This window comes from Bufo gargarizans, chromosome 6 (genome assembly GCF_014858855.1).
Source record: "Bufo gargarizans isolate SCDJY-AF-19 chromosome 6, ASM1485885v1, whole genome shotgun sequence".
Classification (NCBI taxonomy): Eukaryota; Metazoa; Chordata; class Amphibia; order Anura; family Bufonidae; genus Bufo; species Bufo gargarizans.
Window position 1 is genome coordinate 137,203,923 of NC_058085.1, and position 68,410 is coordinate 137,272,332.

At 44.9% G+C, this 68,410-nt stretch overlaps 1 protein-coding gene across 2 annotated transcripts; it reads right to left on the reverse strand.

Annotated features, from left to right (window-relative positions):
- Positions 1 to 35,756: 35,756 nt before the first annotated feature.
- On the reverse strand, positions 35,757 to 54,183 carry DCAKD (dephospho-CoA kinase domain containing). 2 transcript variants are annotated; one of them, XM_044299980.1, is made up of 5 exons: positions 54,066 to 54,183; positions 48,500 to 48,613; positions 48,068 to 48,271; positions 45,373 to 45,460; positions 35,757 to 36,284 (listed from the first exon to the last, which is right to left on the reverse strand). In XM_044299980.1, exons 2-5 carry the CDS (start codon positions 48,609 to 48,611, stop codon positions 35,999 to 36,001), a joined length of 690 nt encoding a protein of 229 aa, XP_044155915.1. In that variant the 5' UTR covers positions 48,612 to 48,613; positions 54,066 to 54,183; the 3' UTR covers positions 35,757 to 35,998. The 2 variants fall into 2 exon arrangements, with proteins under 2 accessions (XP_044155915.1, XP_044155916.1); XM_044299981.1 differs by lacking the exon at positions 54,066 to 54,183 and adding an exon at positions 51,995 to 52,017.
- Between the last annotated feature and the right edge of the window lie 14,227 nt (positions 54,184 to 68,410).

Genomic DNA, 68,410 nt, shown 5'->3' on the forward strand with positions numbered 1-68,410 from the left:
TCACACTTTTTTGTTATGTATATAATTCCACATGTGTTAATTCATAGTTTTGATGCCTTCAGTGTGAATCTACAATTTTCATAGTCATGAAAATAAAGAAAACTCTTTGAATAAGAAGGTGTGTCCAAACTTTTGGTCTGTACTGTATCAACAGTCTGGTCAGCCAAGAAAATTATGAAACAAATAATAAATTAAAGGGGTTTTCTCAAGATGCAGTTTTATACTTACCTGCTCCCAGCGCGCCATCCACTTCCTGGTTTCGGCAGGGGGCGGGCTCCATCTTCATTGATGTCTTCTCCCGGCCGGGCCGCGCGCTGTACTGAACGCGCATGCCGAGTCTGCGCATTGGTCTGGGGACTTCTTCCTGGCCAGTATAGTATACTTGCCAGCAAGAAGTCACCAGGGCGCATGCGCGGACGCGGCGTGTGCGTTCACTACAGCGCGCGGCCGGCCGAGAGAAGAAAAGAAGTCGTCTGCGCACGCGCGGCCACCGCGATTCCTGAGAAGAGTGGTGGCCGTAACCAGAGGAGACGGAAGACAACAGTCAGGTAAGTATAGGTTTATTTTTTTCTAAGGGGTGGGGATTTGTTAATTAAATATATTTAGAAGAATGATCACTGTTAAATCATTAACAGATTTAACAGTGATCATTAGGAATATAATACTCCTGTAACACGATCTCGGTGGGACCTCCAATTTTATGCTGGGGATATAAAGCAAAAGGATCAAAGAAAACATTTCAAATGATTATTGATCCTCAAGGTGGACATATATAACCCCTCAAAAAGAGTTTGATCGGTTATTTAATTATATTGTGCAATCAGTAAAACAAGTTACAAGCACCTATGCAAAAATATAAATGATCTATTATACAATAATTTAAAATACAATCAAAGATTAATCAATGTGAAACTTAATAATCTGCAATGATACACAGTGATATGCAGTACCCCTAATTCAACCAACAGAGAGTACCTCTCATGCATAAGATGAAATATAACGTGCCGACCACACTTTTGTGATATAAAAACTCAATAACGTTAATAAAAGATACGAATCCTTGCTCTGCACAAATTATGACAAATGTTGGATAATAGGGTAGCAATATAAATTATCAAGCCTGGTATTGACTATGGAATGAAATTATTCCAATCAGAGCGTTACCTCTGAAATAAATATTTAGGTCTTTTATTCAGTAATATGCATGGCTACTGAATAGTGACAATATTGATGTAGTACTTTTAACAACTATACATCTGCCAACAGCGGGGAGTTTGCTGAATATCAGGCTGATTAATTTATATCAATACTACACAAAATAAAGTTATACATTCCCGAGAATGCAGATGTTATGCAGACACTAAGGGAAGTCAGCTCTAAGGTCTGATCTGGTCATTAGGATCTTTCTCCTGCATTTTCTTTGTTTCTCTATGTTTTCTCTTTTTTCTTGTTGTGCTTTTTGTTTCCGTTCTGTCCTCTCTCTCATGTGTGTGTGGTTTATGATCACAAACTTATCAGTTAGACACACCTTCCTAGCTTGGAGTTTTCCAATCATTGTCGGCTAGGTGTGTACTGTGATGTCATTGTATTACCCAAAATGCATTTCTGCTGTTTGTGTAATGTTACTCATTTACCCCTAGGTTACACTATTACCTAAGCTATTAGTATCATTCTATTAAGGGTTAAATATCCAAGTATGGCTGTATCTCAGATTCTATACACACGACCTCTGGAACCTAAATCAAAGCTAGAGGGATTCATTATGACACTTCTACCAATTAAGCACAGACTTTTAGGCACCCCACATTGTTAATTTACGGGACTGATAACAATATGATGAGCCTTGTTTTCTCACAGAGATATCTGTGCCTCCTCTGCTACACCAACGGGTGATTGATGGTTAGTTAAAATACCACATCTTTACAGATACTAATTAACAAAGTCCCTATTTAAACTGTTCTCATCATATAATAGGACTATATGCGTTCCTATTGAGAAATATATTCAGTATGATAACAAATACATAAACGTCCTTAACCACCTCCGGACCGCCTAACGCAGATGTGCGGTCCGGAGGTGGCAGCGCTGCGCAGAGTCACGCATATACGCGTCATCTCGCGAGACGCGAGATGACGCGAATATGCACCCGCGCATGCGCAGTTCGCGCCGGCATTTCGTTCAGGACTATTTCATCAGCAACCTGCCAGCCGTGATCATTGGCTGGCAGGTTGCTGATTTTTAAAAAATCCAATCAGAAGCCAGATAACAGATCATATTTGTAAATATGATCTGTTATATGGCTGCCTGCTCCTCTGCTGGTTCTTTTCGTCGGTTGGATCCAGCAGAGGAGCAGGCTTCACAGTGAGTACACCAAACACTACACTATAGCCCCTGATCACCCCCCTGAACCCCAATTAACCCTTTGATCACCCCTTTGATCGCCCCTGTCAATCACAAGTGAAAAGAAAAAAGTGATCAGTGCAAACTGTCACTTTTTTTTTTCACTGGTATTGACCGTTAGGTTTCAGTATAGTTTAGGCCCCTTGGTTAGGTAGTTTAGGGATCGGTTAGCGCCCAGCCCACCGCACCGCAGTCCGTTATTCGCTGATTAGCGTATCGCTAATCAGCATTTGTACTTTTATAGTATCTGGAAGTGATCAAAACTGATCACGGTCAGATCTATAATTGTACTAGTGTCACTTTAGTTCTCCCTCCACCCAAAACGCAGTGTTTGCCCGATCAGGCCTGATCGCTCGCCCACACGTGCGTTCGCCCACACCCGCCCCACCGCAGTGACAAAAAAAAAATTTTTTTTTGATCGCTGCACATTCAATTTACACGCACTGCGGCGATAAAAAAATCAGTTTTGATATTTTTTATCAACCGCAGCGGCCTCCGGTACTTCGCTAGCCTCCCCTTTGTAAGACAGGCTTGCTTTTTTTTCTTGGGTAGTCTCAGGGAATACCCCTAAATTTAGTTGCCCACATGTCTAACAGGGGGTATTCCTCTGAAGAGGCCTACAGGCTTCTGACCCAGTCGGATGAGGAGTGGGAACCCTCATCTGATGAATCCAGCGGGTCAGAATACGAACCTGTAGAAAGCAGTGGCTCTCTGACCCAAAGTTCGGACGAGGAGGCTGAGGTTCCTGATACCACCAGGCGTACCCGGCCCCGTGTCGCTAGACCGCAGGTTGCGCAGGATCCGCTTCAAGAGCAGCAGAGTGGGGCTGGTGCTGTCGGATTACGTGGTGAGGCATACACCAGCAGCCCAGCCCTTCCTGGACCTAGTACCAGCACTGCCGTACAACCTGGTGAAGTAGCGAGCACCAGAAGGGCAGTTGAAGCTGGTACGGTGGCACGTGCAGTAGTGACCCCGTCGCAGCCACCGCAAAGACGTGCCCGTAGAGCCCCTGGAATCCCAGAGCTGCTGGCAAACCCTGATTGGCAGTCCCCAACTTCAGCCGCACCTGTAGTTTTCCCTTTCACCGCCCAGTCTGGAGTTCGGGTTGAGACAGCTCAGATCGGTTCGGCCCTGGGATTTTTTGAGCTGTTCTTGACTGCGGAGCTTTTAGACTTAGTTGTGGCAGAAACAAATCGGTATGCCACACAATTTATAACCGCTAACCCGGGAAGCTATTATGCCCAGCCTTTCCGGTGGAAACCAGTCCAAGTTTCCGAAATTAAAACTTTTCTGGGCCTCCTCCTCAACATGGGCCTGACAAAAAAGCATGAATTGCGGTCATATTGGTCCACGAACCCGATTCATCACATGCCCATGTTCTCTGCTGCTATGTCCAGGACACGATTTGAGGTAATCCTGCGTTTCCTGCACTTTAGTGACAACACCGCCTCCCGTCCCAGGGGCCACCCTGCTTTTGACCGGCTCCACAAAATTCAGCCCCTCATAGACCATTTCAACCTGAAATTTGCAGATATTTATACCCCAGAGCAAAACATCTGCGTAGACGAGTCCCTAATACATTTTACCGGGCGCCTTGGCTTCAAACAATACATCCCAAGCAAGCGCACCCGGTATGGGGTCAAATTGTATAAGCTCTGTGAAAGGGCCACAGGCTATACCCACAAATTTCGTGTCTATGAGGGAAAAGATCAGACCCTGAAGCCGGTCGGTTGCCCTGACTACCTGGGGAGCAGTGGGAAGACAGTTTGGGACTTGGTGTCACCCTTATTCGGCAAGGGGTACCATCTTTATGTGGACAATTTTTACACAAGTGTGGCCCTCTTTAGGCATTTGTTTCTAGAACGGATTGGCGCCTGTGGTACCGCGCGAACTAGTCGCGCGGGCTTCCCCCAACGGCTCGTTAGCACCCGTCTTGCAAGGGGGCAGAGGGCCGCACTGTGTAACGAAGAACTGCTCGCGGTGAAATGGAGAGACAAGCGTGACGTTTACATGCTCTCCTCCATTCACGCAGACACGACAATACAAATTGAGCGAGCAACCCGTGTCATTGAAAAGCCCCTCTCAGTCCACGACTATAACCTCCACATGGGAGGGGTGGACTTCAATGACCAGATGTTGTCTTCGTATTTAGTTTCCCGCAGAACCAGACGCTGGTATAAGAAGGTGTCTGTATATTTAATTCAATTGGCTCTGTACAATAGTTTTGTTCTCTACAGTAAGGCTGGGAGAACTGGATCCTTCCTCAAATTTCAGGAAGAGATCATCGAGAACCTCCTGTACCCAGGAGGTTCCGTGGCCCCATCCACCAGTGTAGTTAGCCGTCTACACGAGCGACATTTCCCCAATGTCGTTCCTGGTACCTCAACCCAACCGTCACCCCGAAAAAGATGTCGTGTCTGTAGCAGGAGTGGAATAAGGCGTGACACCCGCTATTTCTGTCCTGACTGTCCTGACCACCCTGCCCTATGCTTTGGAGAGTGTTTCCGGAAGTACCACTCACAGGTACACTATTAGCATAGGGATCATCTCACCAGGATAGGCACACAGGGCTATTAGGGCCCATTCACTCACTGCTGCTGCAAACGTCTCCTTTCACATGGGAAAAAGTGCATAACGCACTTCGCCACATCTTTGGGCGATTTGCGCTTTGCACATTGACCCATGGGGAAGGAGAGGTTCTATAAAGGTAAAAAAAAAAAAAAAAAAAAAAAAACACACCAGTAAGCAAACACGTTAATGTTCAGTTCAAAAAGTTAAAGTTACATGTTCTGTTGCAAAGTTAATAAAATTATTGCGTTGCGGCCTGGTTTTTTCTTTTTTTTTTTTTTTTGTCTTTTTACCTTCCAGGTGGACCAACCGATCGACCAGCTGCAGCACCGATGTGCATTCTGACAGAAGCATTGCGCTGCTGTCAGATTACACGCAAGTCGGTGTATGCGGCGCTGCAAGACGGGATTTTCTCCTCTGCAGTAACAGATATGTTTGCCGAGGCATACGAGCTGAGGAGGAGGCGGCGTTCCTATGCTTTGGCAAACACTTTGTATATATATAAAAAAAAAATAAAAAAAAAATCCCGGCAATGATTTATTCATCCACATCGATTGATGTGAATGGAGAAATCTGGTTTGCCAGGGCATACGAGCTAAGTGGGTATGGATGTTGGGCGGAGCTCCTATGTCCTGGCAGACGCCTTTCCCCTCCATTTTTTTTTTTTGGCAGAGATTTTTTCATCCACATTGATCGATGCGAATGAAGAAATCTGTGCCTTTCATTTTTTCCTTTCAGCCCAGAGGCTGAACGGAAAAAAAAATCTCATTACCTGTATGCTCAATATAAGGAGAATAGCAGAAACTCCTAATGCTGGCCATACATGTAATGATTGCGGAGACCCTCAAATGCCAGGGCAGTACAAACACCCCACAACTGACCCCATTTTGGAAAGAAGACACCCCAAGGTATTTGCTGAGGGGCATATTGAGTCCATGAAAGATTGAAATTTTTGTCCTAAGTTAGCGGAAAGTGAGACTTTGTGAGAATAAACAAAAAAAATAATCAATTTCCGCTAACTTTTGCGAAAAAAAATAAATTTCTATGAACTTGCCAGGCCCCTCAGTGGATACCTTGGTGTGTCTTCTTTCCAAAGTGGGGTCACATGTGGGGTATTTATACTGCCCTGGCTTTTTAGGGGCCCTAAAGCGTGAGAAGAAGTCTGGGATCCAAATGTCTAAAAATGCCCTCCTAAAAGGAATTTGGGCACCTTTGCGCATCTAGGCTGCAAAAAAGTGTGACACATCTGGTATCGCCGTACTCAGGAGAAGTTGGGGAATGTGTTTTGGGGTGTCATTTTACATATACCCATGCTGGGTAAGATAAATATCTTGGTCAAATGCCAACTTTGTATAAAAAAAATGGGAAAAGTTGTCTTTTGCCAAGATATTTCTCTCACCCAGCATGGGTATATGTAAAATGACACCCCAAAACACATTCCACAACTTCTCCTGAGTACGGCGATACCAGATGTGTGACACTTTTTTGCTGCCAAGGTGGGCAAAGGGGCACATATTCCAAAGTGCACCTTTCGGATTTTGCAGGCCATTTTTTTACACATTTTGATTGCAAAGTACTTCTCACACATATGGGCCCCTAAATTGCCAGGGCAGTATAACTACCCCACAAATGACCCCATTTTGGAAAGAAGACACCCCAAGGTATTCCGTGAGGGGCATGGCGAGTTCCTAGAATTTTTTATTTTTTGTCGCAAGTTAGTGGAATATGAGACTTTGTAAGGAAAAAAGAGAAAAAAAAGAAAATCATCATTTTCCGCTAACTTGTGACAAAAAAAATAAAATTCTAGGAACTCGCAGTGCCCCTCACGGAATACCTTGGGGTGTCTTCTTTCCAAAATGGGGTCACTTGTGGCGTAGTTATACTGCCCTGGCAATTTAGGGGCCCATATGTGTGAGAAGTACCTTGCAATCAAAATGTGTAAAAAATGGCCTGCGAAACCCGAAAGGTGCACTTTGGAATATGTGCCCCTTTGCCCACCTTGGCAGCAAAAAAGTGTGACAAATCTGGTATCGCCGTACTCAGGAGAAGTTGGGGAATGTGTTTTGGGGTGTCATTTTACATATACCTATGCTGGGTGAGAGAAATATCTTGGTCAAATGCCAACTTTGTATAAAAAAATGGGAAAAGTTGTCTTTTGCCAAGATATTTTTCTCACCCAGCATGGGTATATGTAAAATGACACCCCAAAACACATTCCCCAACTTCTCCTGAGTACAGCGATACCAGATGTGTGACACTTTTTTGATGCCAAGGTGGGCAAAGGGACCCATATTCCAAAGTGCACCTTTCGGATTTCACCGGTCATTTTTTACAGATTTTGATTGCAAAGTACTTCTCACACATATGGGCCCCTAAATTGCCAGGGCAGTATAACTACGCCACAAGTGACCCCATTTTGGAAAGAAGACACCCCAAGGTATTCTGTGAGGGGCATGGCGAGTTCCTAGAATTTTTTATTTTTTGTCGCAAGTTAGTGGAATATGAGACTTTGTAAGGAAAAAAGAGAAGAAAAAAAATCATCATTTTCCGCTAACTTGTGACAAAAAAAAAAAAATTCTAGGAACTCGCAGTGCCCCTCACGAAATACCTTGGGGTGTCTTCTTTCCAAAATGGGGTCACTTGTGGTGTAGTTATACTGCCCTGGCAATTTAGGGGCCCAAATGTGTGAGAAGTACCTTGCAATCAAAATGTGTAAAAAATGGCCTGCAAAATCCGAAAGGTGCACTTTGGAATATGTGCCCCTTTGCCCACCTTGGCTGCAATAAAGTGTCACACATGTGGTATCGGCGTACTCAGGAGAAGTTGGGGAATGTGTTTTGGGGTGTCATTTTACATATACCCATGCTGGGTGAGAAAAATATCTTGGTCAAATGCCAACTTTGTATAAAAAAATAGGAAAAGTTGTCTTTTGCCAAGATATTTCTCTCACCCAGCATAGGTATATGTAAAATGACACCGCAAAACACATTCCCCAACTTCTCCTGAGTACGGCGATACCAGATGTGTGACACTTTTTTGCTGCCAAGGTGGGCAAAGGGGCACATATTCCAAAGTGCACCTTTCGGATTTCACCGGTCATTTTTTACACATTTTGATTGCAAAGTTCTTCTCACACATTTGGACCCCTAAATTGCCAGGGCAGTATAACTACCCCACAAGTGACCCCATTTTGGAAAGAAGACACCCCAAGGTATTCTGTGAGGGGCATGGTGAGTTCCTAGAATTTTTTATTTTTTGTCGCAAGTTAGTGGAATATGAGACTTTGTAAGAAAAAAAAAATAAATCATCATCATTTTCCGCTAACTTGTAACAAAAAATAAAAAGTTCTATGAACTCACTATGCCCATCAGCGAATACCTTAGGGTGTCTACTTTCCGAAATGGGGTCATTTGTGGGTTTTTTCTACTGTTTGGGCATTGTAGAACCTCAGGAAACATTACAGGTGCTCAGAAAATCAGAGCTGTTTCAAAAAGCGGAAATTCACATTTTTGTACCATAGTTTGTAAACGCTATAACTTTTACCCAAACCATTTTTTTTTTTTGCCCAAACATTTATTTTTTTATCAAAGACATGTAGAACAATAAATTTGGCGAAAAATTTATATATGAATGTCGTTTTTTTTGCAAAATTTTACAGCTGAAAGTGAAAAATGTCATTTTTTTGCAAAAAAATCGTTACATTTTGATTAATAACAAAAAAAGTAAAAATGTCAGCAGCAATAAAATACCACCAAATGAAAGCTCCATTAGTGAGAAGAAAAATTCATTTGGGTGGTAAGTTGCATGACCGATAAACGATGAAAGTAGTGTAGTGCCGAAGTGTAAAAAGTGGCCTGGTCATGAAGGGGGTTTCAGCTAGCGGGGCTGAAGTGGTTAAGAATACGTAACAATATAAAACTATACATATGTCTTATTGATTTTCTTATACAAAACTAAGGTTGATTATAAGCGTATATAGATATAGAATAAATACCAAACTGTAGAAGTAATTAGCCCCAGCTGCTACTAGAGAACATCCTTATCTCCTGTCATAAATCTATAAGGAGACAAGAAGGGCTCTTTTCAGACTGGTACATCCATGAGAAGAAATCTTAATAACAGCGTCCTTCCCATGACCCTCTCTCGGCCATCTTTAAAATACATACATATAGCAATATGGCCTCTTGTAGGTCTAATAAAATCCACTATAATTATGATATTTAGATAAATGTTTTATACACTTATGGAAAAACACAACAATATGTACCTTACTTGGTTCTTGTGATCTATTTGTGTGATGAGCTTCATTCTGGTAGTATATTTTTGTAACAAGCTTAGTTTTGATACTGTACACATGTACTGAGCTTGGCTCGGGTACGGTGGTTAATTAATGAGCTTGATTTTGGTGCTGTAATTATGTAATGAGCGTAGTTCTAGTGCTGTATATATGTACTGTGATTGCCTCTTGTGCTGTATTTATGTAATCAACATGAAATATCACTGCTACTACTACTGCACATGCACAGTGTCCCTTACATATACTGCCATGGAGCGTAGGGCTCATTGAGATGGCCGTATGGGTTTTGTGGTGCGCAAGTTGCGGATCCGCAAAACACAGATACCGGCCGCTGCGCATTTCACAATGTGTGGACCACATATGGCCGTCACATTATATTTTTTGCAGGGTCATGGAACAGAACAACGTATGCGGCCCCATTGAAATTATGCGTCTGCACCCGTTATGCAAAAATGCGGAACGGGTGCGGAACAAAACATAGGGCCATCTGAATGAGCCCTTAGCCAGCACTCAGCTATTATCAGAAGTCACATAGCAGTGAACGGAGGGGTGGCTGCACATGTGTCACATGGACCCACCCAGATATAGCACCATACGCCACATAATTCGCTATATATATGTATACACAGAAACATAGATACATATATACACTCACAATAGACTCATTTACTCAAAAATATGTATACTAGTTACATTCCCATCCACTCTCTATATATAACCTATATACCCTTTACAATCATACCACAAGACTGCCAACATTTTGCCACTATTTTCAATCATTTTTTATATATCTCTAAATTAAATTTTTATTTCATCTCTATTTCCAATTTTTACTCCTAACACTAACTGTACCATCTCCTACTGGACCTTATTCCTGGTTCTATATTGTCAGATCCTGACGTTTTAGAATGAAACATTTACCTCAATCAACCAAGGAACAACCCACTTTCCAATCAACCCCAAGTGATGGGCTGCACCCTAAATTGATTGATTAATTCAAAATGGGTCAGCCAATAAATTCCAGACAGACACCGCAAGTCCTCCACTTACTGATGAAGGGACCAAGTGAAGTCCCGAAACGCGTTTAAGGAGTACGGAGGAACATTGCCAACAGAGCAATAGCAGCATATAAAGAAAAACCTCCCCCAATTTTATTGCTACCCTCGAACCGGCCCGGCAGATCCCGATCACGTGACCAACACCAGGTCACGTGCACAGCATATACCTAACAACAAGCGCGCGGGCCTGGATACCACGAGGGACGCCGACAGCCGGAAAACAGAGCTGCAAGCAACAACTGGTTGGAGCACTGACGGAAGACATCACCGCGTGGTGGGTAAGTGATCTCTGAACCTAAGACAGTACGGGACGCCGTACCGAGGCTCAGAGCACCAATTCCCCCACAGGAGTCTTATTTTTTCCACAAGCATAAGGTTTACATTGCACAGGACAGTGCCTTTTTTCCCATCTTCTACATTTTTCCTATTAGCGCTACCTATGGGACCATATGGTGCATGATTTTATTGTATAGGACTGTACATTTTTTTCTTTTTTTCTTTTTAGTGCAGCTTATATCCACTAACTGCTGGGAAAGGATATCCCATCCACTAGAGCCCACCAGAAAAGACTGAACCTCTTTTCCATCACCTTTTTTTCCCCACCACACTATATACCACCTACCTCAATGGACTAAACACTACCTATTTTTCCACTTTTTTTCTCAACGGATCTATTCTATTAAATACCTGGTACCAGCCATCCCTTATCTGGCACCCACACAAAGTGCCCAGATTTTCTCACCTACTCACCTCCAAATATCCCTACTATTTTAATTTAGTATTTTAAAAAAAAACTACCATATTTTATCCCATTTATGAGTCTGCCTGCTATCTCCTTAATTTCTACTCTCTCTTTTTTTGACTGGGTGAGTCAAAACCAGCAGCTCAGCACCTCAGCCATTCTATTGATACATGTGTCACTTGCTCTCCATTTACTTTGGGGCCCCTGTTCTTGAAATATGAGATGGTCCTCTAGAGTTGGGACCCACACCTGTTAGACAGAGTAACATAGTTTATAAGGCTGAAAAAAGACATCTGTCCATCCAGTTCAGCCTGTTATCCTGCAAGTTTATCCATAGAAAGGCAAAGAAAACTACAACTGTGAGGTAGAAGCCAATTTTCCCCAGTTTAGTGGGGGGGAATCCTTCCTGACTCCAATCAGGCAATCAGAATAACAAACCTTCTTTCCTCCAGACACAGAGGATGTCCCCTCGTCACAGTCATAGTCCTGGGGATAAATAGATGATGGGAGAGCTCTCTGTACTGACCCCTGATATATTTATACATAGTTATTAGATCTACCCTCAGTCATCTCTTTTCTAAAGTGAATAACCCTAATTTTGATAATCTTTCATGGTACTATAGTCCACCCCAGTTATTACTTTAGTTACTCTCCTCTGAACACTCTCAAGCTCTGCTATGTCTGCCTTGTTCACAGAAGCCCAGAACTGTACACAGTACTCCATGTGTGGTCTGACTAGTGATTTGTAAAATGGTGGGACTATATGTTCTCATCATGGGTATCTATGCCCCTTTTCATGCAACCCATTATCTTATTGGCCTTGGCAGCAGCTGCCTGACACTGGTTTCTACAGCTTAGTTTGCTGTATACAAAGATTCCTAAGTCCTTTTCCATGTCAGTGTTACCCAGTGTTTTACCATTTAGTATGTACGGGTGACTTGCATTATTCCTTCCCATGTGCATAACTTTACATTTGTAAGTGTTAAACCTTATCTGCCACTTCTCTGCCCAAGCCTTCAATATATCCAAATCCCTCTGTAGCAGCATACTGTCCAATTCAGTGTTAATTAGTTTACACACTTTAGTGTCATCTGCGAAAATTGATATTTTACTGTGCAAGCCTTCTACAAGATCATTAATAAATATATTAAAGAGAATAGGGCCCAATACTGACCCTCTTGGTACTCCACTAGTGACAGTGACCCAATCTGAGTGTGTACCGTTTTCTATCACTGAGCCAGTTACTTACCCACATACAGACATTTTCTCCCAGTCCGAGCATTCTCATTTTATATACTAACCTATCATGTGGTACAGTGTCAAACTCTTTGGAGAAGTCCAGACATACGACATCCATTGATTTACGGTGGTCAAGTCTAGAACTTACCTCCTCATAGAAACTGATTAAATTAGTTTGACATGACCGTATCCTATTGGCATATCCTATTGATATGTCATAAATGTCCCAGATGGGAATACCCCTTTAAGCAATAGTTATGCATTGTTTTTTCTATAAAATTAAGTTACATTTTATGCTACCAATTTAGTGTATTTATTTCCCTATAATAGTGCCAAATAAAGAGAGTGGCACTTTTGCACTTTATTTTGATATATCTTTCAACAGGAGCGCTCTTTTCTTCACTATAATGGTGCCATATAATATAACCTAAGCTCCGGCTATTATTATTATCACCACAGGCAAGATTAAAATGACAGATATCACCTCTATAACACAGGATCCACCATTTATAGCAGGTGCTATTAAAGCTTATCTACCACCACCCCCCCCCCCCCCCCCCCCCATTGACCTCTGCACAGCTCACAGAGCATGCCTAGAAAACTTTACCATAGAAGTTAATGGGGTCAGCCCCGTCCATTCTGTCTATGGTCCATGTAGCTGCTCTGAAAAGACAGAATATCTTGACATATTTTAGGACTAGTGGCTAGTGTGTCTTTGTGCCCCATGCTCTGCACCTCAATGTTATGTGCTCCCGTGTTTTGTATGCCCATATTCTGTGCTCCCACGCTCTTTGCCACCATGTTCTGTGCCCCCATATACAGTGCCCACATGGAATAATACTTACCTTTCCCTAGTCCCACAAACGTATCCAGTGATGCAGTCCTGGCCTCCTCAGGCATCTGGAAAAAATTGCGCTGCCTGCATCACAACAGAGTGCTGAATGGCAGGGCAGGGAACCAATGGCCCCCTAGCCCTGCCAGTGCTGAGGAAGATACTCTATTACATCTGCCTCCTGTGGGCTCAGATACAATTGAATGCAGGGGTGCTGAGAAACGGAGTGAAGCGAGCTGATGACCAGGTGTGTGCCCAGGAGAGTGGACCATCTAGTACCCCTTCAGGTGTAAAGCGTGGCCATACAGGTTGCACACCCTAAGGCTGGCCCTGAGAATAGCTACTGAAAAGTTACCCATACAGGACAGAAAATCATAACCTAGTGGCCAGTGTAGAAAACAAATTAGCGGAAAAAAAATAAAAAAAAGTTTAACATGTAATTTAAACAATAGGTCATTTTCTGGTGACACATTTCCTTTAAAGACTCTGACCAAGGAAGACTGGTTTAGTGCGCCCCTTCTGGCACCTAAGACACATGCTACACCTTCCTCCCACCATGCCAGCTTTGCAATTGCCGCTGTTTATAGGTATCAAGATGCCCCCCTGCCATCTACCATTCAGACATCACATGTGACATTTGCAGATATCAGGACCCTACGACTCACCTCCTCCTAATACACAGGTGTCCAGATAACTAGCAGGTAGGTCATATATTTGTAACTCACCTCCTATTAATACACAGGTATTAGAACCCCTACCTTTCTCCTACTAATATGGAGGTACCAGGACCCTAACTCTCTAAGATACAAGTATCAGAACCCTAGTACCCTACCTCTAAATAATACACAGATATCAGGATCTTACCTTTCATTAATACACAGGTAATAGGATGAGCCTACCTCTCACTAATACACAAGTATCGGACTCTACCTCTCTCTAATACACAGGTATCAAACCCTATCTCTCTCTAATACACAGGTATCAGGACCCTACCTCTCTCTAATGCACAGGTATCAGGACCCTACCTCTCTCTAATGCACAGGTATCAGGACTCTACCTTTCTCTAATACACAGGTATCAGGACTCTTTCTCTAATACACAGGTATCAGGACCCTACCTCTCTCTAATACACAGGTATCAGGACCCTACCTCACTAATACCCAGGTATCTCGGAATACACAGACATCCACGTGTTTATTTCTTGTGACTAATAACAAAACTTGACATCTTCTCTTATTCGTGTTATCTTGAAGGAAAACAGCTCCAAGTTCCCCGATCGATGGCTTGAAAGTTTAAGATTATAAGAACAGGGGCACTTGACTTCCCCCTCCCCTTCACTCCCCTCCTCCCCCCCTTCAGAGGTCCAACAGTAATTACCCAGCCAGGGCGACTGAGCATGAATTCTCAATATTAGAAAGAGAAAAGGCAGCGCTGCTGAAAAAATATCACATAGACACGAACCGAGTGACAAACACACTAATTCCTGTGACAGATATAAAGCTGGCGAACAGACCAACGTGTATCCTGTCTGTCCTGCAGGACACAACCTTCACATATAGAGCACATCTATGGACGGATATACACAGTAAGCCACGACGACACAGCCACAGGCGACAGCCACAGGCGACAACGACACTCACCCTCACATACACACAGCACTTAAAGGTAAAGCTACACAGTAACACTGACATAAAGTGACATCACGCTGGCACTCGTCATTCAGTACATACACAGACAGATCCGATGCCATGCACAGTGTGACAATAATACACAGTCCGGGACAGGAACTATGGTGTTTATTAGGGGGGTTCACATCATGTTTTTGCCATCTGTGTAACGTATATATTGAGGGGATAAAGAATACAAAATTCTAGGACACCCCTCTTTTCTATCCTGCAGAGTCCAGTAAAAAAAAAACGGATATGTTAACGTACATGTTATTTTTTACAATGGAACTCTATGATGACGGATGCCACAGTATGGCATCTGTCTGAGGCATCCATTAACGTATACCTTAATCCATTTTTGTATACATTAATCAGATGGCAAAAACATGATTTGAACCCACTCTTATACCTTTATTATAGTATTATTTATTAGATTTATTTATACCTGGGATCGTAGACGTAGGTATAGGGGGTGCAGAACAACCGGGCCCTGGTACCTGAAGGAACCCACGGACTCCTCTGGCACAAAGAAAGACGCCAGTATTTTAAATGGCACATGACAGGCAGGGGGCGCTATTACAGCTTTTGGTAAAGCTAGGTAACAATTCCATTGGGAGCTGTATCTGAAGTTATATAGGTCGTCACTAATAACAGTGGAAGACATTTATTATTACTGTCAAGGTTTGATCACCTGATCGCTATGAGCCTGTCTTCTATACCTCCCTTCCCCGCTATCAGCTGTTATTGCTGAAGGATGTTGCGTCTTCCCTGCAGTGGTGACTTCAGGTGGAATGTGGCATTCATTACATATAAAATAACTGAAAAATCTGTTACCACTAGGGGGAGCTCAGTACCTAGTGATTTATTTTTTTATTGAGTTGGGAGCTCCTTCTATTGGCAGCTTCAGGTATTACAGGCTATGTTTCTACTGGTCTCATGATTTCAGTTTTTTTCCAGGAGCCATTACAGATCCATTACGATCTGTCATTTCTCCAGTGGCTCCCGACTCATACATTAAATGGACCTATAGGCTCCCATTCACTAGACGGTGTCACGGCTGAGGATGGGGAAAACCCTCAGCCGTGCGGTGCCAGGTGATGGTAAGGTTGCTACTTGGCCAGAACCACAGAATTAGGGAGCAGGTCACCTCCTAGCGCTTCCCTAATCTGACCCTGACTCCTAGCTGCATGAGCCGCCCTTAAAGGTGGGAGGGCCCATGCTCAGGAACCTCGGATCCCTACTGACCCTCCGTCGTTCCCTGAACTAGGAGCTGGGTAGACAGCCTGTTCCTCCTGGACACGGAGAAACAGGAGTCTAAAGTGGCCAAGCTACAAGGGTAACAGATGCAACCAACACAACACTCACCTGCCACAGACAACAAAGCCTGGAACCCATGTGCAAGTGCTGCTGTTCAGAACACAAACGAACACAGCACACACCAGACATCACACAGGAACCCAGGACCATAAGCTGCAATAATAAGGAAACCCCACACACACCTTCATAACACCGTGTAACATAATTTTATGACCAGAAGGGTGGCCCCCACTGGCAGATGGTAATTACTCAGGAGGATGTCTCCAGCACTGCATGGCTGAAGAACCCCCTCTGACTACTGCTCTAAGCAGAGGCTTTATAGCCCAAAGTAGCCACACCCATACTCAGACACACCCAGTGTTCACACAGAAAGAAGGGTGTTAACCCTTCCTACACCAGGCAGGATAGTGAAGCCACACAAAGGGAAAAGCACACCAACACACTCACCTGTTACCGCCGGAAACGGCATGCGTGGCAACCATGTCCTGAAGAACAGCCAGCAGGCCGAGACACTGCCACCAGATGCACACAACACCAGACGTTGCCGCGGACAACCGCAAGTGAAGGGAGGTGTCTAAGTGCATACAAACATAACCTCGTGCACAACAAACAGACAAAGTGCACACATAAAACTACACGTTGCAACTGCATGCACATCTGTTGTCCACGGCAACCGCATTTGAGGCAGACAACTAAGTGCCCCCAGATGCGGTTGACACAACACCCAGACCGCGGGCAACTGTATGTGGCTCCCAAGTGCATACATACACACACACAACAGGTGAAACCGCATGCACTTGACAGTAAGCTGCCTAGCAACAGCTCAGGCTGCTATACTGCCAAGTACCCAATCAAGTTGCCAGCGGCAACCACACATGAGGCAACCTACAAGCAGCCCTCACCATGTGGTTGACAATAGAACCATTTTTCTCTTTTTCGCTGGATGGAGTAGCACAGCAGACAACATTGAATGAAAGCCAATAATAGAAGTTTGAAAACTCCCTTGAAATGGATCAGTCAGGTTTTCATCAGTTTTTTATTATTATTCTGACTGTCAAAAAACAACTGGAACCTGAAGCAGGAATGAACAGCGTGAATGCAGATATGAACAGACCCTAACCCTAAACCAGAGTTTGAAAAATCTGTGATAAAGTACTGGAAGAAAACTTTACAATGCATGAGGCCATATCCACACGTCCGTGTCAGTGATGATGTCGGTGACAAGTCAGTGGTTCATCCGTGAAGGGTATGTGTTTGGTCCATGTGTCGTTTTTTTTGGAGAAAGCACAAGCTTCCCAGATCTGTATGTCCGTTCCGCAAAAGATAGAGCATGAGCTATTCTTGGCCGCAAAATGCAGACCTTGGACGCCTTGAAGTTAATGGGTCCACAAAAAGAAATGGATGCCACACGGACGTCATCAGTATTTTGCACATCCGTATAATACACACGTTTGTGTGCACGAGGCCTTTGGCCAAACTGTGAAGGGGGGAGTTTTGCTATCTCTGTCATGTGCCTTCCCTACCCCCTTAAAGGTGTATTGTAATGCATAATAGTGTTCTTCCAGGAGCACAGGCTATGAAAAATAACAGAATTTACACTCACCAATCCCCGCTGCTGCCATTCTGATGGTGACGGGGTCCCTACTGTGCGCCAGCTCTATCTCCTGTCTCAACAATACAGGAAAAGGTTGGGATTGCCGCTCAACCAATCACTGTCTGCAGTGATGACCCGCCTCAGCCAGTGATTGGCTGAGCAGCAATTCCAGACATTTCCTGCCGTGTCAAGTGAGGAGAAGGAAGCGGAGAGCAGCAGGGACCCCCGCACTATCAGAGCAGCATGGGTGGGGGTAATTGTTAAGGAAGGTATAAGTTGGACTGCCCATGGGAGCACATTTATTTGCGCTGGAATACCCCTTTAAGGATGCTATTCTTGCACTTGTCAAAGCGATAGTCTATATTAACACATATTTTATAAGATGGATTTGGATATAAATATCTTTGCTATGCCTATCACACAGGTAATGCATATATACTGTATATATATACACACACATACAAAATATAAATTGTAGAGGGAGCTTGACAGTCTCATGAGATATAAAGCAGCCTGGCACAGGCTAAATAAAATGATACACAATGCTGGCTACGAGCGTGTGATTGCCAGTTTTCTTGTGTATAAGGCTGGCATAATTCTGTATGTGGGATTGTTGTCCTGCATTCGTGAAGAGCCTGGCACTGTAAAATGACAAGTCTGGCAGTGTGAATGACAGGCCTTATGGCATCGTTTGGAGGCATAATGGAGGCTTTTTCAAGTATGGTTGGCTTGATACAAAACGTGGAGGGAGGTGGTGATATAATGGGCATATACTGCAGCTGTACTGCACGCACCCGTTCCCCAGGCAGCGGCTGCATAAATAATAACATGTAGGTATGTACATTCTCCATACTGGCCAGACATATGTAGGACTGTCTGCAGAACTGGGAAGTCGATGTCTCTGCATACAGACTGACACCAATGTGCTCAGCCTAGATCATGGAGCTCTAGGTCTATGAAACTTTAAAGGGCTGTCAGTATAAAAATTGTTGGCATCTTGCTGGTCATTGTGACCCGTGCTGAAGACACTCTGTGCCGCTCTCATCTCCTGTTGGATTTGCTTTTCTTTTTTTTGGTATGCCTATTATTATAAGTGAGTGATTGTACAACATGGAAACATTAGGGTGGCCCCCCTGCCACTGCTGTACTGAATGTCCTGCCATCAATGTCTGTACCTAGACAACCCCTTTAATGAGGAATAGTCAGCTCTGTTAATATGTCTGTTTTAGTAAATACTTGTATTGACCATAAAATAACAGTTCTGGAACAGATTTTCTTAGAACTCAGAACTGTTCTGTTCCTCTGTTATTACTCCTTGGAATTTATAAATAGTTGGGGCGCTGTCTTTCAACAGTCTAGTATCCAATGAGCGCTGACATGTCAGGCAGGGTAGGGACACACCGCACTAACAATTTTATCATAAAAAAGGAGAAATAAGGGCTCATACAGGGAGTGCAGAATTATTATGCAAGTTGTATTTTTGAGGATTAATTTTATTATTGAACAACAACCATGTTCTCAATGAACCCAAAAAACTCATTAATATCAAAGCTGAATATTTTTGGAAGTAGTTGTTACGCTGAGCGCTCCGGGTCCCCTGCTGGCCACGGAGCGCTCACAGCGCATGCCCCCAGGCAGCACTCCAGTGTCTCGGCGTGTGCGTCCTCGCTCTCTAGGGCGCGCGTGCGCCGGGACTCTTAGATTCAAAGGGCCAGTGCACCAGTGATTGGTGCCTGGTCCAAAAGGGATATTAAGGGTTAAGGTTTGTAATAGGCAGTGCTGACTTAATTAGGCTGCACCTGTGCACTGCCCCAGTGGCGTAACTACCGGGGAAGCAGGGGAAGCAGCTGCTTCGGGGCCCGGCGCCCCGGCTTAAATATCGTGTTCATTTTCATGTTAGTTAAATATCGTGTTCAGGGCCCCTTCACAGCAGCCGCTAGTGTGATCTAATTTTACTGTCTGCTAAAGTCTCCTGGTCTGGGATTCGAACCCACAACCTCCAATCTATTAGTGAATCAGTGGCAAAGCATTTACCCTCACAGCCATAAAGGCTGCATTACAGCTGACTGTAAAAAAAAAAAAAAATACATCTATACACATGACAGCTGCCAAAACACACCTAGCACTGCTATATCTGTATATGACAGCTGTCCCTGCACACTCAGCTCTGCTATATCTCTATATATGACAGCTGCCCCAGCAAACCCAGCTCTACTACATCTATACATGACAGATGCCCAAACACACCCAGCTCTACTACATCTATACACATGACAGCTGCCGAAACACAGCCAGCTCTGCTACATCTATACACATGACAGCTGCCCCCAACACACCAGCACTGCTATATATCTATATGACAGCTGTCCCAGCACGCTCAGCTCTGCTATATCTCTATATATGACAGTTGCCCCAGCAAACCCAGCTCTACTACATCTATACACATGACAGATGCCTAAACACACCCAGCTCTGCTACATCTATACACATGACAGCTATCATATATAGAGATATAGCAGAGCTGAGTGTGCTGGAACAGCTGCCATATAGAGATATATCTGAGATACTGCTATATCTGTATATGACAGCTGTCTCAGCACATTCAGCTCTGCTACATCTCTATATATGAGCAGCTGCCATGTGTATAGATGTACACTTAGCCAGCTATAACAGTAGAAGTCTCATATTTTTTCAGTCAGCATCAAGGCAGCTCCTATGGTCTAGTGGTTAGCTGTTCTGCCTCTGAAGCAGAAGGTCGTGGGTTCGAATCCCAGCAGACTCTTTTCTGAAATACAAGCACTGAGTCCATATAAGGACATACAGGGCGGGACACAGGAAGAGGCTGCATCGCATCGCTGACATGGAGGTAAGTAGAAGTGTTTATTATTTTTTTTTTTATACCCGACTGTTACTGCCATGGGGGGAGCGGAAGGCACCTGATACTGGCACATGGGGGGGGAGTGGGGTTGGCACCTGATACTGGCATGGGTGGGGGGGGGGGGAGAGAGGCACCTGATACTGGCATGGGGGGGGGGGGAGGGAGAGAGGCACTTGATACTGGCACTTTTTTTGTGGTGGTGGTGGGGGGGGGAAGATGGCACTATGATACTGGGACATGGGGGGGGGAGGCACCTGATACTGGCACCTGGAGGGGAGAGGGGGGTTGGCACCTGATACTGGCATGGGGGGGGGGGGGAGGGAGAGAGGCACTTGATACTGGCACTTTTTTTGTGGTGGTGGTGGGGGGGGGGGAAGATGGCACTATGATACTGGGACATGGGGGGGGGGGGAGGCACCTGATACTGGCACCTGGAGGGGAGAGGGGGGTTGGCACCTGATACTGGCACATGGGGAGGGGAGAGGGAGAGAGGCACTTGATATTGGCACTTTTTAGTGGGGGGGGGGGAGATGGCACTATGATACTGGGACATGGGGGGGAGGAGAGAGGCACTTGATACTGGCATGTGGGGGGGGGGGGGTTGGCACTATGATACTGGCACATGGGGGGAGAGGCACTTAATACTGGCACTTTTTTGCGGGGGAGATGGCACTATGATACTGGCACATGGGGGAAGAGAGAGGCACTTGATACTGGCACATAGGGGGAAGAGAGAGGCACTTGATACTGGCACATGGGGGGTGGGAAGGAGAGAGGCACTTGATACTGGCACATGGGGGGAGATGGCACTATGATACTGGGACATGTGGGGGGGGGAGAGGCACTTGATACTGGCACATTATTGGGGGGCATTATGGGGGACACTAGGCTGGCAGCCTATCAGAGGCCGGACACTGAGGGGCATCTACTGGGGCACTATATATGGGGCATTTTATACTGGTACATTTTGGGGGGCACTAGCAGGAAGGGGGGAGAGGAGCACTATGGGGGAATTTACTGGGGGCACTATATAGGGGTATTTTATACTGGCACATTATGGGGGCACTATGGGGACATTAGCTCAACTGGGGGCATTACAAGGGTGTATTTTTTGCACTGTCACATTATAAGGAGAATTATTACTACTGGGGGGGGGGGCATTATGGTGGGTTTTATTACTGCCCCATGGTATGACCCCCTAGTAGCAGCACCGGCCTCTCCCTGCTTTGCTATCCCTCTGCCCCTTCTCCAAATCCTTATTATAAAATCTTTCTCATTAGGATAAAACACAACATCAGCTCCGCCGAGCCCCCGGCCAAAGTGTGGAAGTGGCGTCCGAGATCCCCAAGGGCCGAGCCAAGTAACTGTAAGTGTTCATGTGGAGTATGTTTATGTTATGCACATATAGCCTACACTGTGCCCCACAATATACAGTATACCGCTACACTGTGCCCCACAATGTACAGTATACCTCTATACTGTGCCCCACAATGTACAGTATACCTCTATACTGTGCCCCACAATGTACAGTATACTGCTACACTGTGCCCCACAATATACAGTATACCGCTACACTGTGCCCCACAATGTACAGTATACCTCTATACTGTGCCCCACAATATACAGTATACCTCTACACTGTGCCTCACAATATACAGTATACTGCTACTGTGCCACACAATATACAGTATACCTCTACACTGTGCCACACAATATACAGTATACCGCTACACTGTGCCACACAATATACAGTATACCTCTACACTGTGCCTCACAATATACCGCTACACTGTGCCACACAATATACAGTATACCGCTACACTGTGCCTCACAATATACCTCAACACTGTGCCACACAATATACAGTATACCGCTACACTGTGCCTCACAATATACCTCTACACTGTGCCACACAATATACAGTATACCGCTACACTGTGCCACACAATATACAGTATACCTCTATACTGTGCCACACAATATACAGTATACCGCTACACTGTGCCCCACAATATACAGTATACCTCTACACTGTGCCACACAATATACAGTATACCGCTACACTGTGCCACACAATATACAGTATACCTCTATACTGTGCCACACAATATACAGTATACCGCTACACTGTGCCAAAGGAGTGGGGTTTACACAGGAGGAGGGAGGTGCGAAGCGCGCTGAGGGGGGCCCTTACAAATATTTGCTGTGGGGCCCAGTCACTTCTAGTTACGCCCCTGCACTGCCCATTTATACCTTCTCCTCCCACAGCTTCCTGCCGGATCTTTGTGCCTTGTGCCTCAGAGAAAGCGTTCCACAGTGTTTGTTTGCCTTGCCTGTTGCCGAACCCGTTGCTTCCGTCTACTCGCCTTAGAACCTTTGCCGCCTGCCCTGACCTCTGCTACGTCCGACTACGCTCTTGCCTTCTCCCTGTGTACCACGCCTTATCAGCTGCCAGAGAGGTCGAGTTGTTACTAGGGGACACAACCTGGTAGTTACCGCCGCAGCAAATCCATCCCGCCTTGCGGCGGGCTCTGGTGAAGACCAGTAACTGCTTAGAACCGGTCCTTTAGTACAACCCGCGCCATCGCCTCTCTGGTCCAGAGGATCCACTACCTGTCCTGCCGGTACGTGACAGTAGTTATTAGTTTGTTTTTAGTTTTAGCTATTTTAGGGGGATATCTGTGTGTGCAGGTGACTATTACTGTGCATAATTATTAGGCAACTTAACAAAAAACAAATATATACCCATTTCAATTATTTATTTTTACCAGTGAAACCAATATAACATCTCAACATTCACAAATATACATTTCTGACATTCAAAAACAAAACAAAAACAAATCAGTGACCAATATAGCCACCTTTCTTTGCAAGGACACTCAAAAGCCTGCCATCCATGGATTCTGTCAGTGTTTTGATCTGTTCACCATCAACATTGCGTGCAGCAGCAACCACAGCCTCCCAGACACTGTTCAGAGAGGTGTACTGTTTTCCCTCCTTGTAAATCTCACATTTGATGATGGACCACAGGTTCTCAATGGGGTTCAGATCAGGTGAACAAGGAGGCCATGTCATTAGATTTTCTTCTTTTATACCCTTTCTTGCCAGCCACGCTGTGGAGTACTTGGACGCATGTGATGGAGCATTGTCCTGCATGAAAATCATGTTTTTCTTGAAGGATGCAGACTTCTTCCTGTACCACTGCTTGAAGAAGGTGTCTTCCAGAAACTGGCAGTAGGACTGGGAGTTGAGCTTGACTCCATTCTCAACCCGAAAAGGCCCCACAAGCTCATCTTTGATGATACCAGCCCAAACCAGTACTCCACCTCCACCTTGCTGGCGTCTAAGTCGGACTGGAGCTCTCTGCCCTTTACCAATCCAGCCACGGGCCCATCCATCTGGCCCATCAAGACTCACTCTCATTTCATCAGTCCATAAAACCTTAGAAAAATCAGTCTTGAGATATTTCTTGGCCCAGTCTTGACGTTTCAGCTTGTGTGTCTTGTTCAGTGGTGGTCGTCTTTCAGCCTTTCTTACCTTGGCCATGTCTCTGAGTATTGCACACCTTGTGCTTTTGGGCACTCCAGTGATGTTGCAGCTCTGAAATATGGCCAAACTGGTGGCAAGTGGCATCTTGGCAGCTGCACGCTTGACTTTTCTCAGTTCATGGGCAGTTATTTTGCGCCTTGGTTTTTCCACACGCTTCTTGCGACCCTGTTGACTATTTTGAATGAAATGCTTGATTGTTCGATGATCACGCTTCAGAAGCTTTGCAATTTTAAGAGTGCTGCATCCCTCTGCAAGATATCTCACTATTTTTGACTTTTCTGAGCCTGTCAAGTCCTTCTTTTGACCCATTTTGCCAAAGGAAAGGAAGTTGCCTAATAATTATGCACACCTGATATAGGGTGTTGATGTCATTAGACCACACCCCTTCTCATTACAGAGATGCACATCACCTAATATGCTTAATTGGTAGTAGGCTTTCGAGCCTATACAGCTTGGAGTAAGACAACATGCATAAAGAGGATGATGTGGTCAAAATACTCATTTGCCTAATAATTCTGCACTCCCTGTACACACAAATTTGTGCCAGCCGTGCCCATATTGCAGCCCACAAACAGCGGGTCCACAATATACGGGCATTGGCTATATGCGCACTGTATCACTTAAATGGGTCCGTAATCCGAAAAATACGGAGCGCTTCCGTGGCATTTTGGTACGTGCCTCCGCACTGCAAAAAAAAATAGAACATGCTCTATTTTTTGTGGTGCCAACAGATCGCGGACCCATTCACGTTGAATGGGTCTGCATCTGTCAGCGCAGGCCACACAGTCTGTGCCGGTGCGTTGGGGACTGCAATTTGGGGTCCCCAATGCACTGCACACGCGCCACACAAATGACAGTACACAGAATATTGACAGATGATGCTCCAGAATATTTTATACAAGTATTTACTAAATTGGACATGTAAGCAATGGTGACACGTTTTCTTTAAATGTACAGTAGCTGTATTACAGTTGCAAGAAAAAGTATGTGAACCCTTTGGAATGATATGGATTTCTGTACAAATTGGTCATAAAATGTGATCTGATCTTCATCTAAGTCACAACAATAGACAATCACAGTCTGCTTAAACTAATAACACACAAAGAATGAAATGTTACCATGTTTTTATTGAACACACCATGTAAACATTCACAGTGCAGGTGGAAAAAGTATGTGAACCCCTAGACCCCAAGAGCTAATTGGAGAGAGATGTTAGCCAACTGGAGTCCAATCAATGAGATGAGATTGGAGGTGTTGGTTACAGCTGCCTGGTCTATAAAAAACACACGCCAGTTCTCGGTTTTCTTTTCACAAGAAGCATTGCCTGATGTGAATGATGCCTCGCACAAAAGAGCTCTCAGAAGACCTACGATAAAGAATTGTTGACTTGCATAAAGCTGGAAAGGGTTATAAAAGTATCTCCTTGCTGTTCATCAGTCCACGGTAAGACAAATTGTCTATAAATGGAGAAAGTTCAGCACTGCTGCTACTCTCCCTAGGAGTGGCCGTCCTGTAAAGATGACTGCAAGAGCACAGTGCAGACTTCTCAATGAGGTGAAGAACCTAGAGTGTCAGCTAAAGACTTACAAAAGTCTCTGGCATATGCTAACATCCCTGTTAGCGAATCTACGATATGTAAAACACTAAACAAGAATGGATTTCATGGGAAGATACCACAGAAGAAGCCACTGCTGTCCCAAAAAAACATTGCTGCACGTTTACAGTTTGCACAAGAGCACCTGGATGTTCCACAGCAGTACTGGCAAAATATTCTGTGGACAGATGAAACCAAAGTTGAGTTGTTTGGAAGAAACACACAACACTATGTGCGGTAAAAAGAGGCACAGCACACCAACATCAAAACCCCATCCCAACTGTGAAGTATGGTGGGGGGGCATCATGGTTTGGGGCTGCTTTGCTGCGTCAGGGCCTGGACGGATTGCTATCATCGAAGGAAAAATGAATTCCCAAGTTTATCAAGACATTTTGCAGGAGAACTTTAGGCCATCTGTCCACCAGCTGAAGCTCAACAGAAGATGGGTGTTGCAACAGGACAACGACCCAAAGCATAGAAGTAAATCAACAACAGAATGGCTTAAACAGAAGTAAATACGCCTTCTGGAGTGGCCCAGTCAGAGTCCTGACCTCAACCCGATTGAGATACTGTGGCATGACCTCAAGAAAGCGATTCACACCAGACATCCCAAGAATATTGCTGAACTGAAACGTTCTGTAAAGAGGAATGGTCAAGAATTACTCCTGACCTTTGTGAACGTCTGATCTGCAACTACAGGAAACGTTTGGTTGAAGTTATTGCTGCCAAAGGAGGTTCAACCAGTTATTAAATCCAAGGGTTCACATACTTTTTCCACCTGCACTGTGAATGTTTACATGGTGTGTTCAATAAAAACATGGTAACATTTAATTCTTTGTGTGTTATTAGTTTAAGCAGACTGTGATTGTCTATTGTTGTGACTTCAGATCAGATCACATTTTATGACCAATTTGTGCAGAAATCCATATAATTCCAAAGGGTTCACATACTTTTTCTTGCAACTGTATATGCAGGTATCGTCATTTATTAACTCAATAGCCCCTGCTGACTGCAAGGGTGGTCTGTCAATAGAGACTAGTGGAGGACGAGCTTCAAATTCCATTAAGTTGCCCTTAATACACAGTGGACAGACCTGTGTAGTCCCGGTGCCAGAGCTACCCAGCAACAGGTTACTGGTGCATGCAGGGTGTCGGACCCCCGCTGATCAGATAGTGATGGCTTATGCTGAGACTAAGCCATCACTTCGAGAATCGTGGAAAACCCTTTTGAAAATAACCTGTCTCCTTTCCTGACATGTCTATTAGGCCTCATGCACAGAGCTGTTGAGTGTCTTGCAGTCCGCAAATTGCGGATCTACAAAGCACGGATACCGGCCATCTGCATTCTCTAACAGAACAGTCCTATCCTTGTCCGCAAAGCAGACAATAATAGGACGTGTTCTATTCTTTTGCGGATAGGCAATGCGGACATAGAATGCACACGAGTAATTTCCGTTTTTTTGCGGCCCCATTGAAGTGAATGGTTCTGCATAGGGGTTGCAAAAAAAAATATAAAATAACAGAACGGAAACATTTTTGGGTGTGCATGAGCCCTTATAGTAAATACTTTCTTCAAGAAATGACAATTCTGTAGCATCGTTTCCTAGAGCTTGGCACTGTGTTGCTCTTCCTAGAAACCTATAAATAAATTGACAATTGATATTACCAATCCCATTGTCAAAGGGTGTGCCCCTACAGAGTCTGTAATGATTGATATCAGGTGTGTAGAGACACATCCCAAACTGGTGACTCCCAGCTGTTAATTTATTTATACATTTCTAGGAGGCATAACAGAGGAATGGTACAATGCAGAGTTCTCTGAAAGGCTGCACCAGAAATATATATTTTTCACTAAAAAAGATGTAATGGATGGTGACATGTCCTTAAATACCACAAGCAAACTGGTTTTTTTCATGTGAAATTGACTTCATGATTATCCTTATTAAATGTGGTAGTCAGCAACATTCATTTCTGAGACCTGCATTACACAGCCATTCATGCTACCATGGGACTGCTTTTTTTGCCAGTTGGTAACCAGACTCCTGACTTGCAGCCACCAATATCAGCCATATTAGCTCTCCTGGGACTTGGTCACCTTGTCCTCCTGGCCCCTCACATTAGTTTCTTTTAGGGAGGAGGTAACAGGAAGCAGCTGTCTGGCAGCTACCAATGTCAGCCATATTGGCTCTTCTGGGACTGCTTTTTAAGTCACTTGGTCACCTTGTTCTCTAGACAATATAGTAGTCATCTTGGGACAGAACCGCATGTAAAAAGTTAGACATGAGGGTATTAAAGGGAACCTGCCATCAACGTTATGCTGAGCTCACTGAGGGCAGCATACAATAGTGACAGAAATGCTGATCTCAGCGGTGTGTCTTTGATGAGCTAAAAGTAAGTGGTTGCCGAGAACCAGCATCATAATCATTGCAGCCCAGGCCTGGGAAAGAGTCACATCTACCTGAGAAGAGTCCTGGTTATACATAATCTCCTGCTCTCTCGCCCATCTGCTGATGATTGGCAGGTCTCTCCTAGAGAGATGGGGAGAAAACCAGGTAGAAGCCTGTCAGTCATCAGCAGGTGGCAGGAGAGCAGGAATTCATCAATAACCAGGACTCTTCTCAGGTGGCTGGGACTCTTTTCCAGGCCCAGTCTGCAATGATTGTGATGTTGGTTCTCGGCAACCACTTACTTTTTACTTATAAATGACAGACCGCTGATATCAACTTACCTGTCTCTACTTTACGCTGCCTTTAGTAAGGGCAGCATAAAGTTGATGACAGGTTCCCTTTAACAAGCAAATATTAATGTAGCAGTTTTATTGCACATCTTGAGATGCTTAGTATACTTCCCCTAAAAAGCTCTAGATTAAAGAACCAGTGGCTGAAAACTGGGAGCCCTACAGAATATGTACTATACACAGAGTATGTCTCTAATAGGAGACAGGGTGAGCATATGTCCTGTCTTGTGGATGTGACTGCTGACTTGATGTGGTTTCTGATACTTCTAATTGATCATCAACATCTATGGTTTTGGTTGAGTGTCTGGCAGTTCTCGGGTTACACGTTCAGCACTCTGGTCACGTAACGACAGCGAGATGTGCGGTGATGGCCACAAGACTGGGTGGTCTCCCTCCTTTCGGCTGATCTGTGTTTGATCAGGAAAAGAACAATCTGATAAAATCCGCCCCCCTGCTCCTTCTCCCAGGTCAATAAACACCTCTCGTCTTCTCTAATAAGCATTGAAATCCAAACTATGCCATGCTGCCACCCACTGACCACTGCAGGGAATTACACTCAACCAACATCACATATGCAGTACATGGTTCTAAGGCTAGAACTAGATGACTTCCGCGGTACTGTGGTAAGTCACAGGAGCTACTGAATGAAACTGCATTCTCTAGACCAGGGATCAGCCACCTCCAGCACTCCAGCTGTTCTGAAACTACAACTCCCAGAATCCTCCTTTAATTTCTGTGGGAGTTACAAGAACAGCCAACTGTGCATGCTGGTAGTAATAGTTTCACAGCAGCTGAAGTGCCAGAGGTTGACCCCTGGTCTAGACAGTTGGGTAAATTAAAGGGGTTGTTTGAAAAAAAAAAAATGTTTCAGACAACCTACTAACCAGTGAAGAGTGTCTCTCACTTTGGAGGACCCTACACACCTACTGTATGTGTTACATGGAGAGCTGTGTAACGCTTAATTTCCCCTGTGGAGGTGCTACAGAGAAATTAGTTGCCCCCTTTTGACCGTCCACTCCCATCCATCTGCCCGGGGCTTTTAATCAGAGTGTGATATAGGTGGATTCTACATTGATCTGAATTTTTGAAGGCCAAAAGCCCAGGAGAGGCAAGTCTGACAGAGTAGGTCCCATCTGTTGGAAGCCACCTTGTCGCTGGTAGATGAGCCTGACACAATTTTAATCAAAAATATGTGCAAAGCTTCTAATTGTCATATAGTAAAATTGTTACATATAGGTTACAAAAAAACATAGACATACAAATAAATGATATATGAATTTACTATGTAAAAAGACCCTAAAGAGTAAGTATAAACCCACTCAGTGTACATAAATACACCAAATACCGAAAATGAACTGAGATTAAACGGGTATGTCATCAAAAAATAAATCCTTTATTGAATATAAATTACATATATAAAATGAGAACATGATACAACAGATAAAAAATTACTACACCTGAGGATGTCAAAATCAAAGAGAAGAAGGGAGTGGAGTAAAGGAATAGATAAGTATATATAGCAATACATTAAGGAGAAAAAGCACATCTCCCATCATGTATAATCATATCATTTTGTATAATCATGTACAGTCCTGATCAAAAGTTTAAGACCACTTGAAAAATGGCAAAAAATCATATTTAGCATCGCTGGATCTTAACAAGGTTTCAAGTAGAGCTTCGACATGCAACAAGAAGAAATGGGAGTGAGAAAAAAAAATATTTGAGCATTCAATTAATTGAAAACAACAAATAAACTGAAACCGGCAGTTTTTCAGCTGATCAAAAGTTTAGGACCACACCTCCCAAAAAAAACTAAACCCCCCAAAACAGAAATCGAACTGAGTAGCTCCGCTGTTATTGTTTATCACTTCAAAAATTTGTTTCGGCATGCTTGATGCAAGCGTTTCCATTAGGTAAGTGGGAACATTTCTCCACGTGATGAAGACGGCCGCACGAAGGCCATCTACTGTCTGGAACTGTTGTCCATTTTTGTAAACTTCCCTTGCCATCCATCCCCAAAGGTTCTCACTTGGATTTAGATCAGGAGAACACGCAGGATGGGCCAAAAAAGTGATGTTATTCTCCTGGAAGAAGTCCCTTGTCCTGCGGGCATTGTGTACTGTAGCGTTGCCCTGTTGAAAAACCCAGTCGTTACCACACAGACGAGGGCCCTCAGTCATGAGGGATGCTCTCTGCAACATCTGGACATAGCCAACGGAAGTTTGACGCCCCTGCACTTCCTGAAGCTCCATTGTTCCACTGAAGGAAAAAACACCATAGACCTTTATGGCGCCCAATCCACTGTGGCGCGTAGAAATCATCTCAGGTGGGATCTGCTTGTCATGCCAGTAACGTTGGAAACCATCAGGACCATCAAGGTAAAAAAATTTCTCATCAGAGAATAAAACTTTCTCCACCTTTGAATGTGCCATGTTTGGTGCTCTCTTGCAAAGTCCAAACAAGCAGTTCTGTGGCATTCAAGGAGACGAGGTCTTTGAAGACCAGTAAGGGCCTTAATTTTGGTCGAGGATCGTCCAGTGTCTTGACGGACAGCCAATTGGATCCTCCGGCTCAGTGCTGATGAAATTTTTTGGGGTCTTCCACTTGACTTTTTTGTTCCATAACCCTCAGGATCATTTAAGAAATTCCAAAGACTGTCTTACTGCGTCCCACCTCAGCAGCGATGGCGCGCTGTGAGAGACCGTGCTTATGCAGTTCAAAAACCCGACCACGTTCAAAAAGGGAGAGTTTTTTTGCCTTTGCCATCACAACGTGTGACTACCTGACAGAGAATGACAATGAATCTTTGCACAGATTTGGCCTTTTAAAGGCATGTGGTCCTAAACTTTTGATTAGCTGAAAAACAGCCTGTTTCAGTTTATTCGTTGTTTTCATTAAATTGAATGCTCGAAAAATGTTTTGTCTCACTCCCATTTCTTCTTGTTGCATGTTGAAGCTCTACTTGGAACCTTGTAAGATCCAGCCATGCTAAATATAATTTTTTGCCATTGTTCAAGTGGTCTTAAACTTTTGATCAGGACTGTATTTTCATGTGATTTTATATTGTTGTGGAAATTTTATTATGCAGACATTTTATCTTAGGATGTGTGTGTGTTTTATAGATTGTCATCTGTCTCCCTGTGTCGGATTTAGCCCGAGAGCACTCTAGCAGAGGGTACTTTGGCTGAATCGGGACCAGTGGCAAAACCGTCAGTATGAAAACCTTCTCGTGGGCTTGGAGCACTATCCCTTTCTGGATACATATCTGCTTTTAAGACATGCATATCTGCCTTGTCGGTATACTTGTACCGTATACTGACAATAGCCGCAGCAATGCCTCGCAGATCATCTCAAACCTATGAGAACCAGTAGAATGATCTTTATTAGATACTGATCACTCTGGAGCAGTATTAAATGAGGTCCATGCTGACAGTGATGGGGGTGGGCGGCCACCTGGCTGGTCGGGTAATGGGCATGACTCATCCTTCCTTATACGGGGATGGGGTGTGTCTATTGTCTCCCCAGCCACATTGGCTGCCCCTCCCTGTCCTTTGATATGTCATCACTTCCTGTATCCTTGTCTTGGGCCAGCCCCTTGTACACCTTTTGTTTAGTCAATAAAAGACGGACTGGGCAAGGAGGAGGGGGGAGATGCTCAGGAGAATTCAATCAAGATGGTAGCATTTGGGTGGTTCTCTGGCTGTGGCTGATGGAAGATGGATTTGCCTTTTCCTTACACAAACTTTGATACGAGCTGATTACAACTATTAATATTTGTCTACAACAATATGCTGGGAGATGTGCTTTTTCTCCTTAATGTATTGCTATAAATACTTATCTATCCATGTTGGCTTCTGGACCTTCCTGGGGGAGTGGTTAACTATCTGTGACGCGTCGGGGCACGTGATGGGCCGGCGCGTCATGCGGACGGGGTGTGTGCGGCCGCCTGATCGGCCATCAGCTGGCCGCGCCTGCTTCCCTGTCTCTTGCTGGGGCGTGATCATGCCCGTGATTAGCCGTCACGTGTCCGGCGCGTCATGAAGGTGTGGTGATGTGTGCGGTCGCCTGACTGGCCATCAGGCGGCCGTGTCACTTCCCCTATCCACTCCCTCTCTCTCGGTCATGCAATCATGGGCGTTTGATTGATTTATCGGACTGATTAAGATATTGGTTGCAGGTGTGTGGGGTATTTTATGAGGAGCGCATTCACAAGGCGAGCCGCACCCCAAGAGGAAGGCATTGCCAAAATGCGCGTTGGGGTACGTGGCTCTCCTGAGGTCGACATCCCCATACAATGGGTATGCATTTATACTATGTCCTCGTGAGTTTTTAGATGTGGCTATTGGCCCTGGTCTTTGATTATACCTACTTGGGTCATCTTTAGTGGATGTTTTTACTGTACCACGGCCATATAACTATGGATATGGAGTTTTAGTTGGTATCATGCACTTGCACTTTGCCGTGTTGCCTGTGACCATTTATTGATGTGGTGATCTATCTTGTATTAAATTTTTTACATGCATTTGCACTTTACATCCTCTTGGATGTTATATGTCATTATATATAAATATCAATTGGGGTCACGGATCTATACACAGCATTAAGTCAGCTACTTTACTTTTTTCTCTCCATTTCTTTACTCCACTCCCTTCTTCTCTTTGATTTACTAAAGCTGACATACTTCCTCAGGTGTAGTCATTTTTTATCTGTTGTATCATGTTCTCATTTTATATGTTATTTATATTCAATAAAGGATTTATTTTTTGATGACATACCCGTTTAATCTCAGTTCATTTTAGGCAATTTGTCATATAGTAGGTACAGCAGTGCTGCAGTTTACATTTATTCATGTTTCTAGTGTTTGCATGTGTCTTTGCACATGACACTGTGCTGCTACTTGTAATCCGTGTTTGTTTCTGTGTGTCTGTAATATTCCATAGATTAGAGTCAATTGCTGGGCATCCCAACAGGTGGACACTTTGTGATCTGTTTTTGTCGGAAAAACCTTGTAAACAAAAAGTTTAAATTAAAGAGTAACTAACCTTTTAATGAATTTTTTAAAATATCCCCAATAATAATTTTTCTAATTTCATTGGTGGCCAGTGTGCGGCCCCCCCTCCCTCTATTGTGTTAATTTCATTGGTGGCCAGTGCGGCCCCCCTCCTCCTCCCTCTATTGTATTAATTTCATTGGTGGCCAGTGTGCGCCCCCCCCCCGATCATTGGTGGCAGCGGAGAGTTCCGATCGGAGGGGTTAATTGTGCGGATCCCAGCCCCCTGTAAGAGATCGGGTGCTGCCAGGCAGCAGGGGGCAGTCATGTCCACAGTTCGTAGTATATTCTAACTTGAAGCGTCCCCATATACTGTCGGATCTGAGTTTTCACGAAGTGAAAACTTAGATCTGAAAAAGCTTTTATGCAGACGGATGTTCGGATCCGTCTGTATGAAAGTAGCCAAAGGATCACGGACACGGATGACAATCTTGTGTGCATCCGTGTTCTTTCACTGACCCATTGACTTGAATGGGTCCATGATCCGTTGTCCGTCAAAAAAATAGGACAGGTCATTTTTTTTGACGGACAGGAAACACGGATCACGGACGCGGATGAACAACGGAGCATTTTCCGAGTTTTCAACTGACCCATTGAAAGTCAATGGGTCCGCAGAAAATCACGGAAAACGGAACAACGGACACGGATGCACACAATGGTCGTGTGCATGAGGCCTTATCCAAATAGTGGTGCAAACACTGAGGATTTGCTGCTGCCACAGAGTAGCACAGATGCCAATTGTGCATGTGCCAGGCGAGATGTTTGGCCCTGTCAATAAAGGGGGGGGGGGGGTGGAGTCTCTTGAGCAGCCAGAAGTCGATTTTAATGAATTAATCAATTCGCTCATCACTATACCCACTACATAACCCCCCCCCCCCCAAAGTCCCAGCTGGAGAGCTAAAATGAACTGCTAATAAACATGTGGCAACTACCCCCTCAAAATATAAATATTAGTATATCTCAATACATGATTTGCCCTCCTGAGGCATAAAATGTGCTAATTTTGCCAAAATTTGAAAAAGTCTATCCTGATGACAGTTTCCCTTTAAAGTGCAGCATTGGCAATGAATACAATAAAGGTATGTGTATTCCGTAATAAATTCAGCAGTGTTGGAATTTCTGCGATTCGCATGTCGCAGCAAACGTGCAATTGGTCCGGCAGCCCCATTCCTTCCTATGACAGCCCTGCTACGCTGCAATCTTTGGTCACATGATGCCTGTCGCAGCCAAAATTGCAGTGTAGATGTACCCTAAGGCCTCACGCACTCGGCCGTTGCATACACTGAGGACCGCACTTTGCGGTCCCCAATGCACAGGCACTATCCATTTGGCTGCCGCAACAGATCCAGACCCATTCAAATTGAATGGGTCTGTGATCTGTCCGCACCGCCAAAAAATAGTTCTATTTTTTGTTGCATTGCGGAGGCAAGTAGGCACTCTAGTGCTTCTGTGGGGGTCCATGCCTCTGTTCCGTACTGCACCTCATTCAAGTGAATGCGTCTGCATCCGTGATGCGGTGAGCACACGGCCGATGCCCCATATTGCGGACCTACTGTTTGCGGGCTGCAATATGGGCCACGGACAGTAACGGCCATGTGCATGAGGCCTGAAATCAGCTATCTATTCGTAAAATAGCATCAACATTTTAAAACAGACACGTCATCTATTATTTATTTGAATCCATAGATCAAACATGGCCGTACATTCTCTAGTCCCAGTAACATAAAAAGCTTTAATAAATTCCACTCTATTTAAAAAAATCCATAAAAATTAAATACTTGATAAGTGTTAGTGAAAAAATAAGCTACTTTTGCTGTAAGAGGAAGACAGGAAGCCACAGCTGATGAACAGATGGCATCCACCGATCTCATTCATCCTGTAAATCTTGTTGATGCTTCTTAGCGATGTGATAAAAAAATATAATTTTTTGTACAGTGACTTACATATCAAATCCTGCCACAATACAGCCAGCAGAGGGGGCAATATCGTTTTCTGATGCAGAATTTAAATTGTATGGTCATGCAGTCATAATGACCTTCAAATTATAGTTAGGGCTCATGCACATGAACGTATTTTCTTTCCATGTCAGTTTGTTTTTTTTGCAGACTGTATGCGGAACCATTCATTTCAATGGGTCCGCAAAAAAAAATGGAAGTTACTCCGTGTGCATTCTGTTTCCATATGTCCGTTCCGCAAAAAAATAGAACATGTCCTATTATTGTCCGCATTACGGACAAGGATAGTGCTGTTCTATCAGGGGCCAGCTGTTCCGTTCCACAAAATACGGAATGCACACGGACGTCATCCGTAATTTTTGCGGACCGCAAAATAAATACAGTCGTGTGCATGAGCCCTTAATCTGGAAATACATTGTTAAAATTAGGTAAAATCCTCTCAAAGGCAATTACAAGAGGAAAGAAAGCTAAAAAAAAAAATCTATGATCACAGTCAATAGATCATTCTGGATTGGCTGGTGTTCACTGCCATATCCGTCTTAACAGGCTCCATATCAGCGTCGCCAAACCAGCAGCGACTGCCACAGCGGCAATGCGAGTTGGAAGGTATCCTAGTGAAGACTCCAGTCGATGGTGGAGTTGAAGGACTTGCCGCCGCGTGCTCTCCCGGTCACCTGAGTTATCGATGACATGATCAGCAAGTGGTAATTTGCTATCAATTGGGAGCTGGGCAGCCAAACGTTTCTGGACGTCCTCCCGGGAGAGGCCACTTCTCCGAATCAATCTCTCAACCTGAGTTTGGGGGTCACTGCAAAAGATTTAAGAACAGTTTGGCTGAAAATAAGTAACTTTATGTACAGTAAAAACCTGAAACCTTTTTTTTTCCCACCATATCTATTCACCGCTTCCCGGTCTTCTCCTGCAGGCTCTGCTGTGACGTGAGTATAGTATGAGGACGTCAGCGCTCTGTGACCTCACGCTGGTCACAGCACAGTGCGGCAGGAAGACCAGGGAGAGCGCTGAATGTTAGGAGCAGGCGAGGGGAGTGGATTTTATTTTTTTGTCTGCTCTGAGCATGTGTGCCTGATCTGAGGTCTGAATGGGCGTTCATTCACTTTGGAGCTCACTTTGGGGGGGGAGGGGTCTTATTCACATTGGGGGTCTGATTAGGGCTCTGAGCTGAGGTTTGATTGGGGGTCATTCACATTGGGGGTCTGATCTGAGATCTGATTGGGGGTCTTATTAACATTGGGGGTCTGATTAGAGCTCTGAGCTGAGGTCTAATTAAAATTTGGGGTGTGATTAATGTTCTGATCTAAGGTCTAACGAAAAATATTTTTTTATTTTCCTCCTCTAAAACCTAGGTGCATCTTAGGCTATTTTCACACTAGCGTTAATATTTTCCGCTTCAGTTTTGTCCCCATTCATTGTCAATGGGGACAAAACGTAACTGAACAGAACGGAATGCTCCAAAATGCATTCCGTTCTCATACCGGAGAGCAAACCGCAGCATGCTGCAGTTTGCTTTCCGTCATGGGATGCGGAGCAAGATGGATCCGTCATGACCCATAATGCAAGTCAATGGGGACGGATCAGTTTTCTCTGCCACAATAGAAAACGGATCTGTCCTCCATTGACTTTCAATGGAGTTCATGACGGATCCGTCTTGGGTATGTTAAAGATAATACAACCGGATCCGTTCATAACGGATGCAGACGGTTGTATTATAAGTAACAGAAGCGTTTTTGCTGAATCCTGCCGGATCCAGCAAAAACGCTAGTGTGAAAGTAGCCTTATACAGTAATTACTTGAACTTATATGCCTAAACCGGAGCGGCACTACCAAGAGATGCTGATGACATGTCCTAATTTCAGTCACGGTTGGTAGTGTCATGGAGACCTTATGTGGAATAAAGTCCCTAAATACAACAATATGTACAGGATCAGAGTCTCTCAGTGGTGCAGCCTCAGACTTTGGATCTTTGAGATATTACTCTTATGCTAAAATGTGTCACTTTCTGTTTTCTTTGAATCTCGTCATCCAACAGCTCATGTGTAGCTCTTATCTCAAATTTCCTGACCTTATAAACACTCATTATGGCTCAATTCTTATCCAATACATTATATCAAACCTTTTCAGCCCTAAATAAGAAAATGCAATCATAATTGCCCCAAAGGTGTCCATATGTTAGGTTTCCTTTTAACCCATTACAGAAGATTTCATCCTAAAAATACAAGCATCTATATTACTGCTCCCTTGGGTGTTGTCACCAAGCATTCCTAGATACTAAATGCTACATCTACCTTTTTATATAACCGTTTACGAGGAGGGAAATATTGCTGCATAACTAGGCAAATGTAACATTCTTGAATACTGGCAGTCATCCGGCCTACCAAGTAAAGGTCATTACTAAACAAACATACAAAGCATCTGTATACAGTTTTCTGAAAGAGTAATATTTACTGGTGATTTTTTTTCTTCATTTTGCAGGGAAAAGAAACTTCCCAAACTGCCTGAATATGTGAATCATTGGTTGCCGGTTGCGTTAGACATTTCCAGGCTCAGATTCCTAATGAGCTGCAGATCCTTACAAATCAATTCTCTCATTTTGCTTAGATTTTTCTGTTTAACCATTTTGTTAGTGAGACGCTTCCAGTGATTGATGTGTGACGAGGAAGACAAGTCACTTAAAGTGCGCTAGGGTAATCCATACCAACACTCCCATTCTTATTAACAGGACGGCTGCAACCATCTTTATAAGGCCTCGTGCACACGTCCGTATGTGTTGAAACCATTTTTTACTTGGACCCATTTTACTTGGACCCATTGATTTCAATGGGTCCGTAATCCGCATTTTGAGACCAAGAATAAGACATGTTCTATCTTTTGCGGAATGCACATATGGATGTGGAAAGCATCCTGGCATTTCATACTCCAGTAATAAAAAAAAAAAAAAATATTTTTTAAAAGACACTGGGGAAACATGCCAAATTTATTAATAGGCAAGAAGAATGGACCCATTAATAAATTTGGTTCATCTTTTGTCTGTCCGTATGCCAGAAACTGAAATCCAGCTCAATGTTTTGGCTCAAATTGTTTTCATGTGCGCTAAAATTAAAATCTTGGACTATCTGAAGCACACTGCCACCAGTATCCAGGGCCCCGACTCCTCAATTTCCCCTAACTCTGACTCCCACCATCTCATACATGGCGCATGTTTAAGGCTACTTTCACACTTGCGTTTGGTGCGGATCCGTCATGGATCTGCACAGACGGATCCGCTCAGATACTACAAACGTCTGCATTCATTCAGAACAGATCAGTTTGTATTATCTTTAACATAGCCAAAACGGATCCGTCTTGAACACCATTGAAAGTCAATAGAGGACGGATCCGTTTTCTATTGTGTCATAGAAAACGGATCTGTGCCCATTGACTTACATTGTATGCCAGGACGGATCCGTTTGGCTCAGTTTCGTGAGACGGACACCAAAATGCTGAAAGCAGCGGTTTGGTGTCCACCTCCAGAGCGGAATGGTGACGGATTGCATGCAAACGGATGCATTCTGAGCGGATCCTTTTCCATTCAGAATGCATAACCCTAAGTTCACACCTGAGCGTTTTAAAACGCTCAACACGTGAAAACCAATGCTTCCCTATGGCCCTGGTTCACACTTGAGCGTTTTACAGCGCGTTTGAACGTGCTGTAAAACGCCCGACGCATAAACAAGTTCTTGAGCTTTTTTTGGGGCGTTTGTTGCGCGTTTTGGCCATAGACTCATTGGACAACACTGCAGTCAATCACACAAACGCGCGTTTACTATTGCAAAAAACGCGCATAAAAACGCGTGACAAATACGTGCGTAAAACGCGCGTCTCAGAAACGCTCAGGTGTGAACCCAGGGTTAGGGCAAAACTGATCTGTTTTGGACTGCTTGTGAGAGCCCTGAACGGATCTCACAAACGGAAACCAAAATGCCAGTGTGAAAGTCGCCTAAGGGATAACATAATTTAAGCTTTTTGTATTTTGTGTTTCTGTACTTCTGAATTTGAGATGTTAGAAAACAGTTCCCCCCCTATTCTATGTATAGCATATAGAAGCCATCAGAGCAGCTAACCTCTCCAAACATGAGCTCAGAAGAAAAGCTAACTAAAACATAAAGCATCCAGAGAGAACAAGCACTGGACAATTGATTTATGCACAGTTTATTGAAAGCTTAGATACACTAAGAAGGGGTTTTCTCAGCACGTGGATGCACTGGCTCTGTCTCCTCAGGCTGTGGGGGGTCTCCAGCAGTTATCAGCATGTATTAACGTACTCTGACAGAGCAGGAGATTGTGATCTCTACCACAATTACAGGTAAAGCCATGCTCCTCAGTCCTCACAACACTTGGACCTTTTGCTTACTGCAGGTAACCTTGCTAAGGCCTCATGCACACGACCGTTGTTCGGGTCCGCATCCGAGCCGCAGTTTTTGCGGCTTGGTTGCGGACCCATTCACTTCAACGAGGCCGCAAAAGATGCGGACAGCACTCCGTGTGCTGCCCGCATCCGTTGCTCCGTTCCGTGGCCCCACATACAAAAAAAAAAATGTCCTATTCTTGTTCGTTTTGCAGACAAGAATAGGCATGTCTACAATGGGACGCCCGTTCCGTTCCACAAATTGTGGAAGGCACACGGGCGGCTTCCGTTTTTTACGGATCCGCGTTTTTGCGCACCGCAAAAAACGGAACGGTCGTGTGCATGAGGCCGAAACCTGATAAGTTCACTCAGAGCTCAGTCTCATCATTCCTTGGGGGTGAGGTCACTCCTGCTCTCAGCTACTCAGGTCTGCAGTGAAAGACCTGCTGAACTGTCTAGACTCTATAGTTCATGACTAAAGTCAAATCTACTGACCAATGGATTTAGAAAATGTCTTCTTTAACTGTCCCTTTATGCTGAAAGCTAATCTTTGTAACTAGTGAGAAAACCTCTTTAACCCTGTTTTCTCTAGCAGATCTGAGATGAGTGCAGCCATGCCTTTTCAGTGCCTTTTTCCTCTGATCTGGAGGAGCTTCACTACTGAGCATCTACATAAAGGGCAGCACACATTCATCTCAACTAAAAGCCTAGATCAGTGATGGTGAACCTTTTAGAGACCGAGTGCCCAAACTGAAACCCAAAGCCCACTTATTTATCGCCAAGTGCCAAGCCAGTAATTTAACCTGAATAGCAATATAGTATATCTTCCATGTATCATTTAGCTATAATAGCCTGCCTACATTCAATGCACTGCCTGTGCCATTCATAGTACGCACTTCGCTGATGAAGGACAGGAAAAATCAAAGGCATATTAGTACACCAAAGACTTTTTCAAGGGTGCGGGTGCCCGCAGAGAGGGCTCCGAGTGCCGCCTCTGGCACCCGTGCCATAGGTTCGCCAACACTGGCCTAGATCCTTAGATCAGGAATAGAACAGACATTTATAGGACATTTCATCATTTTCCCAAATTCTTATGAAAATATATTCAGCACATACTGCATTGAACTAACTGTACCAATTTATTCTATATTTTTGGAGTTGGAGTCGGTCCATTTTATAACAACTCTGACTCCACAGCCCTGTCAGTATTTGCAGAAGGCTGATGCTGGAGGAGTTGTGCCTCTGACACTATGTCAATAGTGTGATGTTCCATTCAAATATACCTGCATGTAAGCCCTCATCAATAACAGTGGCGGACTAGCCATAGACACTACAGGGAAATTTCCCAGTGGGCCAATGGCCAAGGGGCTGTCTGAGCCCTCTTCATGGTCGCTGACTGGGTACGTAACAATCTGATGCTCTTATTATTAGGGTCCATTCACAAGTCCGTAGTGCATTGTGGATCCACAATACACCCGGCTGGCACCCCTATAGAAATGCCTATTCTTGTCCGCAATTGCGGAGAAGAATAGGACATGTTCAATTTTTTTCTGGAGCAACAGATCGGAAAATTGTCGGGGCGCTCCGGAAATGCGGATGCGGACTGTGTGCTGTCCGCGTCTATTCCTGTCCCATAGAGAATGAATTCGTCGTATTGGAAAAATATTTTTATATTTTAATGGTACAGGCATTTTCGGTCGTGGTGATACACATGATGTTTATATTTGCTGTTAAACATAGAATGTGTCGGCAGATAAGAACCATTTGGCCCATCTAGTCTGCCCAATATATCTGAATCCTATGAATAGTCCCTGGCCCTATCTTATATGAAGGATAGCCTTATGCCTATCCCATGCATGCTTAAACTCCTTCACTGTATTTGCAGCTACCACTTCTGCAGGAAGGCTATTCCATGCATCCACTACTCTCTGAGTAAAAGGAATACTTCCTGATATTACTTTTAAACCTTTGCCCCTCTAATTTAAAACTGTGTCCTCTTGTAGCAGTTTTTCTTCTTTTAAATATTCTCTCCTCTTTTACCGAGTTGATTCCCTTTATGTATTTAAAAGTTTCTATCATATCCCCTCGGTCTCTTCTTTCTTCCAAGCTACACATGTTAAGGTCCTTTAACCTTTCCTGGTAAGTTTTATCCTGCAATCCATGGACCAGTTTAGTAGCTCTTCTCTGAACTCTCTCCAAAGTATCAATATCCTTCTGGAGATCTGGTCTCCAGTACTGCGCACAATACTCCAAGTGAGGTCTCACCAGTGATCTGTACAGCGGCATAAGCACTTCACTCTTTCTACTGCTTATACCTCTCCCTATACATCCAAGCATTCTGCTTGCATTTCGTGCTGCTCTATTACATTGTCTTCCCACCTTTAAGTCTTCTGAAATAATTACTCCTAAATCCCTTTCAATTGTTATTTATGTATTCATTTTTTAATTATACGTAAAGGGTGATTTAAGCTTTTTTTATATAAATATATATATTTTAAGTTTTTTTTTACTTTTTTTTATAATTTTGAAGCTCATATTTAGCCTACAAAATCCAATTGTTTGTTTTTAATTCTGAACATTCATGGATTTTTTTTTTCTATTTAAATGTTAGAATTGCTCATTTCTTATGTTGGCCTGCCATCTGCTGGCCAAAACTAGAATTGCAGCTTAAATGCACTCTTCAGCGAGACCTAGCACATTTAAATCAATTAACAGCATCCTCATTGGCTGCAGATCACAGCATCTAAAGGCTTTAATAATGCCAATCGCGGTAATTAGCTGCTGGCAATGACGCACGATGCACATGTGAGCAGGCGCCATGTTTGCCCATCGCACCTGCACTGTACATGCATGGCACTGGTAGTGAAAGGGTCAAAGGCTAGGTAAACCTTCAGGGGCTTTTATTTTTAGGTTTACATTTTACTCATTTTGAGCTTAAAATCTTTTTTTTTTTTTTTTTTTTTTTTTTTATTGACCTTGGAACCGAATCAGAGTTCAGGAAATGTTTTTTACAGTACAAATTAATTTATGAAGTTATTGCGCGAAGTCTCGCAAGACCTTAGGCTCATCGGAGCCAATACATTCTAATACTGTACAGAGCTCCTGCTCCATACAGTATTAAAACAAAGTTTTATGCGAACTGACTTCGGATGTTTCATCCGAAGTCGATTCGCTCATCCCTAGTCGTAACCATGGAAACGAGCAGTGTATAACGTGATGGAAAAAATAATCCAGGAAGCAATATGGATAATAACAATACATTAGTAAGTGCCTTGTATTCACTTTCTCTACATGATAAATGCTGAAGTGACAAAAACCCTTTAAAGGGAACCTGTTACCTCCCAAAACCATCCCAAGCCGCCACCAGCGTGTTTCTGATGATGCCTTTCTTCCTGAAGGCAGATGCAGCAAAAGTACTGAAAACGTTCTTTTATCCCCAGCCCGGCGCGGTTCTCCACACATGCTTGAAGTCAAGGGGGCAGCGGCCTCCTTGCTTCAAGTCATGGTAACCGCGCCCCTTCCCTGCGGCTTCGCTGTGACTGACAGCGCTTATGCAGAGAGTTCGGCGAAGTCAGACGAACTGCCGGCAGTCAGTCACAGCAAAGGGGCATGGAAGGGGGCACGGTTACCATGACTTGAAGCAAGAAGGCCGCTGCCTCCTTGACGTCAAGCATGTGTGGAGAAGCGCGCCGGGCAGGGGATAAAAGAACGTTTTCAGTACTTTTGCTGCATCTACCTTCAGGAAGAAAGGCATCATCAGAAACACGCTGCTGGCTACACGCAGGTACTGCTGGCGGCTTGGGATGGTTTTGGGAGGTGAAAGGTTCCCTTTAAGCCACATCCTTATAAATAAAATAAAAAGCTATAATGAGTGTTTATAATGTCAGAGATAAGGAGCCCCGTCAGTGAGCTGTCTGACAAAGCAGAGAAAATTTAGATCCTGATACTAGAGAAACTCAGCCATGTACAGAGAAAAGGGTTTAGAATTTTTAAGAAAGATCAATTGAAAAAATGATTTTCAGCTGAAAATTAGTATTGCAATAATAATAAAATTGCCAATAAAATGTACATAGCCTTTAAGTTCCCAGTCTGCCCATGCTCAATAGTGATACCTACTGGTCAGATCAGTGGCTAATCTGCCAGTCTATTGCTAGCCTAAACTGGACGTAATCTCAAGAACTATATTCTGCTCAGGAACTGTTGAGTTGTAAAAGTTATTTCAAATAAAACTATGTAATGATCGCTCCATTCAATGTCTTCAGCAAAACTATTGGATCCTAGAGGCAAACTCAATAGATTAATGTCTCTGTAATGAAAAGTCAGCATTTCCCAAGGGGGAGGAATCAATTAAGGTAATTAACGCATCCAATTCTACCAGTGAACTGCAGCTTGCTTTCTGCATATATTTAGAGTAGACAAAGAATGGCAAGTGGCTTACATAAATGCTAATACCCAGGGCTACTATATATATATATATATATATATATATATATGTTACCTACTGTCTATGACAGTTACAACACTAGATGTATATCTTCGATATGTGCCAATTTTTTTTATCGAATTCACTAATACTAAGGCCCCTTTCACATGGGGCGAGAATTCAGCGCGGGGCTGTGCACATGAGCGGTGATTTTCACTCATGACTTGTGCGTTCTGTAAAAATCGCAGCAAGCTCTATATTGTGCGTTTTTCATGCATGGTTGCTAGGTGACGATCGGGATGGGGACCCGATCTTTATTATTTCACCTTATAACATGGTTATAAGGGAAAATATTATCATTCTTAATACAGAATGCTTAGTAAATTAGGGATAGAGGGGTTAAAAAAAATGTCCAAATTTCTTTTTATTCACCTCATCTCATCCACTTTTTCGCGCCGCCTGGCTTGTCTTCTTTCTTCTTCTTTGAGGACCTGGGAGAAAAGGACCTTTGGTGACGTCACTGCACTCATCACATGGTCCATCACCATGATAGACCATGTGAAGAGCACAGTGACATCACCAAAGGTCCTTTTCTCCCAGGTCCTCAAAGAAGAAGAAAGAAGACAAGCCAGGATGCACGAACAAGTGGATGAGAGGAGTTTAAATTATTTTATTTTTTTAATTAACCCCTCCATCCCTAATTTACTTAGTATTCTGTATTAAGAATGCTATTATTTTCCCTTATAACCATGTTATAAGGGAAAATAATTCAAATGTACACAACATCGATCCCAAACCCGAACTTCTGTGAAGAAGTCCGGGTTCGGGTCTGGGTACCAAACATGACGATTTTTCTCAACGCATTAAAACGCTTTGCAATCACGCATTTTCCCGCAACGCACCCGCATCTTGTCCGGCTCTCACATGCGACGCCCGTGTGAAAGAGGCCTTACTAAGGAGTCTGCTAGTGAGTCACCTGAAAATGGATCAGACGTCTGGATTTTAACCTCTTAAATCCTCAGGTGAAAATGTTCTGTATTCTGCTCTGCAGACCCATGACAGGTAGCTTACCAGTAAACAAGAACAGTGTGTTTCATGTAGCGTGTCATGGTCCTGGATTCAAACAGCAGTGGGATGTCAAGGATTACATATTTGTACCCTGGGAAATGAAAAATACACTTAATATTATAATATATCACCCTCACCATTATCCATAGATAAGCCCATTCTTAACAGAGGTCTAGTGCGGAGTCCCACGGGTCCCTATCTAACCTCCAGCTGCTAAGAAGACTACACTTCTCAACATGCTGCTTTAGTTTCACAATTGCTGGAGAGATACAGGCAGTTAACTAATGTCCTTAGATAACCTGAACAGATACTGATGGCCTATCCTAAGGATAAGTCTTTAGTATTGTACTCCTGGAAAACCCGCTAAAAATTTTTGGGGGGGATTTGAATATTAATGACTTATCCTTAGGATAGCTCATCAATATCAGATCGGCGGGATCCGGCACCAGGGAGCTTCGCCGATCAGCTGGTTAAAGAGAAGGCCGTACGCCATGCCAGCGCAGCCTTCCGTTCATTGTTTACCTGCTCGCCGTCACAGTGGTGAGCAGGTGTAACTACAATAAGCTGTCCCATTCAAGTCTATGGGATGGCTCTGTACTAGTCAAGTGTATAGTAACGAACCATCCCACTGAGGTGAATAGGGCGGCTTCTTGTAACTACAGCGAGCAGGTAAACAATGGAGGGAAGGCTGTGCTCGCATGGAGGGAGGTCTTCTCTTCTGACCCCCACCAATCTGATATTGATGACCTATCCTGAGGATAGGTCATCAATATTAAAATCCTGGAAAACCCATTTAATAATAATGTTATCTTCAGGATACTCCATGTACTGTAATAGAATATTAAGGATTTGCCATTATTAACCATTTAACTGTTTGTGCACGGACACCTTCCCGCTTTACCAGGCTGCACCTATTTATCAAGTCAAGTGATGTTCAGTGGCCATAAATATTTTATGAGCTATAGAACGACATTCTAGCTATACAGATCGTGTCATCCCCAGAAGACCACTTCATCCTTTTATGCAGGGTACAAAGGGCTGTAGCCTTTCAGCAACATCTGCATTTGAAAAGGTCTTCCCTTTCCCAGTGCCCCCACAAGCTCTATGACCACCCTATTATTCTCACCCTACAAATACCTTTTCCGTTTTATAATAGAGGTTCTTATCTGCATGGGCTGACATACTGTTTATCTAACAAGACTCAAAATCTGCGGGGAGAAGGAGAATATTCTGTCTGGTTTCTTCAGACTTTGATTTTATCGAGTCTGGAACAGAAGAGGACACGCATTTCCTCTCTTGTCCCTACAGGCTCAGTGACATTTGTCACCCTCATCTTCAATAACGTTTTTTTCTTTTTTTTGTAGTTCTGGTTCTATCAGTTTAAAATTTTTCATATACTAGATGTGGTTATTACAACATAAGGGAAAATGGGACTCGTAGGATGACTAGGAGAAGACGGACACTTCCCCCTATGTGGTGGGCTAAAAATCTTTACAAGACGCGGAACTTCCTCTCAGGTTGGTAACTCGCATTCCTCTATAGGTCATGTTTTAGCCAGACTAGGTTTGCTTTATAGGAGAAAAGTTAAAGGGGTTGTCCAGGTTCAGAGCTGAACCCGGAGATACCTCTATTTTCAGCCAGGCAGCCCCCCTGACTAAATCGCGCAGGTCAAAAGCATTTTCAAGAGTTCCGGTGACGAACCAGGCTCTCCATGGGGCTGCCAGGAAGCCCGGTGACGGCACAGCACTAAAGCACGCCCATCTGAGCCGGTGACGTCACCGAACACAATGCCAGGTGGAAGCTTCTGCCCAGAAGTGTGTTATTGTAAACAAAAGAGCCTGTGCCCTGCGCGATCTAGCACAGGGCAAGGGAGCGCATCGGAGCATGAGATGCTCCGATGCCAACATCAGGGGTGCTGCCTGGGTGAAAATAAGGGTATGTCCAGGTTCAGCTCTGAACCAGGACAAACCCTTTAAGGTCCTTTTACACGGGCCGATGTGGGGCCCTAAGAAGTGCCAACTGAGGATATAGCAAGTCAACTGGCACATGGTTAAAGAGCCTTCACATGGGAGATGAACGATCTGACAAAGATAGTATCATGGGTGTCCGGGTGCTGAGACTCCCACTGATTTGTATAATCAAAAGGGCTCCTAATCAGCTTTTTGGCTTTAAACGCAAGGCCCTAGACTCTAATGGCAGAGCTGAACCCGGAGATACCTCTATTTTCAGCCAGGCAGCCCCCCTGACTAAATCGCGCAGGTCAAAAGCATTTTCAAGAGTTCCGGTGACGAACCAGGCTCTCCATGGAGCTGCCAGGAAGCCCGGTGACGGCACAGCACTAAAGCACTCCCATCTGAGCCGGTGACGTCACCGAACACAATGCCAGGTGGAAGCTTCTGCCCAGAAGTGTGTTATTGTAAACAAAAGAGCCTGTGCCCTGCGTGATCTGGCTTTAAACGCAAGGCCCTAGACTCTAATGGCAGACGTCTCTACTGAGTGAAGAGAGGTCGGTAGGAGCTGAAGAAGCTGCCCCTGTCACAGAGGACCCAGACCTCCAGTGATACTATCTTTTAACACATCTCTATGACATAGATTACTGTGCACAAAGCTGTATTATACAGAAGATTATATGAATCTATAAAGGTTATAACTTAATAATAGGTAATGTTATAACAGGTGAGGTTCACATTTCACTCACCCATGAAGAAGTAGCAGAGCGTCTGTCTCAGCATGGCTCGGCGTATAGGAGGGTGGGTGATGGAATTGAGTAGAGCCCTCTTCTCAGGGTTGGAAAAGATAATGGCTCCCATCTTATCTCGATCAAGTTCCCCATTCTTTAACAGTACTTCCTCTCCAAAATGGAATACAATCTGACTGTGAGCTGGAGTGCCCTGCTGCACCACTGCAAGACGACCACAGGACAATAGTCAGCAACAGTCCCAATCCTATGCAATCCATAGGTACAACCTAGGTTGTATGTAACATCGAGGAGGCCAAGGGTGCTCTGGGGCCCCTGGAAATAGGACCCGATTTGGTCCTGCATGCAGTTTGAGTAACCTCAAGCAATCTTTTTCAATTGTATGTATTTGATGCTATTATACTTTAAATGACGTGATGCATAGAGACATACCTTGTCTGGCAATGACGTCTGCATCAATCACGCCACAGCCTAGTTCCCGGAGGATTGATACAACAGTGCTTTTACCAGATGCAATCCCCCCCGACAAGCCGACCAGGAACATGGCTGCAGTAAGAAGACAAAACCACAAGAGTGATGAGCTGGGTCCTGTATAACACATTAGAGTATAGGCAGAGGAACCAATCGGCCAATGGTCTAGTACAGGGATGCTCCAGCTGTTGCAAAACTACAACTCCTAGCATGCCCTAATAACTGTAGCCTGTCCAGGCATGGTGGGAGTTGTGGTTTTACAACAGCTGGAGGGCATCCTGGGCTAGTGTCAGAGGGCAGCACGACTGCAGATGGCAGGGGAAAGAAGGGTAGGGCATGTTTAAAATGAAGATGGTGTCAGGCAGCACCTTATCGCCTTTCCCCACTCACTGTGCTTGTGGGGGTCAGGAGAAATAGCTGCTGGTAGAGTGTTCAGCTGACCGTTATCCCACCCGTATGGCTTGGCCCAGTATTATGTGTTCCCTTATTGTGCATTCACCCCTTCCCACACCTAACGCCATACATTTACAAACCAGACAAAAAGTACTCCCTGCACTGTGCCATAAATTGAGGGGATAGCACCTATGGCACCTAAGTGGTTTAACAGAGGGAAGGTGCACCCTCTGTCATAGGGTTGCCACCTTTCCCAACAAAAAATACCGGGCAAGTTAAGCCACACCCCAAAGGGGGTGTGGCTGTGGGGGCATGGCTTAACACGGGGTATGAAGTCGCTGTCATACTGTGGCTCCCCAGGAATATTAAAGGGAGTCTGTCACCTCCATATGGTCATATACAGGTCAGGAGCACGAAGACTCTGCTAAAGGAAAGCAGCAGACCCGCCCACAGCATAGCGGCCACATCGGAACTGAGCTGCTCTCACTCCCAGATCAGGCCGGATAACAATGAGACGAGCCGTGGGCCTGCGCTCCTCCCGCCCCCGACTCTTCTGCTCTGCTCCTTTCCTATCACAACGCCTCCCCTCTCCCCCGGTCTCAGTTACCAGGCCCAGGAAAGCTGCCGGACTCTCACACAACACTCTACAGTCAGTGTGCCGGCCCCGAGTGACGGTCCCAGGGAATGAGGGTCACATTACTGTAACTGGGGGTCGCTGTCAGGAAAAACTAAGTTTTATTCATATGCAAATGAGCACTCGCAAGTGCCCAGGGGCAGTGTTCAGTGTGTAGGTGCCCAGGCTGCTCTGCCTTCTTCTCGCTTTACTCCTCCCCAGTCTCTGCCTTTGCCCGCCCTCCAAGTCCGGACCTATCGATGAAGCAAGAGACTTGGAGGGCGGGCAAAGGCAGAGACTGGGGAGGAGTAAAGCGAGAAGAAGGCAGAGTAGCCTGGGCACCTACACAGTGAACGCCGCCCCTGGGCACTTGCGAGTGCTCATTTGCATATGAATTAAACTTAGTTTTTCCTGCTGGTGCAAGTCTAAAGAAAAGAACAAAGGTACCGTTACATGCCTGTATAGGTGTGCTACAGAGCCATGTAAGCACTGTATATGGCCATATGGAGGTGACAGACTCCCTTTAAAGCCCCCATTAGCGACCCCAGTAAAAGTAATGCCCCCATTAGTGTGCCCCAGTAAGAGTAATGGCCCTATTAGTGCACCCCACAATGAATAATGCCCCCATTAGTGAACCCCAGTTAGAGTAATGTGGCCCTCATTCCCTGGGACCATCACTCGGGGCCAGCACACTGACTGTAGAGTGTTGTGTGAGAGTCTGGCAGCTTTCCCGGGCCTGATAACGGAGAACGGGGGAGAGGGGAGGCGTTGTGATAGGAAAGGAGCAGAGGAGAAGAGCCGGGGGCGGGAGGAGCACAGGCCCACGGCTCGTCTCATTGTTATCCGGCCTGATCTGGGAGTGAGAGCAGCTCAGTTCCGATGTGGCCGCTATGCTGTGGGCGGGTCTGCTGCTCTCCTTTAGCAGCGTCTTCGTGCTCCTGACCACCCGCAGCCCCTAGCTCCCCAGCTTCCAATCCATCCTGACCGGCGGCCTCGTCCTTCTCAGGTTCGAGCGCTTGTACCCGGGCACAGGATTACAATCCCGTACGGGTGGCAACCCTACTCTGTCACCCCATCGATGACACTGCAGCACAATTGTGGAGTACTGATGGGTTGTCATGACTGCCAGAGCCTAACACAGTATAGTAGAGGATTAGACAGTCCTTCATTGTGATTGTCAGGCATAGGAGCTAATATGGCAGCTACTTCCTGACCCAGAAACTGAAGACAGGAGAAGTGTGAATTTCTGAGATCACAAAAGAAAGAGTGTGCAGGCAGAGGGTTTGGTTTTTATTTGTGCTAAAAGTTGCCCACTTCTCATAAGTTGTCCTAATGTAAAGATGAGTGTTGAATCTGTGGGGATTCTGAAGCCTTAGGTCTCATCCACACGACCGTTGTTTCATTCCGTGTCCGTTGTTTCTTTTCTTTGTGATTTTCTGCGGACCCATTGACTTTCAATGGGTCAGTTGAAAACTCGACCAATGCACCGTTTGTCATCCACGTCTGTGATCCGTGGTTCCAGTCCGTCAAAAAAATATAACCTGTCCTATTTTTTTCACTGAAAACGGTTCGCGGACCCATTCAAGTCAATGGGTTCGTGAAAAAACGCGGAGGCACACAAGATTGTCATCCGCGTCCGTTTTTTTCCTATCATTTGCATAGCAAACTTGACTTAGACTTTTTTTTACTTTCCTTCATGTCTGGTGATCCTCCAAAAATAAGGGAAGACACACGGAAACAACGGAACCCCATTTTGTGGAACGGAACACAACAACGGTCATGTGCATGAGGCCTTAGGCTACATTCACAAGACAGTGAAAAAAAACTGTGAAAAAAACTGACATTAAAGACGGCAAAATGGTGCGTGGGTTTTTTTTTCCACTGCCTTTCTGAGAAACGGCCCCTTCAATTTTAAGGGGGGCTGTCGGTCAGTGAAAAAGAACAAAGTAGGACATGTCCTATTTTTTGATGGACATTATTCACGGGCCATCAAAAAACTGCATTATACATAACTTTACAGACTACTATTGGTCTTAAAATGGCTGTGTTGTGGCCGTTAAAAAAAAATAAAAAAACATCTGTCACGCGGCATGTGAATGTAGCCTTAGCCATGGCGATTTAAAATGAAGCTTCTACTTATTTCTCCAAAATCACTTTAGATGCTCCAGGAACAATTTGACATGTCAGCAAATCATCTGCCCCACAGAAACCAATGGGTGTAGTCACCTCTGTAAAATATCCAAGTTGTGCAGAGCTGTAATATGGCACCCATAAAAGTCTAAGGAGCCAAACTGTCCTACTGATTTCATACAAAGACATACAGAGATGTTTCTTTTCTGCCCAAATCCATATGAATCCGGCAGAAAAATTTGACTGGTGTTTATGGATGTATTTTCCCCAAAAAGTACTGCTAAATCTCTAGAAAGGGTCATGTCCCCTTCATTGTTTACCTGGCGCAGCTCCATAATTTCGGATGACCTGGTATCACATGAATAGGACGAACAGTCACTACAAAACGTAGAGCGCCGTGCCTGGTAAACAGTGACGGGCACGTGGTGTTTCCCGGTGTCTTAGCCCGTTCAATCAGCTGGGGATGCAAAGAGTCAGACCGCACAGATCAGATATGAGGGCGAATTCTAAAAACATGCTATTCATTCTGGAGTCCCATAGTACCCCTTTTAGTCCTTGAGCTGACCTCTTGTATTTACCAATGTGGACACCATTTAACTCCTTTTATGTGAAATGATGACTTCATCCGCGAGCTGGGAGTGCATTACAGTGGGCTCACAAGCTGAGCCGGCTCCATACACAGCAGATGCCTGCTGTAGCTGGGATCAGTAATAACTCAGATCCCGGCCGTTTAACCCCTCAAATTCTGCAGTCAGCAGTAACTGTGCATCTGAGCGTTTAGACAGAGAGAGAGGATCCCTCTGTCCCCCGATAACCCCTATCCCACCACATGATATGGCAGGTCTGCCATTGTTAACACCTATTAAGACCTGCCAGAGGCAGGTAGGCAGACTACAGAATCCCTGTAGACTGCAATACTCAGCTATTGGAGTGTATGGTATAAGTATGTTAAACCAGGGAACTAAAAGTAACAAGACAAAGTTTGTAAAACTAGGAAGAACAAAACTACTAAAAAAATTCAAATGAACCCCCTTTCCCAGTTTTACATATAATAGTAAGCAATAAAACATAACTGATATTACCACGTTCAAAAAGGTCCAAAATGAAAGCTTTTATTCTGTAGAGTGAACACCGTATCAGAAAAATAAACCTTGTCTCCTTTGAGAAAAAAAAAAAAAAAAAAGTATTTGTACCCCAACAAGATGGTACCAATAGAAACTACACAGCACTGTAGATGGAAAGTTATGGGCGTCAGAAAATGGCAATATAAAAAAACAAAAACTTATTTTTTTATTTTTAGCAATGGTTTTTATTTCTTTGATCTCCATATTCATGCCATCTTTATTGCACAGAGAATGCCGTCAAAGTGCATAAAAATAAAAAATTTTAAGGAGTTGTCCAATGACAGAATGGCCTTTATTTTTTTAGCCCACAAATACATAAAAAAAATATATCTATATATTGTAAATTAAATTGTGCTGTGAAAAAAAGAAACTTGTCCCACAAAGAAGCCCTCCTATGGCTAGGTGAACTGAAAATAAAAGGTTATGGCACCTGGAAGGCGGGGAGGGAAAAATGAAAACAATAAAATAAAAACTGTATTGATACTCCTGAATGTCAAATAAGCCTAGCTCCTGGGTTGACAACCAGAATTTTTATTTTTTTTCTGGACAACTTATCTCAAAATGACGGACAGACGAAATTTTTTAAGGACAAATTAACAAAATATAATGATTATAAGGAATACAGGTCTAGAGTTTTACATACTGATAGAATAGTATTTACTGTGAGCTGTAAAATTATAATTATCACCAAAATAATCTAGGCAGGTACCACAGACCTCAAAAAAAAAAAAAAATATGTAAATCACGGTCACATTTATTTTCACGTACAAAGGAAAAAAGTCGCCTATTTTTACTGACTGTCCAGAAATTTCTGCACGGTTGGCAACCCTGCCTAGATCTGCTGTAAAGCACATACTGCCTCTTCAAAACTCAGCTAAATGCCATACAAGAGGCTGGTAGAGCTGGGTGACCAGCCGCGGAGGCGCCCATATTAGACGTGACTCCGTTTTCCCCACTCATGGATTTTCGGTTGCTGGCCATTACTTAATGGCAGACGCCCTAATCCACAAGGACATGTACAAGAGTGGGGGCTGCAGAAAATGACACATTTCATAAATGATACATTTACACAGCATATTCCCTCCCAGGGTTATATAGGCGCCCAGTGTAATCATGGAGGCCGCACACTGCCAGCACTACTGCTGCTGCCATGGCAACACTGGTTGGAATCACACCATCACAACCCTCATGCACGTCGATATAAGGAAAAGCAGACGGCCCCAAGAGGTCTCCTATTTAATCCTACCCCGAATCACGGACCACTTACCACCTGCCCTATGCCAGCCCTCACTTCAGTCACCTCTTCCCATCCCGTTATCCTATTGGCTCCAACTCTACAGTTAGCGAATAGGAGCCCATCTTACTACGCGTCACTACTGGCAAGACGAACGACGCTTCCGGGTGCACCCCCTACTTCCGCCCATAGAGGCTGAACTTTTCCGACGGTTGCTGGGCTACAGAAGGCGTCTGCGTGGCCGCCATATTGCCTGCTAAAACAGCCAATCAGCGGCGAGCAAGGGAAAGGTCATGGAGGGGGCGCAGCGTGGATCATGTTGGATTAGTGAAGCGCGAGTGATAATAAAGGGAGGGGTCCACACATAGGAGAATCCTGGCGTTAGTCATGCTGTGAACTTGCTAAAAGTGACGTGGTTGTGTTTTTGGGTGGACATGAGTTATAACTAATATTTCCTACTACAGATTCAGGGTCAAATTCACATTGGGCTGCAGTTCAGGCTCTGATCAGCAGTGTACGTGGTGCTAGATCCATCAGAACTATGGCCACCATTATAAAGCCTCATGCAGACGTCTGTGGAACACGGTCCGTGAGATACCGGACTGGCATTGCAGGAGCACAGGGCGTCATTGGTTGCTATGACGCTGTGCGCTTCTGCAATGACAGTCCGGTATCTTACGGACCGTGTTCCACAGACGTCCGCATGAGGCTTAAGTCAGTAGGGTCCAGTGTAATTTATAATCAATGTGTGACAGAGCCGGTACTGTGGTAGTGTGAACACAGCCTAAGGTCTGAACTTACTGGCTATTGCATTTTCTGGTACAGTGACAATCACTGGTATTTAAAGGCATTGTCCCACGAAAAATATTCCACAGCTTTTAAACCAGCACTTGAATCTGAATACCTTTGTAATTGGAAGTAATTAAAAATGTATTATGATCACTGAGTTATCCAATAAAATATATCTGTATAGCGCCACCTGCTGTTTGTTCTCTTTCTTATTTCTTTGACCTGCTCACTGAGATGGTCACACATGCTCAGTTTCATCCTTCAACTGCCTCCTGAGCTGTGATAGGGAGAGCTGAGCAGGGTTGGATTAAGTGCATGATAGGCTGGGGCTGTCTACCCATCTCGGGCCCCTCCCTACATTTTAGTTACATTTTTTTTCTGTATGAAGAAACTTTGGTGCTTCGTGAGCGCCACAGTCTCTTCCTAGGCCATATGACATCACATTAAAGGGTTTCTACCACATCGTTTTGACAAATTTAGCTGTTAAGACACTAGCGGTCCGCTAGTGTCTGCTCTACCAAACAATGCTATTATAATAGCTTTTTGTGCAGCCGTTTCCATAAAAAACAAACTTTTATTGATATGCTAATGAGCCTCTAGGTGCTATGGGGGCGTCTTTTCAGCACCTAGAGGCTCGGTCTACCTTCACAAAATTCCGCCCAGCGCGTCCCTCCAGCCCGCCCATCTCCTCTAGAATGCGATCCTACCTCTGAGTCAGCTGACGAATTCTCCCACACTGCTCCCATACAATAATTTCCCCCACACTGCCCCTCTGCTTTTAAACATGCTACCATTACATCTATCCTCAAAAAGCCTTCACTTGACCCATCTTCTTTGTCCAGTTATCGCCCCATATCACTTCTTCCGTATGCCTCAAAGCTACTTGAACAACATGTCCATTCTGAACGGTCCTCTCACCTCTCCTTCTGCTCTCTCTTTGACCGGCTACAATCTGGCTCCGACCCCACCACTCGACTGAGACTGCCCATACCAAAGTCACCAATGACCTACTAACAGCCAAAACCAAAAAACATTACTCTGTCCTCCTTCTCCTTGACCTGCCTTTGACACTGTCGACCACTCCCTTCTGTTGCAAACTCTCACATCCCTTGGCATCACTGACCTGGCCCTCTCCTGGATCACATCATACCTCAAAGACCGGATGTTTAGCGTCTTCCACTCTCACACCACCTCCTCGTCTCATTCCCTCTCTGTTGGTGTCCCGCAAGGCTCTGTACTAGGACCCCTGCTCTTCTCTATTTACACTTTTGGCCTGGGACATCTCATAGTCCCATGGCTTTCAGTATCACTCCTACGCTGATGACACAGAAATCTACCTCTCTGGTCCAGACATCACCACCTTATTATCCAGAATCCCACAATGTCTATCTTCTATATCATCCTTCTTTTGCTCTCGCTTTCTAAAACTTAACATGGAAAAAAAACAGAATTCATCATCTTTCCCCCATCTTGTTCAACACCCCCAACAGACCTATCTATTATGATCAATGGCTGCGCACTCTCCCCGGTCAACCAAGTCCACTGCCTTGGAGTGACCTTGGATTCTGCCCTCTCCTTCCGACCGCACATCCAAGCCCTTTCCACCACCTGCCGCCTCCAACTCAAAAACATCTCCCGCATCCGCGCTTTCCTTAACTTTGAATCTGCGAAAATGCTTGTACATGCCCTCATCATCTCCCGCATAGACTACTGCAACATTCTCCTCTGTGGCCTTCCATCTAGCACTCTTGCACCCCTTCAATCTATCCTCAACTCTGCTGCCCGACTAATCCACCTCTTACCCTGTTACTCCTCTGCCTCTCCCCTCTGCCAATCCCTTCACTGGGTCCCCATTGCCCAGCAAATTCACTTCAAATTCAAAATACTAACAAATAAATACAAGGCCATCCACAACCTGTCTCCTCCCTACATCTCTGAGCTACTTTCCCGATACATCCCCACACGCAATCTCCGATCCTCACAAGACTTCCTCCTCTCCTCTTATCACCTCTTCCTACAATCTCCTCCAAGATTTCTCCCATGCATCCCCCACACCCTGGAACTCGCTACCCCAACATATCAGACTCTCGTCTACAGTGGAATCCTTCAAAAGAAACCTGAAATCCCACCTCTTCAGACAAGCCTACAACCAGTGACCCTGCTGCCTCTATACCACCATGACCAACTTCACCTGCACCTACTATGTCCTTCTCCCATAGGGCCCTCGCTCCCTTTCTGTACCAGTTTGTAACTCGTCTTGTTTATGCTTAGTGCAATGGTCTGTATTATGTATGTGCACCCCTTTTCATATGTACAGCACCATGGAATGAATGGCGCTTCAATAATAAATAATAAATAATAAAATAATTTCCCCCACACTGCCCCCATATAGTAATTTCCCCCCACACTGCCCCCATAAAGTAATTTCCCCCACACTGCCCCCATATAATAATTACCCACACACTGCCCCATATAGTAATTTGCCCCACATAATAATTTCCCCCACACTGCCCCCATATAATAATTTCCCTCACACTGTCCCCCTACAGTAATTTCCCCCACACTGCCCCATAAAGTAATTTCCACCACACTGCCCCATAATGTAATTTCCCCCACACTGCCCCATAAAGTAATTTCCCCCACACTGCCCCATATAGTAATTTCCCCCACACAGTAATTTCCCCCACACTGCCCCATATAATAATTACCCACACACTGCCCGATATAGTAATTTTCCCCACAATGCCCCATATAATAATTCCCCCACACAGTAATTTCCCCCACACTGCCCCCATATAATAATTTCCCCTACACTGCCCCATATAATAATTTCCCCCACACTGTCCCATATAATAATTTCCCCCACACTGCCCCATATAGTAATTTCCCCCTCACTGCCCCATATAGTAATTTCCCCCTCACTGCCCCATATAGTAATTTCCCCCACACTGCCCCATATAGTAATTTCCCCCACGCTGCCCCCATATATAATTTCCCCCACACTGCCCCCATATTGTAATTTCCCCCACACTGCCCCCATATTGTAATTTCCCCCACACTGCCCCATATAGTAATTTGCCCCACACTGCCCCATATAATAATTTCCCTCCACACTGCCCCATATAATAATTTCCCCCACACTGCCCCATATAATAATTTCCCCCACACTGCCCCCATATAGCAATTTCCCCCACACTGCCCCATATAATAATTTCCCCACACTGCCCCATATAATAATTTCCCCACACTGCCCCCATATAATAATTACCCACACACTGCCCCCACATAGTAATGTGCCCCACAATGCCCCATATAATAATTTCCCCCATATAGTAATTTCCCCCATACAATAATTTCCCCCACACTGCCCCATATAATAATTTCCCTCACACTGTCCTTCTACAGTAATTTCCCCCACACTGCCCCATATAATCATTTCCCCCACACTGCCCCATATAATCATTTCCCCCACACTGTCCCCATATTGTAATTCCCCCCACACTGTCCCCATATAGTAATTCCCCCCACACTGTCACCATATAGTAATTTCCCCCAAACTGCCCCATATAGTAATTTCCCCCACACTGTCCCCATGTAGTAATTTCGCCCACACTGCCCCATGTAGTAGTTTCCCCCACACTGCCCCATGTAGTAGTTTCCCCCACACTGCCCCATGTAGTAGTTTCCCCCACACTGCCCCATATAATAATTTCCCCCATACTGCTCCCATATATCAATTTCCTCCACACTGCTCCATATAGTAATTTCGCCCACACTGCCCCATGTAGTAGTTTCCCCCACACTGCCCCATGTAGTAGTTTCCCCCACACTGCCCCATATAATAATTTCCCCCATACTGCCCCATATAGTAATTTCCCCCACACTGCTCCATATAGTAATTTCTCACATACTGCCCCATATATCAATTTCCTCCACACTGCTCCATATAGTAATTTCCCCCCACACTGTCCCCCATGAAGTAATTGGCCCCCATGTAATAATCTGCCCCCATACTGCGCCCCTGAAGTGATTTGCCCTCACACTGCCCCATTATCCTCCTCTGCCCCCTGTGCGGATTTGCTCTTGTAGACAGGCTTGCAGAAGCAGTATAGAGGCAACGACAACATCTTTAACTTAAACAGTTCGGTGTTTATTCACACATAAGGATAAGCAAAACAAAAAGTTGGTTTCAAGAAAAACAGTCACCTTGAGTCTGGTGTTTGTTCACACCATGCAGCAATGCAGAAGTCCTCGGACATAGCAGAAACCACCTGCTCTCACGCCAACAAGGTAAAAGACCTTTACCCAGGCCCAAACTCCCAGGTCCCAACACAGAGACTGACAGAGCTTCACTGTCAGAGAGGAGTAAATTCCTAACACCTGACAGTGCTGCCTGTGTTTTATAGCCCAAACCAAGACCCGGCCTGAAACGTGGGGAGCAGCCACCCATCTTGCATTTTGGCTGCTCCCAGTAAGAGCCGGCACGGATCGGCTTTACAGCTATACTGAATAGCAGAGCCATGTCAGCCAGCACTAGCTGCCGTTGACACATAAAATTACCGGCTCTTACTTCACCGAGGCCAGGAATCTCGGTGACACGTACCTTCCCTCAATGACGGACCCTTGCGCTTTCCTACATACCTCCCCCCTTTGTTCAACCCTGAGGGGGTGAACACTTGCCAGATGTGTACTCAGGACAGGGCATCAGTGTTTCCCTGTAAGCGGCCTGCCCTGTGTTCCACTAAGAACTTGAAGTTCTGTAACGACAAGAACCATCTGATGACCCGAGCATTACCCTCCTTGGCTTGACTCATCCACTTGAGAGGTGAGTGGTCAGTCACCAGATGGAACTTTCTCCCCAACAGATAATAGCGGAGAGACTAGAGTGCCCATTTGATGGCCAGGCACTCTCTCTCCACTATACTGTACCTAGTCTCGGCTGGGGTAAGCTTTTGGCTCTTGAAAACAGGATGTTCCTCTCCATTGATGTCCTGAGAGAGTACACAAACCAAAAAGACAAGGTGGCATTAGCAGGAGGTGCTCAAACCCACATGCAGTCGTGCATATATACAGGGGAGCAAATCCTGCACTTGTGGCCCGTTGCTAATGGCGATCCCCAGCAAAATGCATACGGTGGAGGATGCCCGCGGCGAACCACAAGTACCACAATAGACATCTCACACAAGGTAACAAGTGCGGATGTCATAATCAATATAACAATATAACAAAACAATAACAAAGACAGGTGCACTCTGCAGTCTCACTAAACCCTCAAACTGATTTTAAAATTGAGAGATTAGTCAACATGTCCTACGGTGTAGAACATGTCTAAGCCCGGGCACCACGTCAAGGTTTCTCAAGTAGCCCGGGACCTAACACTCTCCTACCTGAGCCGTATGGGGAATACCAGGAGCCAGTGGGCAAATTACAGGAGCATGAGGCCGACTTACAAACAGCTCACCGGTTACCTCCAGCATGTAGCCATTCTTGCAATGGGAGGAGGGAGGAGTCTGCGAGTCCCACTCAAGACTGACTGATATGGCCCAGGCCTCACAGGTGCACCAAAATGTGGCCTGTAGATGGAAAACAGGCACATTTAAATTGGAGTTTATACACCTCCAGGAATCTATATATACAAACCAAAAAGACAGGGTGGCATTAGCAGGAGGTGCTCAAACCCACATGCAGTCGTGCATATATATAGGGGAGCAAATCCTGCACTTGTGGCCCGTTGCTAATGGCGATCCCCAGCAAAATGCATACGGTGGAGGATGCCCGCGGTGAACCACAAGTACCACAATAGACATCTCACACAAGGTAACAAGTGCGGATGTCATAATCAATATAACAATATAACAAAACAATAACAAATACAGGTGCACTCTGCAGTCTTACTAAACCCTCAAACTGATTTTAAAATTGAGAGATTAGTCAACATGTCCTACGGTGTAGAACATGTCTAAGCCCGGGCACCACGTCAAGGTTTCTCAAGTAGCCCGGGACCTAACACTCTCCAACCTGAGCCGTATGGGCAATACCAGGAGCCAGTGGGCAAATTACAGGAGCATGAGGCCGACTCACAAACAGCTCACCAGTTACCTCCAGCATGTAACCATGCTTGCAATGGGAGGAGGAAGGAGTCTGCAAGTCCGACTCAAGACTGACTGAGAGAGTACAGCTTGGAAGCCTACTTCAAAGGCATCGGTCAAATTCCCTCTTGAAGTCAGGTGTCACCAATACCACGGACCCGTACAGGGCAGACTTCAAAGCGGAGAAAGCTTTGTCCGCCTGTTCATTCCACTGAACCGTCACTGACTTGCATCCCTTCAAAAGGCCTGTCAATGGTGCGGCGACTGTAGCAAAATTGGGGACAAACCTTATATAGTAACCCTCCATACCCAGGAATGACTTTACTTGCCGAGCAGTGACAGGTCGGGGCCAAATCCTAATTGCCTCAATTTTGATAATTCTGCGCCCAATTACATACCCCAGGTACTTGGTCTCTTCTAACCCTATCACACACTTTTTTGGGTTAGCGGTTAAGCCAGCCTTCCTAAAGAAATCTACTACAGCCTGTACATTAGATACAGGGGACAGCAATGGGGGCATCATGTGCACCCTCATATGCTAATTTGTTCCTGGGGCTGTGGGAGAGAGAGCTGGTCCATGAAACACCTGGATACGATGCCGCACTCCTATGGTCGAGGTATATAGACGATGTATTCTTCTTATGGTACGATACCATTCCTGCCTTAGAAGATTTCCTGGCCCGTCTCAATACAAATACCCGCAATATTAAACTTACCTGGAAATATAGCCTTACAAATGTCGAATTTCTAGACATAATGATTATCAAAGGTCCTGATGGATATTTGTCCACTGATCTTTTCAGGAAATCCACAGCTGTCAATGCCCTTCTCCACGCCTCCTCTGCTCACCATCCAAACACGATACAGGCAATACCTACAGGGCAATTCCTGAGAACCCGCAGGATTTGCTCCAGCGAAGAGCATTTCGATCAGCAGGCCTCGGCTCTGACACAACGATTCCTCGAAAGAGGATATCAGTTCAACACTATCCAGCGGGGTTATGAGAGAGCCAAAAAAACATCTAGAGACTCTCTATTGGTGAGTAGGTCGAAACCAAAAATCAAAAAAGATACCAATGTGAGCTTCATCACCCCCTTTAACAGCAAGTGGAAGTTTATACAATACACCCTTCGCAAACACTGGCCAGTCCTGCAAACTGATGGTGATCTGGCTGTAAGCCTTCCGGCATACCCCCAGATCACTTGGAGAAGGTCGCGCAATTTACGCAACATTCTCACCAAGAGTCATTACGTGCCCAAACCCGCTGGTGGCATTTTTGGGAGTAAGGGCCCGAATTGTGGCTCTTTCTCCTGCGGATCCTGTACTGCTTGTCAATACATGATCCGGTCCACCGCCTTTTGCGACTCTTCTGGTTTAAAGAATTACACTATCGTACATCATATCAATTGCAATACTGAGGCAGTGATATATCAGATCACTTGCCCCTGTAATTTGTTTTACATTGGTATGACCAAAAGAGCGCTCAAGGTGCGAGTTTTGGAACACATTTGCAGGATTCGGTCAGCGGCAGGTACATCTGAAAAAGATTGGGACTCGCTACAAGCAGTCCCAAGACATTTTTGTAAATTCCACAGATCCGATCCAGGGGGATTAACAGTTAGGGGCATTGACAGAATCCACTTGGGATCCAGAGGCGGTAACATTAAATTGGCATTGCTGCGTAGAGAAACCAAGTGGATTGTCACCCTAGATACCGTTACACCCCATGGCCTCAACGAGTTTAGTAGCTTTTCTTCCTTTCTATGAATAGCGCGCGAATTTTAATCACAGGGTATATACTTTTGGGTTTCAATATATGTTTTTACGACTATAATATTATATGTTTGTTTTTCTTTCTTTTTTTGAGATTCACACACCCAGTTCTTTTGTGGGGTTTGGTGGCAAGGGAGGTCGTCATCAACCATGGGAGAATGTGAGCGACATGTGGTGTAACGCCGGATACTGTACCATTGGACACACGCAGGATATCATCCTCCATCATAGTGATCCCATTGCCCTAATATCCAGGGTTGCAACATGTTTTCATCCTGTTGGCGGGTCTTATATTGTTTTTGACCGTCCGGATATCTTTGAGTCCCAGCTTGTCCTGGATCGTTCCTTTTCTACAGCTGGGTCGTTCTGGCCCCTTTTTCAACCGCAGATCTCTGGGCCCTTGTTGGGTTGGGGACTTTCTGGCCGACCCCGCCGGCGGCTCTTTTGCCGCCCGCGGTGCCGACCTTTCTGTTCCCCGCCCAAATCTCGACCTTTACTGACATCAGTACATGTAATTCATTTATTCACTATATAACTACATTCATTTTTCACTGGTGGTCACTATTTGTATTCTGTGTTTTTTGTGTGTTTTCTATGTAATATAATTGTCTAAAATAACTACATTCAAGCTCTATACCTTTATGGTTCTTTTAATTTTCATTATACGAATCATGACCATCTAATCATAATTATGTTTATTGACTCATGTTGCTTGAATTATAGATGTTGATTATGTACTCGACATTGGATCGCAATCATGAAATATGTATTGATTCTTTATCCAGTAATGTATGGATCTATTTACACTTTGATGGCCATCCAATTCTAACTATACTAATCATGGCCATCTACTTATAAGTAGGTTTATCTAATTATGTTGTTTAGATCATGGATTCTGAATATATATTCAACATCTGATTACAATCATGAAATATGTATGGACCTTTTTTATTAATTCATGGATTTATTTATTGTTATTATTATTTATATTTTTTACATATATATTTTTGTATTTCTATATAATATATAATATATTATGCTTTTAGACACCATATTTTACGTATAAATTTCTTTCTCTACACCATTATGATATTTTGGCTCCATTTATATGGATCCCCTACACATGACACTTTAGGGTAGATGGTATTTTGGCCATAATCGTATGGTCCGTATGTACACGTTCTTCATTTCGGCTGTGGTCTGTGTGGGCGGGCTAGAGCAACCATTTGTTTATGGTAGTGCTCTGCCCCGCCCCCACACATATACGGCGGATCTGATACACTATACTGTGTTGATCTATTTATCACTTGCATATGATGTCATTTGTCGATTTCAGGCTTAGTTCGATTTGTGTGGGACTCAGTATGGATGCGTCTAGTGTCCTCTCTGGCACCCCGTCACAGTCATTCATATGACTGTGACACTTCCTGTTTTCCTACCTACGCACCACCGGTTGCGGGTCACCTGCGTTCCACAGGGCCGCGGACTGCGCATGCGCTGCACGGCACCATCTGGACGCGCTCCGTTACGTCATATTTTTGCGCTCGCGCGATGACGTGGACGCGCCGAGAGATGGCGTCTTGCATCATGGAGCCCTCCGCGCCCGGGCATGTGGACCGCAGGTGTACCATATAGAGGTAATTTCCCTCCACCCACCTACTTCTCCTTATATATACCCTGTCTATACATCATTCAGTACCTCCTGACGAAGCCGTAGGGCGAAACGCGCGTCGAGGTTGTGCGCCCAGGGTCCATACGCCCACTCACTACCATGTCTTCAGGTACGTTCTAAGCCGGTATTTCTCTTTCCACATTGTTGCTAGGGACCCCTACACGTATCCATAGTGAGTCTCTTTACATATCCATGGTATATATTGTCTTTATTGTCACTCTTATTTGAGTATCATTGCTCCCATGGTCCGTTTTCATGGTTCCAGTACTATGTGTAGATTTACTGTGCTCCTCCCTGTACCTAGTATGGTCATCTGCATGATTCATTCATAGTAATTGTGTGGAGACATCACATTTGGCCATCCAGGTCAGTTTTGAACACATATCAGCATTTATTTATTGTACCTGTCCGTGTGTTATTATCCATAGACACCTAGGTGTGTTGTGGTGTCTGCGACCCTGTGCTTCTCCGTATTCTTGTAATTCTGTAGTAGCTCCATCCTTTGTATTTTATCAATAAATTTATACCTTTTTATACCATTTTCCACTTGTTCGTTTTGGTTTACCTTAGACGTTATACAAGTGGTAATTGTAGCTGTCTAGTTGACAGGTGGCCTTTTGTAGGTTAATTGTACATTAGATAGGCGACTTTCCCAGTCGGTGCTATGGATAACGATATTGTCCAGGTACGCCGAAGCGTACCGATGATGTGGGCGAAGTAAAACATCCATTAGCCTTTAAAACGTGGCGGGAGCGCCATACAGACCAAAGGGTAATACCTTGTACTGATACAGCCCCTCTGGTGTGATGAAAGCCATTTTTTCCTTGGCAGCCTCTGTCAAGGGTACCTGCCAGTACCCTTTGGTGAGGTCCAACACAGAACAATACCGGGCTTGGCCTAACTTCTCAATAAGCTCATCTACTCGGGGCTTGGGATATGCATCAAACTTGGACACCTCATTCAGTTTGCGGAAGTCGTTACAGAACCGCAATGTCCCATCCAGCTTGGGTATTAAGACTATCGGACTGGCCTCACTTTTTGACTCCTCAATGACACCTAGCTGGAGCATTAGCTGCACTTCCTCCGCGATGGCTTGTTGCTGAGCCTCGGGTACCCGGTACTGTTTTAACCAGACTTTTGCCTGAGGTTCAGTGGTAATGTCATGCCGGATTATGGACGTGTATCCAGGGAGGTACGAGAACGCACCCGTGTTCAAACTAATGAACTCCCTGGCTTCCTGAGCCTGTTTACAGGAGAGGCTGTAAGCAATTTTCTCTGTGGCAGCCGCTTCCCTTGCTACAGAGGGGCAGAAACCGCTTCCCCTAAGAACCCTGGTCGTGGGCTGTCTTCCATACAGGTTTCCCTATCTTTCCATGGTTTGAGCAGATTCACATGATACACCTGCTCCGGCTAAAGTTCCGAACCCGAGCCTGCCGATTATAGACCCTACTCTGGTCTCGCTGTGCTGCCTCCATATGCTCCCTAACCAGAGGTAACACTGTTTCCAACCACTCCATATAAAACAATTAGGTGAGCCATCACAACCTAATATATACTGTTTCCAACCGTCCTTGCATCTGGGTGACGTACTCAACAACACTTTTGTGCAGTGTGGGTTGGTGTTCCCACGCCTCTTTGGCGACGTCCAACAGACCGCAAGGGTGTCTGCCATATAGCAGTTTGAAGGGCGAGAACTCAGTAGAGGCCTGGGGCTCTTCTCGCACTGCAAACATGAGATAGGGCAGAAGAAGGTCCCAGTCCCTCTTATCCTTAGACACCACTCTTTTTAACATTTTTTTAATGTTTGATGAAACCTCTCTACCAGGCCATCTGTTTGTGGATAAAAACTGTTTTATGTGGAGCAACTTACAGAGTTCCCTCATGACCTTGGACATAAAGGGGGTCCCTTGGTCAGTCAGAACCTCCTTCGGCGGACCCACGCGAGAAAACATCTCCATTAACTCCTCAGCTATGAGTTTGGCTGATGTATGATGCAGTGGCACTGCCTCGGGGTACCAAGTGGCTTAGTCAAGGATGACCAAGATGTGTTGGTGCCCTCTAGCGGACTTCAGTGCTGGGCCTATGAGATCCATAGCGATCCGCTCGAATGGAACCTCAATAATTGGGAGAGGGACCAGAGGACTACGGAAATGTGGCTGGGGGCTGGTTAGCTGGCAGGTTGGGCAATACTTGCAATACTCTTCCACCTCTCTGAACACACTGGGCCAGTAGAACCGCTGTAGAATACGGTCCTGCGTTTCCTGCTTGTCCAGGTTTCCCTCAAGAACATGTTGGTGGGCTAACTCCAACACGAGCTTGCGATAAGCCTTGGGCACCACCAGCTGTTCAATATGCTCACCCCGTAGTTGATTTACCTGATACAGCATCTCCTGTTGTACCACAAAAGGGGGGAACATAGACTTGGCCCCCGGTTGTTGCAGCTCACCCTCAACTACTACCACATTCTCCCAGGCTCGGGATAGAATCGGGTCCTGGTGCTGTGCTGTACCAAAATTATCTCCGGAGACGTTGAGGTCTGCCTACTCCGGACCCAGCAGCAAGTCCTCCACGTCTCCCACATCACACTTAGCTGGGTTGTCTCCCCCTCTTCCACCAAAGTGGAGGTCACCCCTACCGTTGGCCCTTCGGACTCAGGTTCCTAGGGTTTTGGTCTCCCCCCTGAGCTGGGCTACTCTTCTAGGGTTACGTCTGTCTCACGGGTATCGGTAACTTTCGTATCCAGCCATAGTGCCGGAAAACTGGGGAAGTCTCTCCCAATTATGAGTTCATACTGTAATTTTGTGGCGACGTACACCTCATGAGTCCACCTGCCGGCCACCGTTGATAGAGAGACCAGGGCGGTAGGATAGTCCTTTAAGTCTCCATGAATGCAAACTACTCCGACCTTTCGGACAGTATACTCGGCAGGCTGTACCAGGGCAGCTCTTATCAGGGACACCCCTAGCCGCCGCATTCTCTGTTTGAAAAAACGCCCCCTCCTCCACTTGATTGACAGGGCCAGCGAGCGCTCTCCTCCTCTTGCTGTCCCTGCCTGCAGCCTCAAATCCCGCGCCTGCACCATATCGGTCGTCATTCGGCGCAGGCTCTCTGAGAGAAGGACGGACGCTCCTTCCCCAGTGCGCCTACGCCGATGACGTCAGCCCTACACCCGGAAGAGAAGACCTCTCTTCCGGGTGTAGGGCCGACGTCATCGGCGCAGGCGCACTGAGGAAGGAGCGGCCAACAGAGCGCCTGCGCCGAATGACGACCATTACAGTGTGGTACTCCGGCTGCTCTTCTGAGGACAAGAAGACCCTCAAGCGCATCATCAGAATGGCTGGCAGAATCACTGGTACTCAGTTACCATCACTGGATGACATCTTCACTGCTCGCTGCAGCAACAGGGCAAAGATTATCTGCGGGGATCCAACTCACCCCGGCCACAGCCTTTTCACTCCCCTACCCTCCGGTAGGCATCTTAGAGCCCTACATGCCCGCACCACTAGGCTGAAGAACAGCTTTTACCCCAAAGCAATCAGTCTCCTAAATGCTCGGAGATTATTGCCCCTTCCATGATAGAAACTACCACAGACTGAAAGTGACTGCTGCATTCATGAACCCATGATGATCTCTTGTCTGCAGTGGTGTCTGAATCAGTGTGTATATATACTCATAAGCACTTCCTACTTTTCTCTTGCTATATATATGCTGTGAACTGTGAATAGCAATGCCTTCTAGTGCAATGTTTTGTTTTTTTCTAGTGTAATGCTTTAGTTTAAATGTCCGTTCTTGTTCCTCTGTCCATGGCATCTGGGATTGCTCTAAACAACATTTAATTGTATTGTACATTGTATTACATTGTATTGTACAGTGACAATAAAGGCATCTTATTTTATCTTATCAAGTGGAGGAGGGGGCGTTTTTCAAACAGAGGATGCGGCGGCTACTAGAAAGTCCGCCCAACTTGCTGGTAGTGGAGAAATTTAAGTATAATACAAGTATGTTTTTTACTGTAATTACTGCACTGCCCGAGGTAAGAGGGGCATATATGCAAT

Excerpts from the sequence above, each read along its gene's own strand:
- DCAKD (XM_044299980.1), bottom strand. The coding sequence starts at position 48,611 with ATGTTCCTGGTCGGCTTGTCGGGGGGGATTGCATCTGGTAAAAGCACT. Across the intron at positions 48,272-48,499 it reads AGACGTCATTGCCAGACAAG|TGGTGCAGCAGGGCACTCCA; the intron begins GTATGTCTCTAT and ends GTCGTCTTGCAG. Across the intron at positions 36,285-45,372 it reads CACACTGTTCTTGTTTACTG|TGACCCCCAAACTCAGGTTG; the intron begins GTAAGCTACCTG and ends AATCTTTTGCAG.